Source organism: Mesocricetus auratus, unplaced genomic scaffold, assembly GCF_017639785.1.
Source record: "Mesocricetus auratus isolate SY011 unplaced genomic scaffold, BCM_Maur_2.0 Super-Scaffold_100004, whole genome shotgun sequence".
NCBI lineage: Eukaryota > Metazoa > Chordata > Mammalia > Rodentia > Cricetidae > Mesocricetus > Mesocricetus auratus.
Window position 1 is genome coordinate 81,963,500 of NW_024429189.1, and position 72,089 is coordinate 82,035,588.

The 72,089-nt window shown below is 37.6% G+C and overlaps 1 long non-coding RNA gene across 3 annotated transcripts; it reads left to right on the forward strand.

The window, feature by feature from the left end:
• The first annotated feature begins 18,406 nt into the window (after positions 1–18,406).
• Positions 18,407–53,983, forward strand: LOC121140230. Of its 3 annotated transcripts, none has more exons than XR_005877021.1 (4): positions 18,407–18,531; positions 39,343–39,473; positions 53,515–53,598; positions 53,739–53,983. It is a non-coding gene; the product is annotated as an uncharacterized LOC121140230 (long non-coding RNA). The 3 variants fall into 3 exon arrangements; XR_005877022.1 differs by having other exon boundaries at positions 53,525–53,598; XR_005877020.1 differs by lacking the exons at positions 18,407–18,531; positions 39,343–39,473 and adding an exon at positions 39,778–39,863.
• The last annotated feature ends 18,106 nt before the right edge of the window (positions 53,984–72,089 follow it).

Below are 72,089 nucleotides of genomic sequence, written 5' to 3' on the forward strand. Positions count from 1 at the left end.
GAAAAAGCAAGAGTAGATCCAAGCTATATTTTTCTGTATCAACAAAAAACAATATTGAAAAACACAAAAATCATTCATTGCTCAGAATAGTCTTTAAGTAAATGAGAAGTTACCAAATAACTGTAGTGAGAGGGTATGAGAATTCGCTATCAGGAAACTAAACAAAGTGTGAAAGGAATGAAGAGTAGCAAGCAACATTGACTGGCTGATTATGCGTCATGCACAAGTGTGGGAAGCAAACCAGCCCTTAAAACAGGAGAGTGATATTAGCCTTTTGCGCATGTGGAACGTTTTGTGTGTGGTAAACAAACCATACTCTAAGAGATGGGCTGCAAGTCCCTGGGTAATCTATCCAGAATGGGAAGACTTCTAACTCTGCTTCAAGGAACAGAAAGTTTTCGAGCTTGGGGAGAGAGAACATAGTGATAAGGACTTAGTGAGGGGTGCAGAGCACATATATGTGAAGAAAAATGGGATTACTCAGTGAAGAATAAACTAAGTGACACCCATCTGTTTCCTTTACAAAATATATTAAACCTTTAGCAATTTTGTGATTGGTCCTCTCTAATATTGAGGCAGTTATTGGTAATTTTGAGCACAAAAGTGATTCTATTGTAATCATCTACAAAGCTCAAAAATGGGTTGTTTAAACGGGCTTATTCAGATGCCATAGCAGCAAGAGAAGGTTGTGATTTGAAATGAAGCAGAATAGCAATTCTCGGCCTGCAGAAGTATGTCTAGCAAATACAGAGAAAGAGACTATTCCCTCATATAATTAGCTTTGGAAAGAAAAAATAAAAAACACTAAATATTACATGAACATCCTCAAAGAAAATAGAAAACTTGTTGGGACATAGTCAAAGAACATGAAAAAAAGCTGACTAGCATGTTTTTAAAACATTAACTTCTCTAATAATTTTATAGGGCATCAGTGAAAATAGTTGAGTACACAAGCATTCTCTCAGAATTCTTAAGCTATTCAGACCCTTTAGCTAAGTAAATTCACTTACTGAAATGTATTTTAATAAAATCCCTACAATTATTTCCAGTATGTAGAATGAGGTCTTGGAAATTCTAAATATCTTACCAAACAGAATACTGAAATCATGACACTGACACAGTTACATCCAGATATCACTGTCATATGATACTGGTGACATAGAAAAGTGTAGAGAGATGCAAAGTGCCACACCCTTAACATGGCGCTGGTTTCTGCCTTCTGCTAGCCCAACAGCAAGTGCTCTCTGTGATAAACAACTCCTTATTTGGTCAAGACTGGATATCAGGCTTGCTTCCGCATATGTGGACCAATCTGCTGTAGCCACATGGCTTACCGGGGTTGGCCGCCCAAGGCCTTTTTAAGCTGTGGGCGGGCACTCCCTGGGGTCAGAAGATTGTCCAAGGTTCCGGAATAAACTGCTTAAAGAAGAATCTGAGCATTGTGTCTTCCTTGCTGGTCGAGGTGGTCGCGACAGAAAAGTGCTTGGAAAAATCACTGTGACGTACCTGAGGAAAACATTTGTTATATTGTAAGCATAACTGTGGAAAATACACAAAGAACACACAAAAAAGAAATGTTCAGTATCTTAACATCAGTTAGAACAACGTTGAAGAACTATTGGGAAGGGATCCTTGATAATGGCCAGATTTTGCTGAGTTCTCTACAAGAACACTAAATTTTAAGCATAGAGATTAAAATAGATATCTAAGACATGTACAAATTCTGGGAGGTGTGTTTAAACATTTAACATTGTGACATGAGAACCACACCATCCAGTTGGCAAGACAAAAAAAAAAAAAAGATTAAAAACTCTCATTTATGTTTTAAGTAAGTTTTAACAGATTGTCTTGGCACCTAAATCATTTTTTAATATTTTTAATTAAACCTGTAATATGCTTTGCTTGAAAATTTTGATAGCTAATCTTATTTTCCTATTGAAAATATATTTTTCTCATGCAATATATTCTGACCATAGTTCCCTGCCCACAGCTCCTCCCAGGTTCTCCCCACCTCCTCCTCACAAACCTAAAAGCAAGACCTTTATTCCTCTTTCTCATTAGAAAGTGAATTAAAATAAACACAATAAGAACAAAGTAGGACAAAACTAGCAAATGGGGGAGAAAAGAACTAAACAAAAAGTTATAAGAAACACACAGATGCAAAAACATATACTCTTCTGCACAGAAATCTTTTGAAACACAAAATTGGAAACCATAATGTAAAAGCAAATGCCTATAAGGTTAAAGAAAGGGAGGGGACATTATGAGACAAAAATCCTACAAAAAATACCAATAAGTCCATTTTGGGTTGGCCATATACTGCTGGACATTGGGCCTGTTGTGCCTTATTGTTAACCATTAGTGGGCACAAGGACATCCCAATATGAATCTATGTGATAAGCCCTATTTTTAAATCTCAAAATTCTTCTTGAATTTGAACTTTTAATTCAACTGAAATATGTAAAATTCAGGCTGTGACTCATGCTAAGCATATACCCTACTAATAATGAGTCACAAGCCCAGCCAATAGATTCTTTTGTCAAAAATATTTGTGTTTTTAGCTGAGATCATCCTTGTGGGTTCCCGAGAGTTTCCCTGGCACAGGTTTCTCCCTAACCCCAAGATGACCCCCTCTATCAAGATTTTTTTTTCACTACTCCCCCCCTCTTCCCTCCCCCAAGTCAATCATCCTGATTCCTCACATTTCCATCTCCCATCTCCTCCCCTGTATTTCTCCTCCCTGCCCCCAACTTACCCAGGACATCCCATCTACTCCTTTTCCCAGGAAGATCCATGCATCTCTCTTAGGCTCCTCCTTATTACCTAGCTTCTTTGAGGCTGAGGGTTGTAAGCTAGTTATCCTGCTTTAAATCTAATATTCATTTATGAGTAAGTACGTAACATTTGTCTTTCTTGGTTTGGGTTACCTCATGCAGGTTGATTTTTTTCTAGTTCCTACAAATTTCATGATGGTGTTGATTTTTTTCCACTGAGTAATACTCCATTGTTTAGATGTACCACATTTTTTTTAATCAATTCTTTCTGGCTATTATGATGAATATCACTATTAACATAGTTGAGCAAGTGTCTTTGTAGTATGGTTGAGCATCCTTTGGGTATATGCCCAAGAGAGGTATCTCTGAGTCTTGGTGTAGATCGAGTGCCAATTTTCTAAGAAACTACCAAACTGATTTCCAAAGTGGCTGTACAAGTTTGCACTCCCATCAGTAGTGGAGAAGTGTTCCCCTTGCTCTACATCATCTCCAACATTGACTGTCATTAGCATTTTTTTTATCTCGGCCATTCTGACAGATGTAAGATGGTATCTCAGAGTTGTTTTGACTTTCATTTCCCTAATAGCTAAGGATGTTGAACACTTGGTTACGTATATCTCAGTCATTTGAGTTTCTTTTGTTGAGAAACTCTCTGTTTAAATCTGTACTTCATTTTTAATGACATTATTTGGTATTTTGATGTCTGTTTCTTGAGTTCTTTATATATTTTGGATATCTGTCTTCTGTCAGATGTAGAGCTGGTGAAGATCTTTTCCCATTCTGTAGGCTGATGCTTTGTTATATTGACAGTATCCTTTGCCTTATAGAAGCTTTTCAGTTTCATGAGGTCCCATTTATTAATTGCCAGTCAGTATCTTTGCTATTGATATTATATTCAGGAAGTAGTTTCCAGTGCCAATGTGTTCAAGGCTACTTCTCACTTTCTCTTCTATCAGGTTCAATGTAACTGGATTCATATTGAGGTCTTTGATCTACTTGGACTTGAATTTTGTTCAGGGCAATACATATGGATCTATTTTCATTCTTCTACATGCTGCCATATGGTTATACCAGAACCATTTGCTGAAGATGCTTTCTTTTTTCCGTTGTTATTTTTTACTTCTTTATAAAATATCAGGTGTTTGTTGGTATATGGGTTTATGTCAGGGTCTTTGATTTGGTTTCATTGAACCATGTGTCTATTTTTATTCCAATACCAAGCTAGCAATAGTGGAGAGGGTGCCTAAACTGGAGGCTTTCCCCTATAATCAGACTGGTGACTACCCTAATTGTCATCACAGAGCCTTCATCCAGTTACTGATGAAAGCAGATGCAGAGATTCAAAGCTAAGTACTGGGCCGTGTTCCAGGAGTCCAGCTGAAGAGAGGGTGGAGAGATTATATGAGCAAGGTGTGGCGGGGATGGTGGGGTTCAAGATCATGGTGTAGAAATCCACAGAGACAGCTAATTTGAGCTTGTGGGAGCTCAGGACTCTGGACAGACAGGTAAGGAGACTGCATAGGACTAACCTAGGCACTCCCTCTGCATCTGGTGACAGTTGTGACTTGGTCTTTTGTGGGGCCCCTAGCAGTGAAACCAGGACCTGTCCCTGATGCATGAACTGGTGCTTTGGAACCTATTCCTTAAGGTGGGATGCCTTGTTCAGCCTTAGTTCAGGGGGGAGGAGCTTGGTCATGCCTCAACTTGATATACCATTTTTATTTATTACCATGGGAGGCCTTACCCCATCTGAATGGAGACAGAAGAGTGGGTGGGGGAGGGGTGGAAAGGAGGAGAGGGAGGAAACAGGAGGAGAAACTGTGGTTTGTAAAATAAATTTAAAAAGATGAATTAAAAGACATTTGTGTTCCTTTCATGGAAAAAATTCAAAGGTAGATTATTTAATGTCCTTTGCATTAATCCCAACCTTGTCCCAGAGATCATTTTCAAGTCACACAGTAGCTCAGGAGTATATTTTTCTTTCCATACCAAATGATTGCGAACTTCAATTTACTTTTGGAATTATAGTGAATTACTACGTCAGCATTGAACATAAAAGGATGGTTGGGCATTGAGAGACACTACAAACCACTACTTACAAGTATAGCTTGTGGGTTTGGCTGAAGGTGATTCACCATTCTCTGTACTATCTAAATGTCAAAACCCCAAGATGTGATCTGGTGTTAACTGAGTACACAACTCATAGCAAATCAGCAACAGGACTCCCTGCCTGCTTCCAAATAGCATGGTTGATGAGAGATGGGGCTAGCCTGAGAGTCAATCCTGCTTAATCTTCAAGCAAGTGCAAAAGTGCCCTTAATTTTGCTTTCATTTTCTGCTTTCTCCGTATTCAGCTAACAACACTTTAGAAGCTAATTCAGGAAAATTATCTTTTGCATGCCCAAAGGGCATAAAATAATAATAATAATAATAATAATAATAATAATAATAATAATAATAATAATGCCCCTCTCCACTGAGACTTGACCTCTAATATTTTTCTGAGCAAGACCTTGGGATAAGTAGAAAAGTGAGGGGGTGAAGCAGCATGCCTCTAAATTGATACCATGTAAACCTCTCTGAGTGCATATTGGGGAACCACTGCTGGGGGTAAATGAAATGAATTCACTGGGGCATCTAATCCTATTCCTGAAGCATTTAAACTGTTTAAATGCGCTGGCGAGCAAACAAACTTCAAAGTGATCATTACACCCCAGACACTGTTGCTTGTGTGGCTGAAATCTTTATAAGATTAGCCCCCGACAGGGAGAGAAGTTAAACATGGCCAGGACCACTTTAAAACTGTCAGGAGGATACCCATTTACAGGCTGAGGAGCAGGGCAAGCCTGGCCCTGCCCCCACTCTGACAGAGCTTCGGCCTCTACTCCTCAGTCTTCGTAGCTCTCATTTCTCTTGCCTTTGCAACGGTATGCAACATTTAGCAGAATTCTGTCAGCATGGTCTCTGACAAAGATTTAAATGCTGTGTAGCACATACGATAACAATGCCATAAAAGAGCATGACTAAAATTATTTGGCAGTTACTGTTTTGTTTCACACACACACAGAGGGAGAGAGAGAGAGAGAGAGAGAGAGAGAGAGAGAGAGAGAGAGAGAGAGAGAGAGAGAGAGAGAGAGAGAGAGAGAGAGAGAGAAAGAGTAAATTGAAAAAAACTATGATGGTTAGATACTATTTTTTCTATCAGATTCTAGTTTCTTTTCCTCAAGTGAAGCATGTCCCATAACTTTTCTCCCTTCCTTATGCCAGCTCCTATAAAGTATTTCATTAACTGACCAGTGTATAAATATAAATTTCATTTATTGCTTAACTAGAAAAGTGAATTTTATTTATGTGGGTGGTCTAAAAATAGCAAGATCAGTTCATTTGCTCAGCACTGATTTGCCATCTCTAATACTGAAGAAGCAGAAGCCTGATTTGAAGCTGGGGCACGGGCTTACTAGATGGGTGGGCAGAGGGAGAAAGGAGTGTCTGGTGGCCACAAGGAGGGACAGAAAGATGGTAATAGTTGATCTGTTCTGCCCCAGGTCCTTTTGATAAATTTTTTGCATTCTGAATAGCTTACAGAAATTTGACTTATCAATTTACACACTCAGATTTCACAGATTCAAGTCATTTCTATTTGATCAATTTGTCAACTCACAGTGAGAAATGTTTACAAAAGTGCATCAACTTATAGTATACATACTTTCAGCACAGTGATGCCAAACCAACTACATCCCTTCTAAATACTACATCCTCTTCCAAAGCCTTGATAAAGGGGTTCTTCTAGGGAGAACTTGGATGATCTTGGAGTGATGACCACGAGGAGGCAGAATGGCTTGCTGTTTGAACACATTTTCTTCTCTGGCTTCTATGTTTTCATGAAACTGTGCCAATCTTACTGGAGGCAGGACTAAAAGTTGAAGCATGTGGCTGAATTAGACCAACCGGGTACCTAGAAAAGGTATTTTAAAATTCTAAACTTGAATGAAAAGGAAAAATGAGAGAAAGAGGAGAAGTGAAGAGGAACACACACAAGCAGGCAGAGAGAGAAAAACTGTCAGACGTAGAGAAAAAGTGATAAATAGAAGCAGAGAACTAGACTCAGAGACACAGAGTTACAAGTTAATAATTAAGTCAGAGTTAGCCAATAACAAGCCCAAGCTACTGGTCAACAGTTTCATAATTAATATAGCGTCCGTGTTTTTATTTGGAGTTCTCAAGGGTGGCAGGACCCTGCCAGAACAAAGAACCATATGTTGCTTAGGTAAACTCATTGTGAAAGTATATACAGTAGTGTCTCCCTTATTCTCTCAAGCTTTCTGTCTCTTTCTCTGTGTCTCTGTCTCTTTCCCTCTTCCTCTCTGTATCTATTTCTTTCTTTCCCTCTTTTTCTCCCCCTTTCTCTTATACATTTTCTCTCTCTCTCTCTCTCTCTCTCTCTCTCTCTCTCTCTCTCTCTCTCTCTCTCTCTCTGTCTCTCTCTCTCTCCCCCTCTCCCTCTCCCTCTCTCCCTCTCCAAGAGTAAAAAGAGTAAAATATTTATGGGTATAGCATGGAAACATTAAACTACTCATGAACACTGAGCTGATATGGTTCTTGCCTCATGATTCCTTGTGAGTCAAGTATAATTAGATCTTTCTCAAGTTAAAACACACTAGCCACAACCATGGCCCAGTTCATTCGAGAACTGAAAACTAACTGCACTGGACACATGGTTCTCTCTCAGTACCTACTTGTTATGATTCTAATTTTCTTTTCTAATTTTCTTGTCCTTTATTCTGATCCTGCATCTGTTGTTACTGTTTGTTCTATCTTTTCTTAGGTAAACTTATTTGTTGGGTATAAAATGGATATAAAAAAATAGCCAGTATCTCCATTTTCAGAGAAGCTCCCTTTCCTCCTGTTCTTGGAATAGGCTGTGCTTTGTTTCTTCTCAGCGATTAATATTTGCCCATCTGGCAGAAAGTTTTACACAAATGAACTGGTATAATAGGGTGTTAACCTGTAATAAGGGTTTGTCACTCCACAGTCACACGACAGGAGATCTGCCATTGATTTTTCAGTAAATATGGCAAATGGTGAAAAATACAGTGTGTGTCCCAGAGCACTAAATTTTTCAGTGGTCATTTGTCTTTTCTGCTGCTTTCAATTCTGCTGTCTTCAGGTGATATTTAATAAAATAGTCTTTCCTTGGTGTGTGAGCTTCCCAGACATGGTGAATGGAGCCTTTGCTGGCCTTGGCACCTGCTTTGTAGCCCCTGAATTTATAAGCCCCACCTTCCTTCTTTGGTAAAACATGAAAAAACAATTCACATAGAAAAAAAAAGGTTTTATCATGTGATCAAAACATAGGCATGAACCAAGTCTTCCCAGTAACAGTTTAGTACTCAAACCTTTACAGGCTGAAGGACAAGTTTTTAGTGTCACAAAAGCAGTACTTGGATGTGATGGGACAATTATCAGAAATTCCTTCTTTCTTTCAATGTAGCCTTAAAGTGTTCTTTGGGAAGTTGGATCCTTTGTTTATTACTCTTCTTCCAATGTCGAGCAATTGTCACTATCTCTACCTTGACACTTCGTGAAGTCAGATGAGGCCACAGTGTGACTCGAGTGACTACACCCTCCACACAAAAATTCATTTGCCTTGCAGCATAGTTGTTACCCAGGCTCAGAAAGCTGGCTTTGTCAGCAAGGGGAGGGTGGATGGACTGATGTAGAAGGCCACAGATAAGCCAAAAAACTGAGCCTGGCACGGAACATGCTTCTATTCCCAACAACATGGCTAGTCCTTTAAGGAACTTAGCAAACAGGTTTCTCTAAGAAATTTGGAAAGCAAGTTCTATTATTTACTTGTTATGTTATGGACTTCAAGTGTGAAGTGTATAAAGACGGGAGAAACAAGAAGCTAGTCAGACCTGTTTCTTGTCCCCAGGAAATGTGCAGTCTATTAGGCAGCCAGACATATGAATACTGACTGGAAATGTGCAGACTAGTTTTAGAAGTCTGTGATGAGAATGCTCCAATACTAAAGTGTTGCTGGATTTTCTTGTCCTGCCAGGTCCTGCTGCTTCAACCCCAAATGAACACACAGAGATGCTGTATTAATTATAAACTGTTGGCCAATGGCTAGGGCTTCTTATTGGCTAGCTCTGTCTTAATTATTAACCCATTTCTATTAATCTATGTATTTCTACGGGGTCTTGGCTTACCAGAGAATGCCTGTTGTGTCCTCTCCTCTCAGTTCCGACATGGCATCTCTACGTGGAAATCTGTGCCTACCTTTCCCAGAATTATCCCTGTCTCCTAGCCCTGCCTATCCCCCTGCCTCCATTGGCCAGTGTTTTATTCATCAAACCCAAAAGAGAAACATATATACATATATACAGAAGGACATCCCTCATCACTAAAGTAACCAAGTTCTGTGGTAGAGATGTACATTCATGAGGAAAAGGGATATTTAAAACTGCTGCTCTTTTCTGGATTGTGATAGATAATTGTTGATCTTTCAGAGGGCTGTTTTACACTTTAGCCACAGACAGGTTCCATCTTAATTTGCACACACCTTCCCATCAAGGAAGGCAGGCAGCTATAAAACCACAGTCATTCCATGTCTCTTACTTAAATGACACCAGTTCAAAACACAAAACCATATTGGCTCAGTATTTCCCTGAGCACAGGTTCTACAAATCAACTTTCAGGTGATACGGAAGGCCTGTATTTCCAGTTTGCTGTCCCTATTTTGATTTCAAGGAAATATATATACATATATATATATATACATATATATATATAGTCAGCTAGGATACAAATACTAAACACAGTGTGTGTTTAATTTTTGTATATGATGCTCAATTTATTTCTTTAAAAGTTACTTTGGGTAACTCCAATTAAACTCTTTTTCAAGTTTCCTTGGTAGTTAGTTCTACCCAGAGTCCTTTTTTTGACATACCCTCCCACCCCTCTCAACACTTAATTTTCCCTGCCTGTTCTCCTTTTCCTTTCATGTCATTGTGTCTTACAAAGGTGATATTGTTTGCTATGATATGCCTAGGGATTGGACCTTGGTGGGAAGGCCCAAAGCAGATGACAGACAAATACACCCAAGCAAACAGAGCTTGCATGGGAAGTTTCATTGGGGAAAGGGAAGAAAATGGGGAAAGGGAAGGGAGAGAGGAGGAAAGAAGGAAAGAGGGGGAGCAGACAGGAAAAGTCCTGGCTGCCTCCTCAGAGGAGCAGATGAGAAGAACAAGCCGGAGTAGGCAGATCTTGTCTCTTAAAGGGACATCATGTGCCTGCATAGAGCCTGATTGACATGTGTGGAGGGATGATGCACTCTGCCAGGTCCCCAAGGGACAAGGCCAAGGTATGCCTAGATGGCAACACTGTTCTTCCCACAACCATACCTTGCCAAATAAAAAGCCCAGTGGCAGTTTTAAAATCCCCAAAACAATACAAGCTACTGCTATTGTTCTTGATCTTCCAAAAAAGAAAAAACATGACTGTGTTCCTGAAGAGACCACACACCTTAGTCACTGGACATGGAGAAATCAAAGTGCAAGCTTCCATCTTGCTTCCTATCTTTCATGGTACCTGAAGGTGCTGTAGAGGTTTTTAGGGGAGAAAAATCATCACCATTCTTCCCATGTGTAAATCTTATAAATCACTATATTGAATGGCAATATGTGCCAATGGGTGCAATAAGGACACAATGTTGCAGGGCAACCAATCACTTTCTGATTGGATTTCAGGAGGAGACACATGCCTGATACTATACTCTGGACACTAATCAATTATTAGAGGGCTTATAGGCTAAAGGAGTGACTATCTACTATTATTTTGCTAAGTGTACATAGCATCAAACTGTCTCTGAATTTATAGCCCTATGCCCATAGATCAATGCAACTGTCAGGCCTTACTAGAGAAGCTTCTCTGTATAGTAGTTTGTGGCCATACAGATCTGAGGGGTGTGCACTGCCACTAGGTTCTATGGTGATATCAGGGCCTGGGTTGCAGCTGAGGACCATGTCTGGGTCTATGGCCCTACTGAAGGTGGGGTCTGTTTTGATGTATGTGGTTCATGATACCATCAAAGGCCAAAGTTTTCTTTCTTAATATTTGTATATAGCAATAATTGGAGACTGGTTTTTCATCACTTGTTATACCACTTCTCTTATAGAAGATAATGCTTTCTCTTTTTGACTCCTGATATACAAGGATGGTAGCCAACTGTTGCCTCTACAAAGCCATACTGATTTCTGATATCCTTCAGGGCATTGTACACTGTAAGCATACATCACATATGCGTGTGTTTGAAAAGACATGCTGTTCTGTTGGTTGTTGGCTGAAATCAGTTTTCCAGAATAACTGTTTCTGATAGCTTTCCACTCCAAAGATATTAAAAAGTGGCATCTTCATTTCAAGGCAACCTAAGTAAGGAAGAAACAATCTCCAAGGAATTGTCCTATAGGCATTTATGACCAGATCCTGTGAATTTACGGCAGCACCTGCAGCTCTCCCTGTCAACAACTTGGAGTGACAACATTGTGCTGCTCAATGGACACTTTGGAAATTGTGCTTTAAATCCCCTGGAAATGTTCCTGAGATCATGGGAAAGCCAGAAAAGTACTTCTTCCTGACCTCCTTGTCTCAGGTCTTCATTTTCCTAGAAGGAAATAACTTTCCTGTGATTTCTCATAGTCTAGTTGTCATCTTCCTGTCTCACATTTCCAGTTACATTCCCATACACACACATATACACACACATCAACATACACAAATACATCACCCAGAGAAATAGACACACATAGACACACAGAAAACACTATACACACACACACACACACCACAGAGATATATACACATACACATATATTACATACACAAGCATAACACACACACACACACACACGAGCACACACAACCAGATGAACTATATTCCTAACCTTATAAATGCCATTCTTCAAGATTCACATGATCAATGTCACTCATTTTCTTAGTTAGCCTAGTAAACATGTTTCTTGTGAGAACCGTTTGGATTTCACACCATTTGGATTTCAACTTCAGTTATAGGGGGAAGACTGAATATCTAAAATATCCTGTTCTTATGAATAACCTTCTATTCACCATTTCTTCTCATTGACCAACTGCTGGTGTGTTTTTCTGACCCTATGAATATTTTTAACTCAAGAACTCAACTAGTCTTACTTAATCAAGTAAATGGTTTTCCTTCACAAAACTTAATGAAGAAAAAGTTCTTAGATGCTATGTAAGCATCTCAAGGACAGATATTGGGATTCAGGCTGAAGATCGGAGATGCAAAGCAGCCAAGCCACTAGAGATCTCTTACCAAAGCTGAAAGGGGGATCCTGTCCTCAACGGGGCTGGAGACTAATTACCTCTCTAGTGCTGGAATTTATGGCATGAGTTGTTTCTCTTTTAGACTGAATCACTCTCATGTACACCTGGGTGGCATTGAACTCACAAAGATCCATCTGCCTCTGTCTCCTGCGTCCTGGTATTAAAGGTATGTGCCACCACCTCCCAGCTTCTGTGGCTGACTGGTGTGGCTGGTTTTGCATTCTGATCTCCAGTGTCTTTATTAGGTCATAAACAATATATCACCACAAGGCTGACTTTAGTTATCAAGAAAATACAGGGGGGATGCATGCCTTAAAACAAAAACACCCTTTGTTGTTTTGTGATTTTCAATCAACGTGGCTCTTCTTGCTAAATTAGATAATACCAAGAAGAGGATCAACCCAAAAGGGTAAAAAAAAAAACTCTACATTCAGCAAGAATACATAGGATTTTTATTTAAGACTAACTGTAGCTCTAGTAGGGGTTTTATCCCAGGAATTTTAATACTCAAAAGAATAATCATAGACATCAACACACACACACACACACACACACACACACAGGAGCTACCAATCACCTGGTGACTTAGCAATCAGTTATCTGCTAAATTCAATCAAAAACATTCCAGTCTCAAACATGTGTTCCCTCCTCAACAGTGAGTCATTTTGAAAATATCTGGCCAATAAATTCAGTTTGGTACCTCATTCTGCTACTGTAAACAGAGGTTGGATGTCATATTTATATTCACTTCTCAGAGCTAGGGAGCTGTTGGAGAATATTGTCTAAACCAAGGCTTTTAAAACATTTCTCCATTCTGTCTTCTTTATTTAAAATTTAATTTTTAAAACACACTCTCTTTCCTGTGTGTGTGTGTGTGTGTGTGTGTGTGTGTGTGTGTATGTGTGTGTATGTGTGTTCACAGGTGACTGCAGATGCCTAAGGAATTCAGAAGATCTTCCTGAACATGGAGTTAGGAGCAGTTGTGATTTTATACTCATCAGTCCTGAGAAAGCCACTTCACATAGATACAAGGTACAGTCACATGCATGTCTGGGACTATTTTTAAAATTACAAAAAGCTGTTTTGATTCCAGAACGAAGTTCATTTGACACTTTTATATGAAAATCAAGTCACCGGCTCAAGCAAAAAAAATCAAAATTCAACATTCTAAGACAATACAAGCCAGAGACATACTCATTCAGTACTTAACATGATGAGAAACAATGATAGAAAATATATACAAGTGTCATTTTCATAATCATAACGTAATTCCAAGAACATTTCTACAACAATAAAAGTACTGTAGTCCATCATAGCATGCTCGAATCTTAACTGTGGCATTTCAGGTGGTGCTCTGTGACTTTGCATGGTATGGTGACATGCTTAGTGCAAAGTGTTTGTTCTCTATGCAGAACAAAGGTACAGAGGCATTGCATGATGCTGCAGAAACACCTCAGCTTCACTGCACATTTTATCTTGAACCATCAGCAAGCTCATTGTTGCCTCCATATTCAGTATGAAAGCCCAGCTGAGGCTGTGAGTTCATGTGTAAAATTATTACAGTTTCTCAGTATGACATCATAACTCAGTAAATGAATATGCACTAAGAATAACTTACACACTCCAACAGCTTTTGATTATTTAGGAAAATGGAGATAGTGCCTTCGTATGGATTACCTTAAAGCACAAACATCTGAAAGGGAATCAGATCTGACACCAACTCGGCTGTTCTGAGACTTCCATTTGAAAGAAGTGTTGTACTCAGTGTGTCTGAGCATCAGTTTTCACTATTCTGTAGAGGATTTCAACAATTCCAAGTCCCAGATGAAATCAAAATGCTTGTTGAGAAATGGAATATCAACAGTTATCATAAAAGGAACGTTTTCCTTTTTTAAAGGTTTATTTTCATTTTGCACATATGTACACATGTTCAATATGTGAATACCAGTGAAGACTGGAAAAGGGCATTAGATGCCCTAAGGTTGTGGTTGCAGGGTGTTGTGTACATCTTAGGAAGCACTTTTGAACCTTGATATATCTCTTCCCTTCTCTTTTAATATTCCAAATAGCAAATAAAATGAAGATCGTTCCATGTACTTCAAAATGTGGGCAAGGCCAATGCAGATTCATAATGTAGCAGCATGTGAAAGCAATTATTACAACCTCCTCCCACCATTCTTCCTTTGCTCAACTAAGATGTAAATTCAAACTATGGAATAATAAAATTATTCAAGGAGTGCTAACAAAATTCATGAGCAAAAATTTGAGCCAAGACATACTATAGATAATTGATTTCGAGTAAACAGAAAAAAATATGTATTGGAGGAAAAATATGTGAACCTTAAAATAATCATTCTTAGTATCCATTCAGCTTGTAATTTCTCTCATGAAACTTTATAAAAGTCAGAAAACTTTTCAAATATTTAATAATTTTCTAAACACAGTACTGAAATAATCTATAAGACAATAAAACATTTTTTTGGCTGGGCAGTGGGGCACACGTCTTTAATCCCAGCACCCGGGAGGCAGAGGCAGGCAGATTTTTGTGAGTTCAAGGCTGGGCTGGACCGACAGCCTCCAAAACAATACAGAGAAACCTAGTCTCGTAAAACCAAAAAAAAAATAAATAAATAAATAAAAATTTTTAAGGTAACCATTCATATCAACAAAAGCCTCAAATACACATAGTTGTTTTGCCCTTCAGCAACTCTGCCATACAGAAAATTATAAAAGTTATTTACAATACAAATATTAAAGTAATTATGTGAATTTCATGACACTTTAAAACTCTCTAAAATGGGACTGAAATAATAGTCAAATATTCAGAAAATAAAAAAATACTGTGGACCAGCTGTTGGCATCAGCTACAGTACTAGCTGATAATGCAAAAGTAGACAGTTCTCAACAATGAAAATTCTATTCACCTCATACCAATCAGGATGCATTGCATAGATATCAGCTATACTGTGTTTATTTACTAGAATACATGGACACCCAGCCATCATGAACCTGGGTAGCATAGCCTACGGTCCCCTTGTCTCCAATTATAGACACTTTCACAGACACTAGACATAACTTGTTATTTTGTCAGTTCCAAAAAGTTTTCTCCATTTTTGATAATAAGGAAAGGAGATAAAGATGAAATATTTATTAACTATGACAAAACATGATCAATTGAGATAGAAAGGACCAAATCTATAAAAGTAATTAAGAAAACAAAACAAAAGGAAAAATAGGAATGTGCTTATTATAGAAAGAATTTACGTTGTGTTCTTCATAAAGTATACAGCAAGATAAACTTTATCAAAGAAGATAAGATTTAAAAGGGGGGGCTTGTCAGAGGCTAATGTATAAAGTAAGCCAGCTGCATTTGGGAGGAAGTTCATAGTGTCATTTTCTGCATTTCTCTTACTCATATTAATAAAGTAAACAAATAAAAAGATGAAAGTAACAATCTCCACTGCTATGAAGTCACTACCCCAGTCACAACACCATACCTCAAACTATAGAGATAACTGCCATCTACACTGCATTCGAGGTGAGATAGAAGAACCCTGACAGCATGCACAAAGCCCTCCCATCTTTTATTGAATACAGTATTTCTGAAGGTTTCCAGGTATAAAATCTCAGGATGTAGCATTGACCAAAAGTTTTAGATAAAGGCCCAGTTAGCTGTCCTTTAGTTCCAATACTGAGATGTGATATTGTAGTTAAAGCATATTTGGATTTTGATTGTGAACGTAACCTTGAACAACTGATTTATCTCTCCAGCTTGCATAGTTGGATTTTGACCACACTTTCTGCCAGGCACAATCAAAAGCAAGGCCAAAGGAAAGCTCTTAATGTGTTACCTTTAAAGAAAATAGGTAGACAAGATATCAAGGTAAAAGAACAATCGAGTTGGAAGCAGCGTAAAAAGGTGAAAGAAACAGATGCTAAGTCACAGCAGCAAGTACATTGCAATGATCAGTTTCCACATGTATCTTCCACTCAGTTACTCTGAAGAGAAGTAGAAACATGCCCTAGAAGGTTCAGAAGGCAGACAAAATAGTTATAAACCAGCACATCTCATGTATCAACCAGTCACCACACTAGTTAATCAAAATTAAAGGAAAGAAAAAAAAGTCTACATATTTGGAAAATGGAGAGAAAAAGTTTTCCAAACTACCCATGATATGATCAGATACACAGAAACATCAGAAGAATCAATGAAACCTTAAGTAGAACATTGCAATTATGCAGCAGGTTGCTATATACAAAACCATATAATTTTCCCACATATGGGAAAAACAAGAAAAGATGATGGCTCCCAAGTTTGGTTCCCCAGAAGCCATGCTGGACAGCTCTTGCCTGTATTTCTGGTTCCAGGGCATCTAATGCCCTCTGCTGGCCTGCAGAGATACATGCACATAGATGTGCATATACTGACACACAGACACACACACACACACACACAAATACATTTCTACAAAAACTGTCTATAGTTGTATTATTATTGTTGTTCATTTCAAAAATCACATTTTAAGAAATAACATAAAAAATAAAAATAACTAGGAGTTGAGTATTTTAACAATCTGTGATTTATTTAGGAAAACACTGCCAAAACACCTAAAATTTTTAAAAACTCTTGAGCTAGAGATCTGATTTTGAATAAACAAATTAATAATGTATGAATTAAATTCTCTGTAAATTAAACTATAAGTCAAATGCAATTTTAGTATAATTACAGCGTGATTAATGAAGGGAAATATCCATTAGAATAGCAATGAAAAGTTAAAGGGGAGTGACTGAAGTAAGGTATTCACCCAAAATATAAAATCTATTTTAGGGCTATAGAAATTTAAACTTGTACTTTTTCAGAAATAGATGGCAGACCAATTATAAATAACAGTTTAGATGCAGAAATAAATACATTATTCAATATTAGTTTATAATTGATGTTGAAAATCAGGGCACTGTGGGAAAAGGGAATATTTAATAAATGATTTAGGGATGTTCAGTTTATCATTATAAAAAGCATAAATGAGTCTACATGTATTTCTAACTTTAAAATAAAGTAAGTTTCAGATGAACCTATTATGCCAGAAAAACATATATAAATATTAAAAATTGCTAGGTCTTATTAATGATATTTTTTAATGTTGTGATTGGAATACTTCCCTGAAATTCCTTGTGTTGGAATCTAATCCCTAATGCAATAGTGTAGAGAGGAATGAACATCAAGAGATAGATTAATACTATATGTCCTGATTCATAGGTGTAATCTTAGTGCTTGGGAGTCTGATGAAGAGGATTACCATGAGTTCAAGATGAGCCTGGTCTACATTAGGTGATATCTGGCCATGTTGTTACTGGAGAGGAATTAGTTATGGCAGGAGAAGATTCTAGACCAAAGAAAGAGTTCAGACTGTTTCCCCTCTCTACCGTATACTTTTGCTCTTCTACATTCCTCCAAGGAATGACATATCACAAGGGCCCTCACCACATACCAGTATCTTGACATTGGACTCCTATCCTCTGGAATTGACAGCCAAATGGATTTCTATTGATTCTAAATTACCCACGATAAGACATTTCATTTTAAAACAAAACAGACCAAGACAGAGATTCTTTAACATTTAAAAATTGCTGTATTATTCCACGAAAATACAAATCTCAATGCATAATTTTTACAAAATAATAAAAGCCAACACTATCAGAGTGAACTCTGAATAAAACACAATAATCCTAAAAATTATAATAAATTGTGTATACATATTGAAACTAGATGGCGGTTTATAGATTAAATCTAGAAAAGATTAAATTTAGTAATACCTAATGCTGGTAAACAACAGAGACAAAGTTTAGCATAAATAATAAAAACCCAGAGACAGATATTGGGTTCAAGCTGAAGATCAGACAAGCAAAGTAGCCAAGCCACCAGAGACCTCTTACCTCTACCAAGGCTCAGGGAGGGATCCTATCCTCAACATGGCTTGAGACTTTTGATCCTGCTCCTTTCTTATATACCTCAGTAGTGCTGGGATTAAAGACGTGAACTCTGTTTCTCTTTAAGCCTGATTCACTTTCATGTAGCCCAGGGTGGCCTTGAAATCACAGAAATCCATCTGCCTCTGTCTCCTGAGTTCTGGTATTAAAGTGTATACCACCACTGCCTAGCTTCTATGACTGTGGCTAGCTTTGCATTCTGATCACCAATGGCTTTATTAGATCATAAACAATATATTTCCACTGTCAAAAATGACAATTTTCATCAATTCCTTTGAAGACAACTGGCAACACTCATATGCATTGAAATTGCAGGATAGCTTTTGATCCATCAGTTCAACTCTAGAAGTCATTTGAAGGCTACTACCTGTGAAAATGAAAATCTTGTGGATGAACATTGTATCATCAAGTATGTGTAAGGTTTGCATGGGACAGCATCCAGGCAGTCAGTCAGCATCCAGGCTGACAGTATGGCCAGTCAAATACCAAGGCTTTCTAAACTCAATCTTTTTACTCTGTTCAGTTTATGAATGGAGCTCATCCAAAGCACAGAAGCCCAAGAGCAAACATCTCACAAATATGAAAAGGAAAGCCTTGGGCATGGGAGATGTATAACTATACAGAGGACACAAGGGTTTTGTGTCATCTGCTAGCATCCAGAAAACACTAATGGGTAAAGAAAGTGGATCTTATGGTGATGAACAGAAAAATCTTGACCTCTGCTGTCTAGTAAAAAATGTACATGCGAGGCAAGATGCTTTTATCACTGTGATCTTTATTTTTTTTTTCAGAAAACCATGTCCCGCTTGTTTGAAAATCATTGTGAATTGTGGAATTATTTCTTATTGGTCTACTGGCTTAGACATAGTCATGCTTGCTGATAGTTCTGAATATACTAAGGTTGAAATAAGCAGTCAGGTCTGTGTGTGTCTTAGTCCCCACTTTGCTGTGTTATATAGTGCAGTTTGTAAAGGGTATCTTCTAAATGTGATTTTATTCAAAGAAATTCCAAAAGCACTGCCAAGTGCTAATGCCATTTTCATTCTGAAGTTAAACACAAAAAAGAAGAGAATATGTTTTTAAAAGGAAAAATATAATTACAAATACATTTGTTCTAGTATGTGCTTGATATTTTGTGAAACTTTTACATATGAGTATTAGTTTTTAAATTCTTAAAAAATAATAAAAGTCATTGAGCTAAATAATAAGATGTAGCTGGAAAAAGTAATACAATGGTAAAATGAAAATATATACTAGACGGGAAAGGGGAACAAAGTGTAGGAAAAAATCAGTTTGATAAAGGGTGGTAATGGAAGTACATTTGGTGGATGCATGCAGTCCCTTCATGCTGTCACGGGGAAGAGGAAAACACAAACAGTAAGCATTGGAATGAAGTATTGTTTCATCAAATCTTAGATCCCACGATTCGTAAAATAGACTGCTGTTTTCAGATATGGTAAGTAAGAAAAAGTGTTGTCAATTAGGCATGATATGACCTCTATAATCATTGACTGCAACTGTATCAGCACACAAGATGTTAAAACAATGAAGATGGGGAAACCAACAGAAACAGCTGACTGGAACTAGTAGGAGCTCACTGACTCAGGACTAACAGCTGGGGAACCTGCATAGGACCAAACTAGGCCCTCTGAATGTGGGTGACAATTGTGTGGCTTGGGCAGTTTGTGGGGCCACAAAAGGTGGAACCAGTATTTATTCCTAGTACATGAACTGGGTTTTTGGAGCCCATTCCCTGTGAAAGGATAATTTTTCAGCCTAGATAAGAGGGGGAGGGCCTTGGTCCTGCCTCAGTGTGATGTGAGAATCTTTGTTGACTCCTTGTGGGAGGCCTCACCCTTTCCGAGATGTAAATGGGGGTTGTTGTTGGAGGAGCAGAAGGAGGGGAGGAGAGGGAATTGGGATAGGTATGTAAAATAAAAGATTGTTCTTTTTTTATTATTTATTTTTAAGTTTAAATTTAGATTAGAAACAAGGTTGCTTCACAAGTCAGTTCCAGGTCCCTCTCCCTTTCCCTCCCCTACTCCCGTGCCCTCCCCCAACCCCCCCATTATCCCCTCATTTCCCCAGGGAGGGTGAGGCTCTCCATGGGGGTGTCCATAGTCTGTCATTTCATATAGGGCAGGGCCTAGACCCTCCCCCAAGAGTTCAGGGTAAGAGTGCATCTCACATTGTTGGATGGGAGTCCAATGTCTGTGTGTATACTCGGGATGAATACTGATTTACTGCCCAAGGCTCAATAAATTACCTAGGCCTCCTCACTGACACCCACATTCAGGGGGTCTTGATCAGTCCCATGCTGGATTCCCAGGCTGATGCCTGGGATTCAAGAGTTAACCTTTGTCAGGTCAGCTGTTTCTGGGGGTTAAACCAGCCCAGTGTTAATCCCTTTGGTCATCAGTCCTCCCTCTCTGTTACTGGCTTTCTTGAGTTCAGCTCAGTGCTTAGCCATGGGAATGTGCCTCTTCTTACATCAGCCACTGAATGAAGTTTCTGCTTTCAGAGGTTAAGAACACTGCCTGCTCTTCCAGAGGTCCTGAGTTCAAGTCCCAGCAACTACATGGTGGCTCACAACCATCTACAATTCAATCTGGTGTCCTCTTCTGGCGTGTAGGCAGAACATTGTATATGTAATAAATAAATAGATCTTTAAAAAAAATATTCTTTTTTAAAAATGGAAAAATGGATAAATGTGCATCTGACACTATATGAAATATCATATATGACAAATATATACAGTATAAGAAATACTGTGATGGTGGCTGCAGTTTTTAACATCAAGGTAAATACAGAAATCTCTTAGCAATGAGGAAGGAAACAAAAGCACAAGAAAGAAATAGAAATGGGGTCAGTTTAGCTTTCTTCAATATTGATGGCCAGAGGACACAGGGCTCATCTTGAGGCTCTGAATAAGGAGGAGTTCTATGAGCTGCCCCAAAATAAAAGAAAAGGACCTCCCACAAGAAGCTCATGAAATAGATTATGATGGTCCAGAAAATCTTACTCAATAACCTTATTTCTCATAACCATTCATTAAATCAAAGAAAAAAATCAGAGTATAGGTTAAAGTGATTATTAACTCCACTAAATCAGAGTATGTCTATGAATGCATCAAACATAAATTAAATATAAAGTAAATTATATTTCAAGAGCTCTCATCTAACATTAGAAGTAACCACTTAATAATTAATAATACCTTCATACTTCAGAGACTATCAGCACCACAGGAAACTATTGGAGAAATAGAAAAGAAACCAACCATATTTGTGATCTTACCATATAAGGAAAATTGTCTAATATTACTTGTTTCATATTATTTTAATTTGATTTTATACTTAAGATCACGAAAAAAGAAAAATAATTTACAATGGCAATGTGTGTTGACATTTAAAAATAAATGAAGAAAATAATGTATGAATCTGGTTTACATTTTCATATAAATATAAAGAAAATAAAATGCCAAATGAGATGGTTTATCCTTTTCCTCTGTTTTCTTCCATTTTCCTGTGTCTCCTTTCTAAAAAGAAGTGTGTACGTGCACACACTAGCACACACACACACACACACACACACACACACACGGATGTTTGTATATAATTCAGCAGAGGAACCGCTGCATATAGATCCACATATAAGTAACACCTCCGATATAAACTATGGATTGCTCATACAAAAGTTGGAGATGGTTCCAATTTGGAAAGAAATGGTGGAGAGGAGTCTGATCCAAATAGCAATTCAGGTTGTCATGGGTCCTGTCACTCAAGCTTGTATCCTCCACAGCTTCCTGGGTATAGGAGTGAGATTTGGAGAAGAGTTTGTAGGTGTGGTTGGTTCAGCTTGGAGGTGACCCATAATACTTCCACTCATGTCCCATTGAGTAGAATGCAGTCCCATGGCTACAAAACTACCAGGAAGAAGGAGAACATAATATATCAGTGAGGCCAGCTACTGTGATGAAGTAGCTAACAGAGGCTGCCCAGTCTTCCATTCAGGTCCTCAGATTCATTATCACCTATATTTTCCCATATTCTCTCTATAATTTCCATGACCTAAAGGAAAAAAAAAACATATTCTGTATAGTGCTGCATCCAACTGAGGACAGGGGTTCCTGGGCTGGATGAATCACAGATCTTTCCAACAGACCAGGATCTTTGTTCAACACTGTGCAACACAAAGTGCTAACAAATATTTAAAGATAAAAAAGGGAAAGATACCTGCACACTGAAAATGTGACCAAAGCTATGTGCATAGATGGCTGGTGAAATCCTGTCTTCACTTTTATTTCTCAATAAACTTGTTCAGTGTCCTGTATCTCCTTGGTTGGAGTACTGTCTCTCATGTCCACTCAGAGAGATTATCCTTGAGTTAAAAAACATCTTCCTCTTAAGTTAAGAGACTTGAACCAAGGAGTTACAGGATTTTTAAAACGAGCAATAGTAAATGCAAATGTGTTTGGGTCCATATACATGGAGATCATGTTGGGAAGCTCCTGGAGGCTATTGGTAGGACTTTCTCCAAACCATCCATTCCTCTTAGTGGTCTCTGTCTCATGTGCTTTAGTTATTGCTAGGAGAGCTGTGAGTTCCCTTTGGAAAGAGACTTACACAGTTGTAAGGTATGGGATGCTTTTACCGTAAGGCTCCATTTTGTCCCAATGAAAAGAGGCTAATATGGGGAACTATCTTCCCTTATTCTCCTAGGAGTTTTGCTAAGAGTTCAGGGTTTCTATTACAAAGTTGTCTATTCATCTTTCCAAGCATCCTCTCAAAGTCACGCCTTGGTCAATGAGATTTCTATGAATTGCAAACTCCTATCTGCTTTTCCTAGGACTCAAGTGGGAAATGGGCAGTAAACCATACCATATTTGTGACTTCATATGTAGCTTCCATATTTTGAATATTTTAACAAGCTACCTACCAGTAAGAAGCAATGTATTTTCCTTCTTTGCTTACTATCATATTCCCTCACTTTTTTGCACATTGCTTCAAGTATTTTGTTTGGTAACAGCCAAGCAAATGAGGCCTCAGTGCCATTCATGTCTTGAAAATTTCATCCGTTTGCCTTTTAATTGACAGGTTGTTTAAGGTAATGCAAAGCCTCCTGAAACAAACTGTTTAATTTCATATCTGAACATGGAAACTTGCTAGATATGAAGCCTTGTTAGTGACCTCTACTTCCTTCTGTGAAATCTGGGCAGTGACATAGCAACAGGAGTTACCTCATAGGAGTGTTGTGAGGATAAAGTTAGTGAAGCTGAATCTTAAATTGCACAGAAACTTGAATACTAGCACTTGGTAAACTACAAGTATTTGTCAGATAAATAACATTAGCAAGCATTGTTTGAGTTATTTTTACTTACACTATTATCCAATTCCTACAATTTTAACTTTGAGTTCCCTTTTAGCTAATACTAAAAAGTAAAATTTGTATGTATTTATGGGGTACCATCTGGCATTTCAGTGCATGTACATATTGTGTAATGTTTAAATCAGGTTAAATATACTTCTCTCCTCAAATATTTATCATTTTATGGCAAAACAACTAAAAACTCTTTTTATTTTTTACTGTATTTTATGATTGTATCTAGTCATTCTAAGTTGCACATATTGTTTTCTGCTCTTATCTACCTGTAACTTTGAACCTATTAGCCAAACTGCATGCTCTCCTTATTACCCCAGGATCTGATGACCTCAAGTCTACTCTCAATTTCAATGAAGTTCATCTCTTCAGATTCCACATTTGACCCAAGCATTTGGTATTTGTCTTACAGTGCCTGGGATTAATTCACTTCACATAGTTAACTTTGGTTCCATGACTATAGGTAAAAGCAACATAACTGATACAGTAGCAAAAAACAAAAAAGAAATAATAATAATAACTTTAAAATAAAACAAAAATAATAACAAGTCAAATCTCATGAAAGATAGCAAATGAAATAATACAAAAAAGCAGGAATACATGAATTGTAAATCAAAAATCAAACAATTAATCATAAAATTGTGGAAGTTATTTCTTTCAAGCCTAGTCAATAAATTAAGAAATTTTTAAAAAGTTTCACCAACAAAACATACAACAGACTTTAACACACATTGCTTATGAAGCAACACATTAGGTTTATCATTATAAATTGGAAAATATTCAACATACATAAAGATTCTGGGAAATATCACAATCCACAGAGAGGAAAGAAGAGGGATTAATCTACATGATCAGTAGATTGAGTTACAGAGAAAACCCTGAGTTAAGAAGCCCTCATCTTTCATGATGAGTAGTTAAGTCCATTCCCAGTGTCCTAATGGAGCCACTGCATCTGCTTTTAGAAACAATTGGTCCTGGTGTAAAAATAATCAACATTTAAAATCACAAGATGTTCCAAAACTAAAAGTTTCATGAGGAATTGTCTGTCCCCTGACCCTAACAGCCCCTTTACAGGAAATAAAATTATATTAAAAGACAAATGAAACTTCGAAAACATTATTTTCCATAACTGGTACACATTGTCAGTAGAAATCCTTATTATGTAAAAAAATTCTTAGAAAACAATATCAAAGCACAGCACAATTGAAAGAAAATTTAATAGAGAACACAAATGAAACAAATCACAGAAGTGAAAGTTAAATTGGCCAAATAACATAATTTTCTGTGTAATCTTCACCAGGTTGTTCAGAACCAATAACAGAGATGAAAATGGAGAAGGCCTTCTTCAGGCACACACTGCAGCTGGAAATGCATAGTCATGCAAGTATTTAAAGAAATGCTTAACTTTATATCAAAAATTTTAAGACACTTTCAAAATGACTTTGTCATTCCATGTCAAAGTGATTCTAAGGAAATCACTGCAGCAAACAATTATGACAAAGTAAATTCATTGCCTATTCTTATTAGCAAGAAAAATCAAAAATATCTTTAACTACCCAATAATCCAACAATCAAAGAATAGGTCATTTTTATCTTCAGATACATGAAATGAAATTCATAACAGTGGGAAAAATATATTGCTGTTTCAAATACATGACTTCAATTACTAAGCTCATATTAAACCTGGGAAGGAGATAAAGCTAAGTCTTAATCGTGGTGATTGCTTGGTTTCAGGTTCATGAGCATTTTTTTATTGAATTTGTTATATTTTGAAGTTTTACACATTTTATAAAAAGAATATTCACAAAATAAGCTAGTGTTCAAGTCCTTCTCACTAAAAACAAAAGTCTCCATTATCTTAAGAAAAATGCATGAAATAATCAGTTGATCTTTGGACAGGCTGTGTTATTCTTAGCGCCCAGAGGACTTTTGTTTGCTCAGTTAACACTCGTGTTACAGGGAAAAGAAGAGGGGAAGAAAACCCAGCATGAGAGCAGTGTGAGGCATGTTCAAATCCATTGCTCACAGCGGGGAAAAACAATTGCTGCCTCTTCCACTTCCAGTGACCTACTGGTGAGGAGCAGAATGTCTAAAAAAGATCCAGAATTGCCTCCCACGTGGCCTCCCTGTGTTGTTTTAACTTTAGCGAATTCACAGGAAAGAGACCCTCTGTGAAACCTCAAGGCATTATATGACCATGCCTAAAAGTCTTCAATAGACACCTGTTTATCTTATAAGAGGCTCAGAGTAGGAGTCAAGGACCCGTATGACTACCCTAAGCCGTATGAATGACTGGCTCATTAATTTCTAAGGATATTACCACAGTCTCAAAAGTAATTCCCTGTGATTTCAGACCCCTGTAGATGGAAAGAAATCTTTTGTAAATACATATCCTTTCTTGACAAAGAAAAATAATTTCCCTATTATTCTTTTCCCATTGCTTGTTTATTGCTTCTACCAGTGTCAATCATGAGTGTTTTCAGCGTAGATGCTGAGAACAAAGACAAAAATAGGTGAATTTAGATGTTTGTTTACAAAGATGTTTGAAGGGATTAATTTTCATGTGGCCATTCAGATAGGATTAAAGGGATTAACTTGAATAATAAAGGCACATCAAAATGCATATGTTGTTTCTAATTAATAGGTTCAGATATGAATATAAGATATGTCAAATTATTACAGAATAGCCTGTAATTACATTATTTTTAAATAATGGCAAGGAAACTCATGAGTCATTAGGGGAGAGATGACTTTGGAAGTAAGGCAAACTCATTCTGCAAGTGTAAGGCTTTGCAAGACACATTTCCTATTTATACATACAGTTAATAACATCTATTATGCAGTCTTTGTCCTAGAAGCCTGTGTTTGTTGAGAGAAATACTTTCAACCAGAAGCTAATTACATAGTGCTCGAGTTTCTCTGGCAACATCAAAAGAGACAAAGTCATTTGGGCTTTAATGAACATTTTGAAAGGGAAAAATAAATTCTCAAGTTGAGAACTCTGTAAATTTGAGACAAGGAGAATGTAGGATTAAGAAAATATTAAATTATAATTTACTTTTTGTATATGACATCAAAATCATAAAAGGAATATGGTTTTCTTATTATTTTTTTTAAAAGACTATAACCTTTTGAGTTTTGCCTCTGGGGTTTGCCCCTTTGAAAACTACTTAGGCTCAATGTAAGAGAAATACTGATTTTCAAGGAAAAATATTCCCTTCAGCTATCTTTGCCCAGATTTCTCCCTAAATAGTACAACTATCACATTTTAAAAACCACTTAAGGACCCATTTCAAGGAGCTAGTAGAAAAGCAAGAGCTTTTAAAATTGCTTTAAACTTGACTATTCTGACAAAACAAATTCCCAAGTTAATATTACAAATGGCCTATCCATTTCTACATCTGGATAATAGAAGGGGAAATGGAAGAAGGTTTATTTAGAATTCTTAGAACCCTATAGATGAAGTTTCCTCTACTACAATGTATACTGTGAGGTCAAGGGATGTAAGACACTATTAAATGCCTCCCATTTAATAAAATAAGTTGAAAGACACTAGGAAGTCCCAAGAGGCAGGCAGGCTCTAGGCTCCAGTCATCAGTACTTCACTTAATAGAGTGGTTGTCTATCAAATAACATCTTCAGCACTTATGAAAGGAGAGATGTACCTATTAGGGAATATTTGATAGCACTTACAAGAACTGTGTTCAAGGCCAGTCTTAGGAAAATTCAAAAAACAAATGAAAAATAGATTTTTGGTCTCTTCTTTTTAGTCTCTGCCCTTTGGGACTGTTGTATCTCAGTGAAAATGTGTGAGTCAAGCCACAGGCCTACCCCATCCTGCCTATATTTGTACTCTCATTACATTAACTTAAGCAAATCATTCATAAACAAATGCATTTTAGGTTCATGAAGACCGTTCTCTCTTCTTTTTTGTTTTCTTTTTGTTTGTTTTTCGAGACAGGGTTTCTCTGTATTGTTTTGGAGGCTGTCCTGGAACTTGCTCTGTAGACCAGGCTGGCCTTGAACTCACAGAGATTCGACTGCCTCTGCCACCCGAGGGCTAGGAAAGACCATTCTCTCTTAAACTGAGAATCTCAAAGGCATGACTTCATATCTCAGAGAATGTAACCTTTTATTTTGTTCCTATCCTGTTTTTACTTTCAGTCTTAACCAGAGATGAAATCAAATCTACTGAAATTGCCAACTGACTTCCATCACATACTGAACAATTCATCAAGTGTGCAAAACACTTAAGTAATGACTTCTTCAACACAGTATGAAGTTATCCTGTTGTTGGCAGTGCCAGTGCTCACGTGGGTCAAATTACCCCTGTGAGAGGGTATTATAGACCATCAATACCTGCCTCCCAAATCTCTATCAGCTATTTTGTAACTATACCTTATGCATCCAAGTATCTAAAATAACATGAGGGCAATGGGTGCATTTTCCTGTATTTCTTCCAACATTTTGCCTAATTCTTGTACGTCTCTGGTATGCAATGGTTTCTCTATTTCCCTAAAAGTGAGAACTACCCTATCCTCCAAGGCAGAGCTTTTGAAGTCATTGATTAAAATAGACTACTAGCTGAGAAGGAACATACACATCACAGCCTTTGTGGCCCGAATATCTATTCCTGTTTTCAAACATGACAAAACACCTAGGGACTCCATATCTACCTCAGTTGCTGCTGCAGCAATCTTAGAGAAAACTAGGTCATCTTTTAACATCATGGCATTCAATTTTGAGTCGCATATCTTGACTCTCATGGTTGCCTTATTTAAAGCTTTTCCCTTTGCCAATACTTTTGAACTCGGGGAGGTGCATCCATCATGATATGAGATTGGATCCGTAGCTCCAGGTCCCAGAATAATAATCAGAGGTGTATATATAAACTGAAAGTCTCTGCATTTCTCCAAACCACCCCCTGCTGTAGGAATGCTAAAATAATGCTAATGTGAGAAAAGATATTCCAGTGTCATTTTAGATTTCAGACATTGCACATTTGTACCCATGATTATGTCAAAATATACACATAGGCATCATTTGAGAGAGAATTTATTATAAAAGAATATATATAAAAAAACCAAAGCTAGCCTGACCTTGCTTTATTTATTTATTTTTAAATCAGTGCTTGAGCTAAGGTTGAATAAATTTGCCCAGCTTAACATGAGAATGTGTTGGGTTGAAAATAAAAAATAAAATTGGGAAGCCTATTCATGTGGAATGAAAAGAAGAGCACATAAAAGAAACATAAAACACCTTCCTTCTGGCATTAAAGAATGCAGTTTTTTAAAGTAGAAAGAAATCCACCTTTAAATAATATGTTTTATATGTGAGAAACAAGGAATCCAGAAGCCAGCAGATTCACGTTTAATGCAGATGGTATCTACCTGAGGGAATGGTATGTGAAGGCTGATATTTGTTTGTCTTTGGGTTTCTGTTGTTATTGTTGTTTTGTTTCCTTCAGTTTTTATCATGAGGTCATATGGGTGCATTCAGACATGGATGCAAGAGTGAATTTCCTTTAAGGCTTCCATACCCTTGTAACTTTTACTTAAATGTTCCTATACTTCTGTGCCTTGAAAAGCTAAATTATGATTTTAAATCTTTGACAGTTTAACTTCATGCATGTATATAATATCTTTGGTCATTTTAATCCCCTCCTACTCTTGATAGGCTCCTTCTTCTTCCCCAAAAGTCCCCCACCTGTATTTTCAGTGTCCTTGGTTTTTGTTTTGTTTTATTGTTGTTGTTTGGTTTGTTTCTTTGCTTTGAGATCCACTGAGTTTAATTAGGGTCACTTATATGAGCATAGATAAGAGGTAATTTCCTAGTTCATGGGCAAGTTGTCAGTAACTACAACACTAAAAAAATGTCCTCTCCTACCTCCCATATCTATAGATGGAAGTCCTACCCATTCCTGCAGCCACCAGCTCCCAAATATCCACTCAAAGGCTTAATATTAATTATAAATGTTTGACCTATGGCTCAGGCTTCTTATTGGCTATCTCTCTTTTAATTATTAACCCATTCCTACTAATCTATGTATCTTCACATGGACTTGGCTTACTGGTGATATCCAGGCCTCTTGCTTTCTTGAGCAGCTACACGGTGCCTCCCTCGTGACTCCTCTCTGTGCTCCTCTTCCAAGCATTCTCCTAGTCTGGTGGCCCTGCCTATACTTCTTGCCTGGCTACATCCTGCCTGTCCATTGGCTCAAATGACTTTATTCATCAACCAATAAGGGAAACATATACTCACAGCATACAAAAGAACATCCCCCATCATTTATCCATGGTAAATATTGACAGGTCTAGGTCTTGGGCAGATAACTGTAGCTGCCATGAGTTCATGAATATGATGGCCACGTCATACCCATAAGACAAGGTGTCACAGCATCCCTCCTCATCCTCCTGTTCTTACATTCTTTCTGCCCCCTCTTCCACAATGTTCTCTGAGCTTTAGAGGGGTCCTGTTCTCCAATCTGGGTCTTTTTTGGCTGATCAGATCCCATTGTTGTCATGGCAATGCTTTAAAGGAGTCTCAGATCTGTTTATGCCTCTGCTCTCCAATTGCTACTGCTGGCCCAGTCCACAGGTGGCTCCTTCTTATGTCCTGCATGCTACATGAAGTCTGTGTGAAATTTCTGGTGTATGGTTTGGTTCTCATGAGGTACTGAACACTGTACAGATCTGAGTCACTTTATTTTCAGCAGTTTCCAGTGTTCTGCTTGTTAGGTTTCTTCACATAGTCCTTTACCACTAAGTCTGAAATTCCTGAGTTTAGTTCTCAGATGGTCTCTGTCTACCAGCCTGCCATAGCAGCAGAAGTCTTTTTGAGAAGGTGACTTGTTTTTGCTCTGTCAGATGCCAATGCTGAGTTGCCACATCACTAAGGGTACTACTGCGTAAGTATAGCTTTTTTTAAAAAAATAGATGTTGAGAGTACCCATTGCTTTTCATCTGCCTGATTTTTCAGCTCCTCCCAGACTGTTAACTGGAGACTGTAGCCAACCTTCTGATTGTGATCTGTTGTGCTGAGTCATCAACAGAACTATTTTTAGGGAGAGTTATTAAGTCTGTTATCTTAAATGTTGACTCAGAGTTTGTTTTTGATTCTAAAGAATCAATGAGACTACACTTGAACTTCAACAAGCTTCTTTGTTATTTATGAATGCAGTATGCCACCAACTCAGTTTGTTCAGATTCCTTCTGACAAAACTGAAAGGGATGAGCACAATATTCACTGCTGTTTACTTTTAAGATCTGTTCCCTTAGGTCAGATTTAATGTACATGGGGTATGAAACCTTGCAACAGACTGAGAAATTAGTAATAAAAGCCCACTAATTTCAGGTATTGCTTTTTTTTAAAGTTCATCACCCTTTGCCAACAAAAGACACCACAATCTCATTCATTTCTAAATAGTTCTAGATAGCTATTTATTTTGTGCCCATTTTAAGGCTAAAAGTCTGCAAGCTAGAAGTTCATGAAGCAAAGAATTGAAACTATTTGCTCAGCAGTAGATAGCCAACAAGAAATAAATTCAATGGTGTGTAGACAGAGGTTGTGTCACACCTGGTCCCACAGCTGTTTAGCCCCAAATAAACACACAGAGGCTTTTATTAAGTATAAACTGTTTGGCCAATGGCTTATGCTTCTTACTGGCTAGCTCTCTCTTAATTATTAACCCATTTCTATTAAACTATGTATTACCACAAGGCTGTAGCTTACCTGTAATCAGGCATGTTACTCCTTCGGCAGCTACATTGTGTTTCCTTGGCAGCTTCTTCTGCCTTCCTCTCCCCAGAATTCTCCTCCTCTCCAAGCCCCACCTATACTTCCTGCCTGGCTACTGACCAATCAGCAATTAGTGTTTTATTCATCAATCAATAAGAGAAACATATATACAGAAGAGCATGCCCCATAAATGATGCTTTGATTGATTTTGTTGTCTCCTATTTCTTTATTTGGACATTTTAAATATTACTTTCCTGTGTTTTTTTTTGTAAATTACTTTCAGTTTTTTGCTTGTTTCTTTTCTAGAGATAGAGAAAGAATGTGTGTAGTTGGATAGGTGGGGAGATAGGGAGGATCTTGGAGGATATGGGGGAGAGGAACCATCATCAGAATATACTGTAGGGGGCTCTCAGTCTGATTTTCAGCACATTGGACCCTGTCTGAGTTAGCGAGACTTCTTTTTTGCACAGGAATAAAAGAAGTAGAAAGGGCTAACAAGGGAAAAGATAGCATTGCAGATTCAGAATTTCACCTACAGGGAGGCTTCACGGATAAGTTATAAGAGTTCACAACAGAAGCAAATAGCATTCAAATCGTAATGAAAGCCTGTGGGGTTTTCATTAAAGAGCAATGGAGGCAAAGCAATAACCATCATTGAGAGGAAATGCTAAGTCATGAGTGAGGTGAAGCCAAATGACTCCAAGGATTTGACCTGAGGACATGTGTATACTGGTCTGTCACCCATTGCTGTCCACCCCGTATGGAAGTCATGGGTCTCACTGTCATCTTTGACATTTTCTTGTCTTACTGAACTGTCTTTCCCTTTGGGTCAACCTGAAAAGATATCTTGCTAGTTTGCTTTTTATCACTTTAACAAATAAGTGACCTATAAAGAAAAAGAAGGTCTTCATTTTGGAAGATCAAAGGTAAGAGGCAAGCATTGGCTCAGCTCTAGTAAGGACCTTCTTCCTGCGTCAAAATGCAGCAATGGCAGTGACAAAGGAAAGTGAACACAGAGCAGAGAGGGGTTCCATCTGAACAACAGGCTGCAGGGACTCAGGACTCACAGTCCCTTTCAATAATATACTCTCAATCCATATATGAGCATTTTTACTCCACATTGTCATACTGAGGACCAAGCCTCCAGCACATGGTACCTGGGACATGAGACACCAAGTCCAAACTAAAGCAGTCATAAAGACCTGGTTTCTGACAAGTTGCTTTTTTAGAATAAATAATTTGGAACATGTACATACACAATCTGAGGCCCTAGGAAAGACCAAGGCAACCCATCTAATCCCCATCTCTGTCCATGATAGATAAAACATAGAAAATCTGGGAGAGGCAAAAGACTGCTCCACAATGCTAACTTTTTGAACCAAAGTGCACATCATCTCTTTAGAATGCCATGCTCACTTTAAAACCAAGGTTTGTTATGTAAGACTCATTATTTCTGCCATGGTTCTGTCCCCTTACCATCCCACTGTGCTCTGCAGACATGTCGTGGAAGAAAGTCACAAAGTCATCCACAGCTCTATTTTCAAATAATCTCAGCTTCCTTTGTGCTCAGTATTATGGAGATGAGTCGGGCTCCTCATCTTTTGCTTGGTCTTCTTGCCATTTCCACATTTGTAACCATGCCAATCCACCACTGTAACACAGATACCTGACACCACTCCTGGCCCATTGTCAGCATAAGCTTTGGTTTGTGAGGGAAAGTGTAAATGTCAGGGACTACACAGTAGTCACCATGACATATATGAAACAATGAACTCAGTAAACAATTTTTCTAAAATCTCTTTTTGCATTCCAATGTCTTCTCCAGCTCTGGCTCCTGTTTCCTTGACCTGAATCTTATCTTAAATAAAATTAATTCACTGCCTTTCTTGGTTTAATGATAGTCTGATACATGCAAATCAGGCATCCGTCTGGTAACAGGACTACAACATAAAGGAAGAACTTTTATAAGCAAGAAAGCATGAACTAAGCAAAGGTCCTTGTATTCTAAGGGAAGCAAAGATGAACAGAGACTATGCAGGGCATGCACCATAGGTTGTTGCATGCATCGTTTTCACCTTTAAGTCATGAGTCTGGAACTCAGAATAATCAATGCTCTTTGACAGGACTCCAAAGTCAATCCCAGACAGATTCTGACACCAAAGACAGACTGAAGAAACCTCTGGAAAACAAGATGTCCTGAACTTAGATCAAGCCTGATGGAAATTTTATCATTTCTTTTCCCAAACAAAGAACCTTCTAGATTTGTGCTTTCTCAGAAGGAAAAGCTTCATTCTGAGTTTTCAATAACCCAACACCAGCCTTCAGGCTTTCTTTAAAGAAAAAAAGTGCCTGCCAGAATTCTCCCCAGAGATGGAACATGTAAAGAAACCAGAAGATAGTAAGGTCACCTACAGTGTATCACCAGTAAATGCAACTGGGGAAAAGAGAGATGCCACATTGCTTTCCTATTTAAATCACAGACACTAAATAATTCTAGAAAAAGAAGTACCCAGAGGGTAATCCTCAGTTGACTGGATGACTACATATGTCAACATGGCATTTTGACTGCTTTTACAGCTCAGAGCATTTGTTTTTATGCTCATGTCTTTCTTATAGAACTCTACTTGGATATACTTCTATATGGTATCTTTTAACTTTTTCATCACATGCTCCTTTGGAAACAGTGAAAGAAGGAACGTTTTGTTTTCAAATCCTAGCCAGGTACCAATGCTTGGAGAGAAGTAGGGAAGAAAAGAACTGGACCAGGAGATGGGAGAGTAGAGGAGAGAAGCAATGAAGGAGGAATGGAAAAGAAAAGAAAAGAAAAGAAAAGAAAAGGAGAGTGCACATGAATTAGAAAGAGAAGGGGAAGAAAGGAAAAGAGAAGAGAGGAAAAGAAAGAGGAAGTGAAGGTAATGGTGTGAGGAAGTGAAAAAAGAAGGGAAGAGAAAGGAGGAAGAGAAGACTGAAGGAGAGAGGGAAGTTTAAATGCTAAATGTTTGTTGATTCTTTTTTTATGTTCCACAATTAAATGAACTGAAAGTTTCCTCTGCTTGATTCTTTTATTTAGTAAAGTGTTTCTAACTGAAACAAACTAACAGATGTTTGGAACATTCAACTGCAGATAAATTAAAAGAAATGAGTCTCTATAGTTATGATGATGTAAGACTTTAGATAAAACCTAACTAAGGTGGTCATTTTTCTAAGTTAGACAGAGACATAATCATAGACATATGAACACACAGCCATCTGTGTTTATGTGTGAAACATTTACAGCAGGTACATATCAAACAGGGCTTACAACCAAAAAACTGCATTCATCTCTCATCATAAAAAATAATCCTAAACTTTTGGGAGTTTTAGATGTTTTGCACATTAAATTTAAAATTATATGCGGTAGACTTACAGCTGTGTAATGTCTTCTAGTCTGAAGCATACTGTGAAATCATTTGATCTGAAGGGAACCAGCAAAATATGGCCATTGATAGAAAAGAGACTTAACGACAAAGAACCTTGATGATTATTATAGTTTATGAATTTTATATGAATATTAACAATAATTTATAGTCACAAATCTTACTCTCTATATAGAAACAACTATGTAGCTTAACTGAAAATACATACAACATCATAGATTTTCACTTTGACCAAAAATGAACTTGCTACATCATCCTGGAGCCAGTAGTGCTGTAATGGAGAACAAACATGAAATCTGAACTTGGTATGTAAGGAGGAGCAGAGTTAACCGGTGGAAGGGAGATTAGAGCTTGGGGGTGTGGGTGTGGGTTATGATGATCAGAACTCACGCTATACACGCATGAAACTGTCAAAGAGCAAATCCCCAAAAAGTCATAGAAAGTTTTAAAAGCGTGAAATCCGAGTTGGCTGTTGATAACATCAGCTTCCGAGCTTGAACTTGGATGGCATTTTGTGGATGAGCCACCTGCCATTCACTTCCCAACACACTTGTTCAAACTTGCTTGGAAGAATCCCATACATTCTAATCCTTACAACCTTGAAAACTAATGTGTGCTCCGGGCATTAAACCTGTAAACTTCATTTAACCTTTTCATTAAATGCGAGGAACCTTAGTCCGGGCCTGACAGCTGACCTAGGTGAAGGATTTTAATGCCCACTGGATGCACACACATTCTTGTGATGCACGGCTGCCACTTGCTCACTGTTGGTAAAAGCAGAACGCATCTGGCAGAAGAGTTTTGAAAACAATTCGACAGCCTGAAATGTTCCAACAATAAAACAGAACTCTTTACATGGCAAAGCCAAACAAATAACTCGGGCAAGTATAATTAAATAAATCCCGGGTTTCAGTGCAGATGGCTGTCTTTGCTGTCTGTATCTGCTGGGGTATGCTGAAGCTGCTTTAGTCTTTAGTCCGAGAGAGAGAGAGAGAGAGAGAGAGAGAGAGAGAGAGAGAGAGAGAGAGAGAGAGAGAGAGAGAGAGAGAGAGAGAGAGAGAGAGAGAGAGAGAGAGAGAGAGAGAGAGAGAGAGAGAGAGAGAGAGAGAGAGAGAGAGAGAGAGAGAGAGAAGAGAGACTGTGTGTGTGTAAGGCTTTTTTATATGAGACTTGGCATATTGCATGTGACAGGCTGTTGAAAAATGAATAAAGACAGGAGAGAGAGAGAGAGAGAGAGAGAGAGAGAGAGAGAGAGGAAAGGCAAAGCACATCCCATTGGCATGGGAGGAAAGCTAGACTTCCGACTATCCACATGCTAGATCTCCAGGTTGGCCCAGGGGCTCTCAAGATCATTTCTTTGCTCCCAGATTTTCATGTTGAATTATCACTCACAGTCTCTAAATGAACGTGCCTCTTATTTTATTTAAGACACACTGGGCACTTGCTTCTGACTTCCTGCTAGGCAATACAATATTTAGTGTTTGCTGTAACACACACAAATGGCAAGAGATGAAACATAGCCTTATAAGCATAATTTCAATTAAAAAAATATTTTTTTTGCAAAGAAACATCTTTGCCCCAAGCTTTCAAAGGCAGACATCAAGTGATACGCATTTGCTCTGTGATGCTTTTACCTAAGCAACCCTGACCACAGATGTCTACAAGGATTCGTCAGGAGCTTTGGGCTATGGCCTCTTGGCTTTGGCCTGAGGCAAAGCTGGGGGCTAAGTACTTTTCATGTGGGGGGTAAAGAATAAAGCAGAATTCATCAGGCTTCGACTGGTACTGTAGTTCCAACTGGTACCCAAAAGTCTCTCCATAGATCTGCTTTGACTGTTCTCTGGCTGCTGTTAAAGTAAACAGCATCATAACTTATTTGTGACCTACTTAGGAAAAACTCAGCTGGACTGCAGTGAGCCAAAGGGAGATGGGCTAGACAGAACAAAAAAAAGTCTTTTCTTGATATAATGATATACTTTGAGTGGAACAAAGGTTTTGTGTTTATTTGTTTTTGTTTTCATGAATGTGAGAATGTCTTAGTTGGCTCATATGATTAACTTCTTTTTCATGATCTTTACATGTCTGACTATATACGAACAGCATTTGGTTTTGATGCACAGCTTTACACAAGGTAGAAGTCACTTTTTAAAAAACAGGCTTCATATTTAAATAACAAAGTCTTGTCTGTTTTTCTTCAGTTTGAACAAGAACTGCACAAAAAGGAAACTGTTGGGTTGTTTAGTTGTTAAATGTCTTGAAATTCATCTCACCAAAAGGATGCTCTTACTCCGAGCCTACCGATAATTAACAGTGTCTTTAACTTTTGGTCTCCAGATGAAACATTTTTAACTTGACTTTTTGGGATCTGGTTACAACTCTAGGCACCTGCAACACAGAAGGAAAGGACACCTGGCGTGTTTCCAGGAAGCACTCTGACCTGCAGATGTGCTAACAGGATTCCTGGAGTGTTTTCATCCTTTTGTGTTTCTGTCCTCCTTTGACTTACATTTTCTCCAAAAGAGTTGTAGCTTTAATAAAAATGGTGTTAGTGAATGAAAGCATTTAACACAATAACCATGGAAACATGATATTTTCAATGCAATTATATGCTCCATTTCAAAGACCATTTCTTTGAAGAAAAAACAAATGCCTGCAGAGGAATTGACTAAAAGTGGATTATTGCAGTCTTGAAGGTCTACTCAGTTGAAGCTCTTGGCAACAGTAAACTAGTAAACCTGAATTCAGAGGCCCTGACACTTTAAGCATACATAGTGTAGGCAAGGTGTGGCAACACACACCTTTAATCCCAGCAGAGGCAGGTGAATTTCTATAAACCCAAGGCCAATCTGGTCTATATAGTGAGTTCCGAGCCAGACAGAACTATGGAATGAGACCCTGTCAAAGAGAAAAAAGGATCAGTGGTAGTGTCCCTTCTTTTTGAATTGGAGTTGAAAATTGTAAAGAAACACTTACGAGTTTGATATAGTTATATCAGGTGGTACTGAAGGCAAATTGTCATGTAAGCTCTAAACTCAGAAGCAACCACTTCCTATAAGCAGATCTATACAGGATCAGAAAAAGTAAATATTTATGGATCTTCAGCTATACATAGGAGTAGGTCTGTTTTAAATGATACCAACCCTTAGAAAGGAGTATGGTTAATCTTCCATTGAGCAGGTCTAAATCCTGAAGACTCACTTTCAGAGTTTGCACACATGCTATGGAGCTCAAATGTCACTCAGTCACAGTCCCAACACCAATCGCATGTGTTAGAAATAAAGGGACCATCACACCCATGTTCACAATGGTTTTGATGCAAGAAGTCAAAGTATGGAAGTCACTGCAGGTATTCATCAAATGATGAATAAGGAAAAATGGAGTATCTACATGGGGAGCTTTATTGACCCTCCAAAAAGCTATGACATTAGCTTATCCAAAAGTGAGTAAATGGAACTTACGATCATTCTCTTAAGTGAAGTAATCCAGACTCAGAAAGGCTAGTTTTATACATTTATTCTCATATAAAGAATATAGGTTCCTGTTTAAAAAATATAAGTGAATGAAAATGTCATAATGAAACCTTTATTTGTCTGCATCGTGTATCTTTTGTAAGAAATATTCTCTAATAAAAACAAAATAATTTATCAATAAGGAAAGAACTTTAAATAATAGTACACTGGGCACACTCATGGAATAGGGATGAGTTACTAATGAGTAACCTTCCAAATGATTATATTTATGCGAAATTGTCCTTTCTTCTGCTTCAAAGTTCAATATGTCACTGTGAAATGGCACAAGAGATGACATTAGAACTGAAAGGAAGGATGCCTATGGGTTTCTCTAATTATTCCCTTGATGTTTCCCATAGTTTAATTATAAAAATGCAGAAAAGCTGAAAATGTTGTATATTGTCACCCATGAGTCTTTCCCTGATACATCATGTGGCTGTTTGAATAAGATTGAAAGTGATATGCGTAAAAAGTTAAATAAAAAAATATGGAAAAAAATGACTCCCATAGACTCATATATCGGAATGCTTAGCAACTGGAATTAAGAAGCGTGGCCTTGTTGGAGTTAGGTGTAGCCTTATGTGAGGAAGTGTATCACTGAGAGTGAGTTTTGGGGGTTTCAAATGCCCAAGCCAGGCCCATTGGCTCTCTTACTCTTCCTGCTGACTGAAGATCCAGAGATAAAACTTTCCAATCTTTCTCCTGCACCATGTCTGCCTATGTACCGCCATGCTTCCTGTCATGATGATAGTGAACCAAACCCTTTGAACCTGTAAGTCAGCCCAAATAGATTTCTAGCTAAAGAGGGTTGCGTGAATACATTTTGACTAGAATGGGTAATGGAAAGGAAGCAGTAGACCTATTACACATGTCAGTTCCTTCTCATACTAGTGTTACTGTGAAGGGATTTTTGCAAATGGAACTAAAATTTTTTATTCTGTTGATTTTAAGTTAGTAAAAATGGAATATCCTATAAGCTATGTCTTAATCAGTCAGAAGACCTTTTAAAGTGGCCTGGGGTCTTCCTGGAAGGAGAGATTGCCAATAGCTATGGGTGTGCTAATGATCTGGTTTCCTTCCTTCCAGAACATTCGCTACATTACTACAGATACCAAGCTTTCCACCATGCCCAGAGTGTTTAAACTCATCCTGCACATTCCGTATTTCCTGTCTTTGTTCTAGATTTTACCTTCGCTTAACCCAACACCAACATGACTAAAAAGTTCTCTGTAGAAGCCATGGAACCCAAAACCACCGCTATACTAAGCCAGCAAAATCCCAACTACACTAAGTATTCATCCTTATACTTGCAGGTAAGTGTAGTCCTTGCCTATCCTCAACAAAACTCTTTGAAACAGATGGAGGACATTATAGAAAATCACAACCAATCAAAGTCTAGAGTTGTGGACACCTCCTTACTTACCCCCTTCTCCTTTGATTGGGCAACACTGAGCTGAACTCTAGAATCCAATTGCAGAGAGGGAGGAGTGATGAGCAAAGGGGTCAAGACCAGGCTGGAGAAACCCACAGAAACATATTTCCTGGTTTTTAAAGAAATATTCATGACAGTTTAGAATTTTGGATTATTGTAGAGATTCCAGATTCTGTTATATGCCCCCCAAAGACTGTTGAAACTATTTTATTTGTTTTATCAGGCAGTTAACTTACATGGACTCAACTTCTAATTTCTATTTCTCCCTATGGTAAGCAGCAGCTGCCAATTCTGCTTGGTTACTATAGCCTTAGTTGTACTGTTCGGAGCCCTAGGGATTACAAAAAGGGTCAAACTCAGAGAACTTAAGGCTCTGTGTCTCTGGTTCTTTCATTGCCAAGACCCTTTCCCTCCAGGTCAGCTACAATGGTAACATCAGACTCTGTTCTCTGGACCACTGAATCTGGAAGATTGGCATTTTAGCCACGTGTTCTTTTTCTCATTATAGCTATCAGCAAAAAGTGGAGGTAAAATCCCATCACTTCTTTCTTGCAGCAATCCCCTCTTCTTTATTCTTGCCTGCTCCCAATCACTCCCTGTTACTCTTGAATATTTTTTCATACCTTCCTCAGTGTTCAGTTGTCTCTGTAGGACAATGGATCTAAGAGGGAGAGCCTCTCGTTACCAGGAATAAAATCTCCACATGTAAATTCTTCAAACTTGAATAAATACCAAATTGTTTGAAGATATTTAGCAAAGTAAACTGGGCACTTTCTATTTCTATAACTACTGGTAGTGGGAATACAGAAAAACAGGGCTGTTCTGCTACTCATGAGAAGTGATAACATGAGACAATTTCAAGACTGTGTAACTCTTGTATTGATTTGCTCATCGCTGTGTCAAAATACACAGCAGAAACAGCTTAGAGGATGTGCTCACTCTGGTTAATGGTACCAGCAAGATTTCAGCCCATCCTGGTGGGAAAGGCATGGAAGTAGAAGGGCCTCAGCCCACAGCAGCTTGACATGGTACAAACCAGGAAGCAGAAGCATGACAGAGCCAGAAGTGAGCGTAGCCTTCAAGTTTCACATCGATGATCCATTTCTGCCACCAAGCCCCTCCTCCTGAAGATTCTACCACCTTTGAATAGCACCACTGGCTATGGAACTGAGAGCTTGTGTAAGGCTGAGTTTTGTAAACCACTTAACTGAGAACTTACTCCTCAGAAATTCTAACCACTTTTCTACATTAGATGATCCAGTCCTCATCATTCTGTGAAGTACATAAAGTGGACTACAGAAACAGCTCCCCCCCCCAACCTTGCCTTCTCCCAGCTCTGGGTTTGGCCAATGAGAAGCAAAATTTAGGCAGTCAGACTCTGAAAAGACAATAGTTCTTCAACTAGACTTTGCTTGCCTATACTTTCCCAGAATGCCTCTGGTGCTGACAGTCACACTTCCTTCTTGTTATGCTTCTTCCTGTAGCTCTCACTATTCACTGTGTATGTAGTCCGTCCTCAGTGTCTTTCCCTCACCACCAGAAGTGGTAACAGATAAGCGTTTCTGGTTTCTTGTCATTTCTCAGTCATTTCTCCCTGGGCCCTTGTTAGTTATTCTCTTTAAATTTTCAATACAATTCTTTTCAACCTCTATGTTTAAGTAAAACTTTGGAAATACACAAGCCAGATTTCTGCACATGCTGTCTTCTCTGCTAGTTGTAGTCTGGTAAGAACCTGTATAAATGAGACCACTTCCAGTCAGTCTTCAGGCTCCACTTAAATACTGTCTCTCTAGACATGGTCATTCCTCAAACACTTCACCACACATCATATTACTATATCTCAGACTATTATCCATCCTTCATAACTTGTCAGAGTTTATTATTTATCTGTTTACTTGTTTATCATCAGTCTAGCAGTCAAGATAATAGATCCTGTGCAGACATAGAATATGTCTATCCATCCCTCAATAATCAACAAATTTCAGGACACTCACAACACATAAGCAAATCAACTTTGTTTATTTGTTTGTTTATTGCAAGCTGCTAAAGTACCTTACAAGAGAATTTTGGAAGACTAAATGCAGACAGCTTCCAAAGTTTGGTGTAATATAATTAAATCTATAACTAGCAATAATGCAGAAGGTTAAAATTGACTATTATCTTATTTCAAAGTAAAACATAAGTATGGAAGATGAAAAAGATCATGTTATATAGGATACAGAACACTTTCAAGAATTTTCAGATCATAAAACCACTGAATCTGTGCAGGAGTGAGTTTTCAAAGAACTGGGCTACTTCACAAAGTAAATGAATAACTTTTCAAAATAAAGTTTTTTCAATTTTTTTCAGTACACTAGCATGCTATTTTTCCTACTTTGAATTTTTCTTCTGTATTTGGAAAGAGTAATTCTTTCTTAAGTGATTTGGAGTGTTTAGAAAAATGCTTTAGATTCCTTGGGGAATTTAGAAGGCGACTGGGATGCCTTTTGAAGCTGTCAGTATGCCCTCAACTAGAAATTGAGACTGTGCTTCTAATCTAAGGCCTTTGAAGACAAGCTGCCCTCCCTGAGACCTCCCCTCTGGACTTTAATCATGCCCTATGTGGTCTTTTTACCTCTACTTTTTTTCTTTCAAATTTTATTAATTATATACTTCACTGCTTAATCTTCTTAAGATATAATATTCTTATGATGTTTTCTGTGAGGGAATCCATAGCATTTACTGACTCTCAGATTAAATATGATAACCCCAAGTATTTAGCAGATATTTAAACTGTTAGCCAAGTACTAAAAATTCCTTCTTTTCCCCTTCCATCAAGTCCATGGTCAAAAGAACCGATGCACTTTGTACATTTTACTCAAACTGCCATAATCACTTTTAGCAAAAACTTTCTATCACATGCTACTTACCCACCCCTACCACAATAGCCTTTTCTTACTTTTTCCAAATAAATTATAGAATCCCTTCCCTATTGTAGCTCTTGTGATTTATGACTCCACTCTACATCAATGCTCATATTAATTTAATTTTATATAATAACTCTAGGTAAATCTGTACTGTGTCTACATATACCTGTCATTTAATATGGGCTCCACCTACACAGAGAGATTAGAGGATACAGTACCAAAACTCAGGGAGCTTTATGCTCCTCTAAGATGAATAATAATGTAGAAATTAAAACTCTAAAAGAAAAATGTAAAACTTCCTGGAAAATAGTGATACTTTTGAAATCTATTAGAAGTAGAGCTAGGCTGGAAACTAGTCCTCTAATAGCAATGGACTACTCTAGGTTCTAGCAATGACATGGTTCTTGCTATCCATACCATTCTCTGTTGTTATGCTACATCAAGTTCTCATAGGTCGTGTCTACTATATCAGCCCATTTTACTGTGCTATAAGAAAACACCCAGTTTGGAGTGGTAAGATTCCAAGATTTCATGTCCCCATTTGCTTGACCTCTGGTGAGGCCTTGAGGAAAATGACATCACAATAGTAGAGGCACAAATAAAAACACCCACATAGTCAAACAGGAACCCAGAAACTAAAGGGTTATTGTAACTCTCCTTTCAACTCATTCTCATGGGGACTAACTGGCATTCCATAAGACATACATTGTCCCTAATATCCAAGCTCTCTGCATTCGACTCCACCTTTCACAGATCACAGATACCACCATCACTCACCAGTACCATGCTAGACATAGAGTTTCTGCTACACAGACCCTCAGGAAAAGTATGCAAACCACCCTAACATATAATACCACTTTTCTAGAACCTTCACTCAAAGATGTTAAGAAATACATTCTATTGACTCTGCTAATCAATATAAGCCATTCCTGTTACTTCTTTGCAAAAGAGAAAAGAAAATGAAATTCTGCTTTTGTTTGAGATAAAACAATGCACCCAACTAAATAAACATGGGCTCTATAAAAGGAAAAGACAAAGTATGGTTACATATGTTGGTCACATAAAATGTTGTTTTCCTTCGTATATAATTAAGAGAACTAATCTAGATGACTTAGGGACTAAGCCTTTTCCTCTGCCCTTTCTACCCACCCAACATGCAAACACAGTGGGTCATTACCACATACAGCCCTGACACATCAGCCATTCTACAAATCTAAGGAGCATACCCTAAGGTGATAAGGCTAAGGCAGAGTCCCACAGTTCCTCTTTTAGGTAAAAAGACAATATTACTTCTTTTTTGTGGAACAATTGTATTCAAGTTTCTGTTTATTGCAGCTTAATGTGCTCCTTGAGTTTCTTCTTGAGTTTGACTTCATGGGAAGCTCTGTCTGTACTGTAGGGGGGCTTTGCAAAAAGACAACTAGTGACTTTTTCCCCAAGAGGTATACGACAACTAAATTGGGGATCTCACTCTACCTGGGAGTAAAACTAGAGGTGGTTTCTCACTCTACCTCAGGGATAAGACAAGTAGAAGTGGGACTCTCACTCTTCCTGGGGATAAGACAACTAGAGAGAGGCTCTCGCTCTGCCCAAGCCAGTACTTCTGAAGCTCAATAAATTTTTGCTTTGGGACAGAAAATCCCCATGATGAGTAAAGTGATTCATGTTTCCTTAGTCAATGAACAATTAACCTTCATCAGTTTGTTCAAGTCACTTTAAATGTGAGGTAAGATGCTGTTCCTGGAAAGGATAGCACAATGAATGCCATTAAAATTATTTTATGATGGGTCACTCATGGAGTAGATTTAACACCAACTCCAACACAATGAGAATCACATTCAGAAAACATGGACAAATGTGTTAAGCACCTGTCAGAATAAAAAAAAAATCAGGTCCCCAAATGACTCCACAATACCCCATTGCCTTTCAGTCAATTCTAAATTGTTTTCTGTCTTTAACTGTTGCATTTGTCTCTTGGCAGCATGCCACGTTTTCTGTTAGCTGAGGGTGAAGATAGTGCCATGTATTTCTATTTCTACGTTTCCTTGGATGGCCACACATGCTGGGTGCAGTAGGGCCTGGTAAGGCTTTGACAAATGCAATGTGTTAGACCCTAGTCCAATCCTACTAATTCTTAGTGTCTTTTATCAACTTATTTGATACAAGAATTATCTGTAAGCCCAGAAGTGATTGTTAAGACCAGTTGGTTGGATCTGGTAGATAGGAAGCCCTTATGGGCTGTTTATCCCTCTAATCACAGAATAAATAGAAGAGAAGCCAGAGTAGGGCCTTGAAAAGACCGACTTGACTCATCAAATATACGTCTCTATCAGTCTTTTGAAACAGACAAGCCTATTTTTAAAAAGACTTCAATTTAATTAGAATTCCTTTTCCCATAGAGATAACATCTTCAATTGATTTAATCCTTTCTTGTACATTCCTTGCATCCTGAGAGGTAGTAATGGTTTTCATTTTACATTCTGGTCTTGAAACATGATAAACAGTGAGTGTCAGTTTTATTTCCCCCGGCCAGGGCCTGCAGTAGCAAGTCTGGGAGCTGGCCTTCGGTCGTCTGCAATTCTCTGCTCACTCCATCACTTCCTCCTTCTCGTCCTGTTGCACTGGTCCATCTTTTACATGCAGAGACTGGATTCAGTGCAGCTGAAATTCTAAAATCTTCTCACATGCTAGAGATTACCAGTGTTTAAAGACTTTTAGGAAATGCTATTCTCAGATAAAATTCTGTAACTTTTTATTTGAAGGAGACCCTGCTTTGCTTATTAGAAAAAAAATAGAATATAAAGTTGGCTCTGTCATTTTCCTTCCTAATTATAGCTGTCTTTGAAGCCTATAGGCCTGAACAGTCAACAAAACCCTGAGACAAAGATTGCAGATTTTCATATAAATACATCCAACACTGTGTTTCACACAGCAATGTAAATTTTATGATGAGATGCTAACAGTAAAACCAGCTTTCAGAAATTTCATGAAGGACTAGGCATCTGATCAGAAATGTATTTGAAAGAACAAAGGCCAGGGAGAGAGACTGCCAGTAAATGATGCTTCAAATTTGCCTTTCCTTCTCTGTAATGTGGTTGCTTAATTCCAACCAGCTCCAAACTTTCCTCATATGAGTCTCTTTCCAAGGGCAAGTATTTCCACATTTCCATTGGAGTAATTATGGGAGGGAGGGTTTCTCTGGGCAGCCATTTTTCAAAGAGAAACATTTTCTCTTTGCATGAACAAAGTAACAAACTACATCCCATTTTCATATATATGAAAATAAATATATATTTAAATAATTTACCAACAAGGAGCTAGACATTGTAGACAAAAGTTCATTATTTTACTAATTTGTTTTAGGTGGGAAATGAGTAGATACAATGGTAGTTGTCCCTATGGTCTAGTCAAAATCAGACCATCAGCCTTCAAAGTCTTGGTTCTACTCATTAAAAAGAAAATCAATGAGAAAATAAAAATTGTACATAGTTATGGGATACAGACTATTTTATACAGCAATCAGTTCAGGGCATTTGGCATATCTATCACCTCAAACAATTATTATTTCTTTATGTTAGAAGCATTTAAAAATCTTTAGTAACCATTGTGAAATACACAGTTAACTGTTTCCTACTACAAATATACTATGCTTTAAGACATTGCAAGTCAGTTCTCCTTTCCAACTATACCCTTATATTCCACTGCAAACTTTTCCTGTTGTGTCTTCAATACTCTTGCCAGGCCCTGGTAACCACTATTCTCCTATCTATTTGCATAAAGCCAACTTTTTAGCCTGCACATTATGTATGAGAAAGACTAATGTAGTATTTGTCTTCCTATATCTGGCTTATTTCATTTAACATGATGTCCTCCAGTTCTACCCAGGTTACTAAAGAAGACAGAGTTATGTTCCTTTTATACCTGACTAATATTCTGCTGTGCACAAGCACCACACTTTCTTTCTCTCTTCTTTTCCTCACTGAATCCCTTTGATTATGAGATTATAAATAATGAATTATTTACTGTAGCATTATGGATAAGTGCTACAGTAAACATGAAAGTGCAAATAGTTCTTTGAAACGATATCATTTCTTCTGGATACACAAGCAGTAGTGAGATGGATGGGTAAATGGCAGATCTATTTTTCATGCTTTGGGGAGCTGTCACACTGTTTCTCATAATGGCTATAGTAATTACATTCCTCCAACAGAGCATAAAAATTCCCTTCTCCACACCCTCATTGAAACTTGCTTCATTTTTTTTGAGGCTAACTAGCACAACTAGAGTGAGAGGTAGCACCCAATAGTTGTCAATTTCATTTCCCTGGTGATTAGAATTAAGCATTTCTTCGTATAGCTGATGGATATTTGCAGACGTTTTTTGAAGGTATCTTGAGATAATTTGTTTGTTTGTTTGTTTATTCATTCATTTATTTATTCTTGGTTTTTCCAGATAGGGTTTCTCTGTGGGTTTGGAGGCTGTCCTGGAACTAGCTCTTGTAGACCAGGCTAGTCTCAAACTCACAGAAATCCGCCTGCCTCTGCCTCCTGAGTGCTTGTATAAAAGGTGGTGCACACCACCACCACTCGGCTAATTTGCTCATTTTTAAATTTGCTAATTTTTAAATCAATCTTTTTGTTGTTCTTTGGGCTGGGCTGTGGATTTTATTGTTAATTTGCAGGTTTGAGTAGTTATATATACTGAATATGAATCGCTTGTTTGATAACTGGTTTGAAAATATTTTCTTTCATTCAAAAAATTTGTGTAATCTATTGTGTCTTTTGAAGATGCTTTTATGTTTCATATAATCTTATTTGTCTTTTGTTGTCAGAAAACAATAGACAAAAGTTACTACAGTGTTTCTTTTATATTTCATTCTAGTTTGTTCATAGTTTCAGATCTTACTTTTAAGATTTGATCAATATTTTTCTTTTCCCAATGCCCATGGTGAACAATAGAGATCTTCTCTCAATTCAGTCCTTTGCGTGAATCGTGCGGTGATTTGAATAAAAGTGACCCCATAAACTCATGTTTGAATACTATGCCCCAGTTGTTAGACTGTTTGGGAAGGATTAGGAAGTTAGGCCTTGTTGGAGGGGGTGTGGACTTTGAGGATTCAAACATCTTGCACCATTCCCAGCATCCACCTATCTATCTATCTATCTATCTATCTATCTATCTATCTATCTTCTCCCTCCTACTTGCCATCCAAAATGTAAGCTCTCAACGTTTCTGCCATATCATGGACTTTGAAACTATGAGTCTGAGTTAAAGTTTCTTTCACAAAGTTGCCTTGAGAATAGTATCATATCATAGCAGTAGAAAAGTAGCTAAGGCAATACCAGTTTTGCCAGCACCATTATTGAAGAGTCTTTCTCTACTGTAGGCTTTGCTGTCCTTACTAGAAATCAATTATCTATAGATGCATGGATTTTTTCCTGGATTCTCCTTTGTTTTCCATTAATCTATGTTTCTGTTTTAAACTGAAACCATGCAAATGTCTTGTGCTCTGATATTGTAGTATGCTTTGAAGTCAAGTTTCACAATACTTCCAGCTTTCACTATTCAAGGTTTGTTGAACTTACTTAATTTCAAGGATTTTATTCTATTTATATTGAAAATGTCATTGATATTTTGATAATAATTGCCTTGTGTCTGTGGACTACTTTGGATGCTATGGACCTATTAACCTTGCTAGTTCTTCCTGTCTATGAATTCTTTCTATTGCTCTGTGTCCTCTCCAACTTCTTTCACCAGTGGTTTATATTTTCATTGTGGAGATCACTTACTTTACCATTTAAATGTGTTCCGATGTATTTTTCTATTTATAACTATTATGAATTGGATTGTTCCATTCGTTGCTTTTTCAGCAATTTCATTATTGGTTTGTGAACAAATGCTACTGAATTTTGTATGTTGGCATTGTATCTTACGAATTTACTGACTCTATTTATCATTCCTAACAACTGTATTTTGGAGTCTTTAGATTTTCCTATGTATAAAATCATGTTATATGCTTGACTTATTTCTTTAATGAATCAATTTTTTACTACATTGCAATATATATCTACTTATTTAACAGCTCTAATCCATACCAATAGAATAATATCCTAATTTGTTCAAACTAATTTATACCATTTAAATGTTCTTTTACATATTCAGTACAAAATAATGAAACAAATGATATATTGGTAATTCCAGTTTAAGAAAATTGCTGCCTGTTTCCTGGATTTCCTGGAGGATAAGGTTCAATACTTTGACTCAAGCAACCTCACAATATCAGATGTATGTAAATTTACCTTCTTCCTTTACAATTCCCACCATGGCAATCCCAATCTCTTAAAACTACAAGTTACCTACACACCTATATACACACACATCAGATTCCTTGAGCTTATTTTTGTGAAATATACTTTCTACATCTTATCTGTCAAATGTTCATATCTTTATACTAAAACGTATTGATTTAAGTAAGTTCAGTCCTGCTTTATTGAACCAGAAAGACTTAATTTTTATAGAATTATTGAGACTGTTAGCATGAATAAAGGTGGGGTTAAGTTTAAAGATTAGTTTTTAATGTGTGTGAGCATGCCTTCATGAGTTTGTGTGTCCAGCACATGTGCAGATGCCCATGAAGGCCAGAAGAGGGCACCAGATCCCTGGGAACTGAAATTACATGCAGTGGTAAGCTTCCCAATGTGGGTGCTGGGAGCTGAACCAGGCGCTTCATAAGAGGAGTAAGCATTCTTAAATCATCCAGCCCTCTTCCCCGATCCAGCATGTAATGAACTTTAAATGAACTGCATTGTTGACACCTTTTCTATCTATTCCTCACCAATTTTGTTTTTCTTGATATCTTTGATATCAAATATTTCTCAGTATTACATTTTATTGCCTACATAGACTTTCCTCTACATTTTATATATCAGTTTCTCAGAACTAATATTCAAGATCATGTAGACACACTTATCACATACTGCTTAGAATGAATTGCTTCACTTCATATAAAGTTTGGGAAATTTATAGAATTGCATTGATCCATTGCTTATTGGAGATATGACCTCACTAAAGAAAGTGTTGTTTTTATTTTACTTTGAACTTTAAAATAAAAGGAAGTAAGTTTTATTAATCAGTTTACCCTTTTAAAAATGCTGAAAGGAGAATAAGGTTTTGGTTGGTTTTTGTTTTGTTTTGTTTCTTTTAAATAATTGCTCGGATATTTACCATGACCAGTTACTTTCATCCCTTTCTATAAATCTGATTTTCTATTTAGTATCATTTCTGAAGAATTGTGTGGCATCTTTTACTTCCAATCTTCTGACAAAGAATGCTTTCTGTTTCTTTTAATCAAAAAATACCTGAGGACAGATTTAGTGTTTTGTTTTTATAACTTACATATTTTCTGATAACAGTTCAGACACTATTTGTGTATTGTCATTTCCCTGAGTGTAATGTTCCCTTCTCTCAGATATCTATTTTGACAGCCTTTTTATTTTAGATTTTTGAGGAAGGGCTTGGTTTTGCTTCTTTCTTAGCTGTGATGTACTTGGGTTTTGTTGGTATATGATTTTTCAATGCTCACTGATTTTTTAAAAATATGTTTTCCCCAAGTTGTGGATTTCATAGTCATTATTTCTTTGACTACATTGCCTGTTTTAGCCTCTTCATAGGACTTCTGCAAATACTAACTTAAGCCATTAAATATTGTCTCACATGTCACAGAGCCTTAGCTAATTTATCTTTCACTGTATTTTCATTCTGAGATGATGGCAAAGGGTCTTATCAGCATTCTCTGGTCATATTTTTCTATAGCATCAACTCTGTTGTCTGTGTGGGCATCTCATTTCCAACATTATCAACTTTAGTTCTTTTCACATGATTATGTTTCATAGATGAGATTTCTCTGCTCAGAATGTGCATCTATTTCCTCAACATGCTTTAATTTACTTTGCATCTTTGAACATACTTTTAGTAGTCACTTAGAAGGAATTGTCTGCTAATTATAACATCTGCATCTCTTCAGACTCTTACTGGCCATTAGTGATACTTTCTTAATTCTATGCAGGTCTACCAGTATGCTACTATGTTGTAGGAAGAATCAATTATATTTTCATATTTTCCCATTTAGTGAAGCAATTAAGTCATTGAGAGATCATTTTTTTCAAATCTTTATGTTTAGTAAGGATTTATCTTTTTGTTTTCTTTAGTCTCAGGATGTGTTTTTTCCCCTAAAATTCACTCATCATGACATTATACCCTTTCTACAACTCCATCCAATGCCTAGTTTACTCAGCAGGATTCTGTTTACCTATTAGAAGACCAGAAATTCACCATATCCCAAATCTGTGTGATGTCTGATAGCTTTGTTCACTTCTCAGCCCCAGAGAAGCCATCTCCCTCAGACATCAAAGTTCTGTCCAGGCTATACTCAACCTGGATGTTGAGAAATAACTCAAAACTCTTTCCAGGGTTAATATATGCACCTTCCTATCACACAACTGCCATCTCTCCAACACCTTTTCCTTTAAAATCTAACCCCTCATCATCCCAATTTTGATCTTCACTTTGGCATTACCTGGACTGATACTACGCTATCCTTTATCCATTACCACTACAAAGGTTCCCCCTCAGTGAGAATGTCATGAGAATATGGAGTTTCTATCTTCCTTCTTCCAAGAATCATAGTTCTATGTAGTCTGTTTTCAGCTTCTTACATGTAGAAATAATAAAGAATAGATGGATTTGCTATATATTTTAAGATAAAGTCCCCTGACTATGCAAAAGGGGACTGTGCATACTACATTAACAAGATAAAATAGTGACCCCTCAATTATGTCCATATCCTAATTCTCAGAATCCATGAATTTGTTCTCTTACATAACAAATAAGGCACTGTAGAAGTGATTAAGATCACACACTGAGCTAGGGAGATTACCCGGGAATCATTCACATAAGCTCAGTCTAATCACATCAGTCCTTAAACATAGAATCTGTCCTTGTGGTGATAGGAGGATAGCATGGTGAGATGTGGCTGGCTTTAAAGATAAAGAAAGGATCTGTGAGTCAAGAAAGATGGACAGCCTGGAGCAGCTGGAGAAACAAGGGAAGGGGTGTTCCCTGAGAGTTTCTGCCTGCTGAGAAACAAAGCTCTGCCAACATGTTGGTTTTCACCAGTGAAGTCTGCATTGGATCTAAGACTTGCCATTTCCAGGAAAGATGTCACTTGACATGTGCTAGAGTTGTGGACTATGCTTTGGTTTCTGAAAGGGAGTCCTAAGGAGACCTCAACCAGAGACCTGGAACCTGGTTTGAGGCACATAGTTCCTGCAGATGGCAGGTTCTCATAGATCATCCAGGAAAAGCCCAGAAGTTTGCCCATAGGAAATGAACACCAGGGCCACCTAACTGAAAGGGAAACATTTTCTCAGAGCACAGATTTCAAAAGGAGGAGAGTGCACCAGTGTTTATATATGACTGAAAGAAACAGACAAAGGAGGTTCTACTCATCAGCTAGACCTGATGAATCACTCTAACACCCAACCTCTATGGCTCAGTACACATGAGACAAAAGTAAATTTCATTTGAGTGCCAAGGACACATCAGTGTGGCACCAAAAAAGAAAAGACAAAAACTGCTGCTGCATTTACAAACTGTGCCACCCCAGCCCTTATTTAACAATCAGTTGCTAACTCTAATTTTAAAAATTTGAAAATTGATTTGAAAAATAACCAGCACCATCATTACATTCTATGAATGAAACTTGTCACCACAAATCCCAACATGAAATTGGCAGTGATTTTGTTTCAGTCAGAGTCAGTGTTCAGTAGACACACCTTCAAGGACTATGTGTCATTTTAAGAACTTACCAACCTCAGTCTGCCTCAGTGATAAATGTATGTATATGAATATTATAGATGTGTGCTATCTAATTTCCCATTAATTACATGTATCGTTTCACAAAAATGACCCATACATGATTAATATGTCATATGCTTGTGATGAATTTATAAAATTCTATTTCCCTTTTGGAGTTGGTTAAAGCGATACTGCCCTCCACAATGGTGGAGATAAAGGCAGTTACAATTGTTAGTACAATCAAAGTTAACAATGTTTTATGAAACTAATACTGCTATCATATAAGAAGATCCTCAAATGTAAGATTATCCTTTATGTTTCTAAGGAGAATTCCCCAAATTACTTTTACTAAGTTAAATGCATCTATGAAGTTTCTAGGAACACAGATTAAAATTTTCAATACCTATTCATTGATCTAGTTACACTTTCAAGTGAAATCTTCCTGTACTAAATATGTTACTTTAGAAGCTTGTGGAATTTCCCTAATTTTATTATTTCTTTTTCTTAAGACAGAGTCTCATTGTATTCCCAGGTTGACCTCAAACGGAGTATGCTCCTGCCTCAGGCTCCCAGGCTGGGAATATAAGCATGTACCACCATGCTCAGATCCGTTACATGTTTAAGAAATAATTCCATTAATAGAGCCATTGAGTCATTCACACAGCTTTTTGATGAGCTTTCTCCAGTTCTGTCAGTCTGAGCTGTTAAGAACATAGCCCAACTTCAATGCACATATAATGCTGACACATTATTTTACCCAAAGCACTCATTCACATCACAGTGAAGCTGATTATTTTTACTGAATGGTTATGTTTATTTAATAAGATCAAAGACTTGCAATTTTAAGGTCATGTTTCATGAAATCCTTGCTAAGTCTGTGTTAAATTTCTTTGTCCCCCTTTGATTATCCAATTGATTGAGTCTATTTCAGACTAATGTGTCTTCCACAAATAATCATTTGTGTTCAAAATAAAAGAACTGAGAAAAATCCCACGTGAAATCATAGTCTTTGAAAGGAATTGATTATAAGGTGTGTGTGTGTGTGTGTGTGTGTGTGTGTGTGTGTGTGTGTGTGTAGGAAAAACCTACCCATATGTGTGTGTGTGCAGAGAAACATCACTAGCTTTACAGAACTAAGTTATGCTTATTGACTGTATTTAGTTTCCCTTAGGTTCCAGTTATTGGTGAAGCATAAATAATAGCAAGCCAGGAGTTTTATCTCGGACTCAGCAAGCTGCAATTCAGGTAAATAAAGAAAATAATACTGCGTTCTGCTCTGGCTTCACTTGCTAACAAGTGAAAGAGCTAATGAAAACCACGGGTAATCCCCCAGCCTCACTGTAGCCATTAGTTTCAATCTCGTCCCCCACACCTCCTTTTACCAGAACTGCTGACAGGAGTAATGTGGGGCTGGGGAGGCCTCCTCAGCCTGCACACTCCTCATCCATGTGCTAATGAACTGTTGAATGGCCACAAGGAAAAGTCCTGAGAAGAGAGGAAGCAAGAGAGTCAACTCCTGCAGCCCCATGATAAGCCACCAATAATGCCAGCTTAATCCTCGCTCTGTCACCTATCCGGGGCATCAATCCCAGCCTTCTACCTGAAAATACCAAATCAATAAACGCATGCGGCACACATACTGGTTCTGGTGTTTTATACTCAATTATGATTGTTTTCCTCAAAAGATTTCAAGTGAGTCTTTTATCAGGACACGTAATCAAGTGCCTATCAGATATTCATTCGTTCTATCAATTAATAGCACAGAGGAATTATCTAATAGCCAAAGACATCATGTTCCTACTAAAATCAACTACTGGTTTCTCCTAGGTGGCGAGTTTCAATCTCACACCAAACTTGCCTCACACTCATTAGAAAGGTATGCTACATCCAAGTCTTGATCGTTAAGTATATACATCACCAGGGCCATAACAGACACCAACAGAGAAAAATTTAAGACTGAAACTCCATTTGTATTAAAGTGTATGGACAAAATTAAACATGACTGTGAAATTCAGTACACAATAGAAAATATCCAGGCACTGAGAAAACTTGTCTTTTCCTATTTCAGAATAAACCCCATTGCCACAAAATTCTATTCACTTTTATTGTTCAAGATTTTGTGATTTAAAATTTAAATTGCCTCTAACAGAGTATTCAAATTTTTGCAAACACTTATGTGTGCTTAAACATTTGCTTTTAAGGTGTAGATTTGAGTATATGGATAGTGCCAGGAGTATGTTACCACCCTCCAAAACCCTACCCCAAAATTAAAAAGTAAAAATTCTCACTAGGATGAGATCACAAAGAAAGAAAGAAATAAAAAGTGAAACTGATTAGAAACAAAGTCTAAAAGAAACCAATCAATTTGGTGTCATTACCAAAGCTGAGTGAAATGCAAAACACCAACAATGGAGGAAATCACACTTTGTATTTCAGCAATTCTTAAATTTTTCACTATCTAGGTTTTTGTGGTGGTTTGGAAGGAATGTTTTCATGTAAGCTTCATCTTGACGAGAGCTCCTGTAACAATGGTAGTTCTTAGAATAGTCCAATTAACGTCTTCACATTCAGTCAGCTTGCATTGCAAAAACAAACTACACAGTGTGGGAGGATCATTATTACTTCCTTCCTGGAGTCAATTACTGAGTGTTTCATGGCACCAAAATTTCCCTTTCCATCCCCAAAAGAAGCCCCAGACTTCTGAATATCAACCTAGTGTATTCAGTCTAAGTGACTGGGAACTTCATGTCTCTTCTGAAGAAATATATTAATTATAACCTACATGCTAGCTTCTGCTATTGTAATCTTTACCAAATTGTTTTTTAAGTACAGAATCATGTGTTTCCTTTGTTATTCCTGTCTAGACTGTACACTGTATAAATGTAAAAACTGTTCAGCTTTAGTTTTTCCTAACTACTGTATATCCAAATGCCGAAGAGGTATCATAAAAATACAAGATTCCTTGCCCATGTATCAATAATTCCATCAGTTCCTCACATCTCTCAGTCATTAAGAAATCAGCTGACAGGCTGCTTCAAGGTATCTGATCTTCAACGATGACATAAGTATACTCATTGCTGCCCTCTTTTCATCATATGACCTTGGATTCCTACCTTCTAAACCAAACTCAGAAATTTGCATGCCAAAAATAGGAACAGAAGTACTCAGTGTTCTCAAATGTAAGTTGCACAACAGTGTAAGCCAACTCCAAGGGTAGAGGTGTAGCTAAGTCACTCTCACAATCTCATTGCACAGTGAATAACTTAACACAAGAAGAAATCTGTGATGCTTGACCCATCCTTGAATGAGCCACAGACCACCACTAATTATTCCTGCATATGCCCAACCCAAGGCAGCCACAAAGCTTCATGGAGCTGCAAACACCAAGTAACAATAAATAACAAATGATATTTTGATCAATTAGTCTCCAGAAATGCCCCATAACAGGGAACTTCAGTCATACACCCTGCTGTTCCTTAACAGATGCTGGCATAGGATGGACTTGAGGTAAAGTTTTCAGTTGGGATTTCCTTTCATTAGTATCTTTCAGAATTGACTCCAAGGCCAAGCAAAATTCTGCCTGGTGAGAAATAGAGTATAATTAAAAGCAAAAGACAAAATAGAAAATCTTTACAAACCACCTAAATCTTTTAGAAATTTTATGACAAAATTTTCATTTTCTATCAGAGAGATAGGCAAGCTACAACAAGCCTAGAGTTAGTACAACTTTGAAAAATACCTTCTATGTCATCTTGAACCTCAGAGTTCAAGGATGGATAACATGAAGCCCTTGTCTAAAAATGAAAATCAGATAACACGGATAAAAAACACTTAAATTTTTTCCCTTTGAAGCCCTCAAATGAGGCTAGAGAGAAAAGAAAACTATCAAATGACACTTGGAGGTGATTTTTTGGTCAGTTCATTCTATAAGCTGCCTCTGCATTAAATAGAATGTTTTGAGGGTGATATAAGAACTGGATTTTGACTCCACTTATGGGGTAAGTCTCAGACTGAAAACTGTTTTTCCTCTTGGGAGGAAGTCTCTAACATGCCTCTTTGCACAGACTTCATTGTAATCTGCTCTAAGGAGCCACATTGTCTGGCAAAAGTTGAAATATCTGCATCTGGCTTATTATCACCATACTTCCATTAGGAGTATTAGATGTAGACCCTGGAAAATGGGTATGGTTAGATGTGGGGCACTGCCCTCAAAGGACATGTTATTTGAGTTTGTCTCCTACTAAGAAGTCTCAGAGTAAGAAACATAGATAGATAGAAAGTTGCTTCTCACAATATCTAAGCCCTGCAGAGGCAGGCTGAACTGGGCATCAAGTGACGCAGCTAAGGCAACATGGATGGATTAGCACCCAGAGGTCTTCCTCTTTCAAGCAGTTCAGAGGAAAGATGCTAAGAGGCATCAGAAAAAAGCAGATCATAAGACAAAAAAAAAAAGAAAAAGAAAAAGAAAAAATAAAGGAAGGAAAGACAAGAAAGACAACTAGAATGTTTCATTCTTTCCATTCTTAAACATCACTTGAATGATTAAAAAGAAAAAGACACCTTGCTATAATTTTCAAGTGAAGAAACACATATACCTATCTTTATACTTACATATAAAATAAGTTCAAACAGCCCCACAAATTGGCTATGCTGTGCTATTCATTTCCCCCTAGCAACCCTTAGTAATAGCTGATTTTTACTGTCTGCTCATTTTTTTCTTTTACTGAATTTAATACAGTTGGAATTATTCAGCAGGTGAACTCTCCCAGCTGTCTTCTCTCACTTAGTAATACTTGGTAAGATTCTTCCTTATCTTTTCATGGATCTGTATGTAGCTTACTTCTTCTTAGAGATTAAAAGTATTCCATTGCCTGGATGAACTATAGATTATTAATCTATTCACCCACTGAAGGACATCTTGGTTGTTTATAAATTGGAGCAATTATGAATAAAACTACTACATTCCAGTACAGGTTCTGTGTGGACAGAATCATTCATCATCTTTGCAAATAAAAAGGATGTTATTTCTGTACACAAAGATTAAGAGTAACACAAGTTTTCATAGACCAAAGCCTTATTCAGCTATCATCAGAGAAGCTTCCTCCTGTGGAACAAACACAGAGACCCACAACTGGACATTAAGCAGAGAATAGAAGACCTTAGAGCCATAGCCCTAAATGGGATATCTCCATTAAATCCCTCTCCTCAGAATTCAGGAAAACCCAGAGGAAAAGGCAGCCGAGTGCTATTTGTTTACATATTACAGCTTCCAGTTTAGTGTTTGTATGGGATTCCTGAGTGTGTAAACAAAAGGGTCTCTGATTCTTGTGCTTTTTCTTGGGCTCTTTTCCTTCTGTTTGTTTGTCCTATTCCGATATGTTAGTTTTTCTATCATATAGCATCATTTTATTAATTTAGAACCTCTAGAACTCTGTTTTCTAATAACAGATAAGGAGTGCATCTGGAAGGGAGGTAAGGTACAGAGGAACTGGGAGGAGGAGAGGGAGAGAAAACTGTAATCAGGATTTATTGTAAAGAATAAATATTTTTAATAAAATGGGAAAGCTATCTTCTAAAACAGTAAAAACACTGAGCTTGTGACTGGCTGCAGCACTTTGAAACTCTACGGGGGATCTCTGTCACTTTGAAGGCAGAAACACGTTTGAGGGACCAATGTTAAGTCAATGTATTGTTGAACGACCTTGAACTATCTGGTTCCTGATTTCTCGCTTAGCAGAAAATAAATTTACATTGCAGTGATTTAGAAAAATAGTATGCTGAGTTTTGCACAAAGCTGCTAAATTGTCTTCCAAAGTGGTCATACTGCCATCCGTTCTTACTTTGAATGGAAAAGAGTTCCTATTACCCCACATCCATGTTCACACTAAGGAGAGTCACAGTATGAGATTCTGGCCATACTGTGGACTACAGGAATCTCATTTTTGTTTGAATTTCAATTCTTTACTGATGGGCGACACTTACTACACACCTATTAGCCATTAACACATCTGTGGTGATGCTTATTTTAAGAACTTTGGCTCACTCTTTAAACTGATTTTTATTTGCTGGCTGTTGTGTTGAATTTTAAGGATGTGCAATTTGCATGAATCCTTCACTGACTATCCTTTGCAATATTGCCTTGTTTTCCTCTAACATACCTATAGTGGCTTCTTTTCTCATCGTTCTGACCAAGTTCCTGACAAGCAACAATTTAGGAGAGGATGTGTGTTTCTTTCAGCTTACACCACAGTGGTGGGGAAGCATGACTTTAAGATTGACACACACATATGGTTGGCCACATTGCCTCTAGTCAGGAAACAGAAAATGGACAGGAAACAAGGTCAGGCTATATAACGTCAAGGCCCAACCCAGGGATGGCCCTTCCTGAAGTGAAGTGACCTCCTGTCCAACTGTCTTCTACTAGCTGGGGACCCAAGTGTTCAAAGACATGAGACTACAAGGAGAAATTTCTATTTTAAACCACAAGACATATACACATACTTGTACCTACACATTTCATTTGAGCATGTGCTAACATGAATTGTTAGTGTACTTTTCAAGGGGATTTATTTATTTGTTGTTGTTAATGTGTATATGCCTGCATGAGTGTATGTGCACCACATGTGTGCAGGAGCCTGTGGAAGCTGGAAGGGAGTGTTGGATTCCCTGAACTAGAGTTACACTACAGGTAGTTGTGAGCTTCTAGGTGGATAATAGTGATTGAACCCAGCGCCATGCAGGAGCAGCAAGCACCCTTAACTGTCGAACCACATCTCCAAACTCTGAATTGTCTTATTAACTGCAAATATTACTCTTTTTTTTTTGCTGACACATGGCAAAGTGTTGAACTTTTGTAAACTAACCTTCGATCCTATAAATCTTATTATGACTACATATTATTTCAAGTTGTTATTTAGTCAAAATTTAGACTTTTATAAATATAAAATGTTCATATTTTGTGTACAAACGTAATTTTTATTTCTTCCTTTTTAAACTGTATGTCTGTGAGCTGGTAATTTTGTTTGTTTGTTTCCAGACAGCCATTGTAATTCAGTCTGCAAACCAGGATGACCTGAAACTCCTGATAATCACCATGCCTCGGCCTCCCAAGTGCTACAGATTTAGGCATTAGCCACCATGGTCACTTACATACATGTTCTATTCCTGGTGATCACACATTAGCTAGAACTTGAAGTAAAACATTGTAAAGGAAGTGTAAACGTGTGTATCCCTCTCCTCTTAAAAGTCACTCTAGTAGAAAAATCTAGTTCCTTACCACAAAACACTATTTTAGCTCTTGAGATTCTTGTGATGTTTCATATTACTTTACATAGTTATTTTCTTAGTTAGCAGATTGCTTTTTTAATGTACATATTAAGCTTTTTTTTCAATTTCCCCCACATTGTGTTGATCTAATGTACGCTATTTAAGAAAATATGTTTTTTTTTCTCAGCTTTGAGAAAGTCCCAAAAGTATGACAGTATTCTCAGGCAATTGGCTTCTGGCTTTATCTCATCATGACAGATAGCATCTTAAAGACACAGGCAGGTGTGAAAGGGAGAGCACACATGGCAGGACAGGAAGTCAGAGACCAAGGTCCTGGAAAAGCTATGGTAATTTATCTGAAGGGCCTACACTCAATTCCCTAGTGACTCCCCACTACACCCCACCTCTAAAGCATCCTACTCCCTCTTAACATCAGGGAAAAAACATCCGCCAAACATATGGGGGCATATACTTGATACATATCCAACCATAGCATGGTCTATTAACATGAAAGTCTAATTATTCCGATTTAACCTTTCAGTGTGAAAAATTATAAAGAGTGATTTTAAAATGTTCAACGGTCCTGGCATTCATGAGATAATCCCATTTGGTCATAACATAAAATTTTTAGATAATATTTGCTGGTGTATTGCTCTAGGTCTTAGCATTTGTATTCAAGAGAGATCTGTCTGGTTTTTAATCTAATATTTTTGTCTGTTTTGAATGCTAGTGCAATTCTAGTTTCATAGAATGAGCTTGGAAGTAATCCCCTCTAAATGGGTCTTGTAATAGAGGTTATAGAAAATTTGTAGGAATATTTTCCTAGATAATTGGTGAGTTGACCAGTAAATCTAACAGAGCCTGGTGCTTTTGTTTTGGAAAAACATTAGTAAATATTTATTATTTTTGTTTTTGTAGGTGGAGTCTCACTGTAGCCCAGGATGAACAGTAACTCACTCTGTCACACAAGGGTAGTCTCAAAGTCATACCAGATTATCTATCTCAACCTCTTAACTCATCCCTTCCGAATAGTGATACAATACACCCAGTGGATATCACATGGAAATCCAGAATCATCCACATACACAGTTCACCAGTTTAGAAGTGCCTACTAGTCACTCTACCAACTAGCTGGGTGGGGCAGAGTCAGAGAAAGCCCCTCTGAGATTCAGTGTTCTCAGCACTGTGTCAACAGTAGCAGGCCATCTGTGCCTGGGATCAGTAGAAGGCATGAGAGCTATGTGTCTCTTTTCCAGCCCACGCTTCACTTGCCCCATTTGAATGTCCATAAATTTTGAATAGGAAACTGAAAAAAAGAAATACACAAGCCTACAATTATAGTTAGAAATGTCCCCCATCCTTTATTCAACTATTCAAACAACAGGTAGATTTTAAAAGTCAGAAAATATGTAGAACTCACATAGCATCAGTTAACAAGACATAATTAATTTCTATGTCAAACTCTATGTAAGAGCAGAATTCCTTTCAACTGCATGCAAGATAAACTATAGACTGAGATATAAAATTAAATTCAACAAATTTCAAAGAATTAAAATGATATGTTTTGTCTCAACCTAGCAAGGTTTATTTTATTCAAGGATCCTTACACAGTATTCCCTAGAAACATTAGAGATAAGCCAAGAGAGCTGCAAATGGCCTTTTTTCTCTCTAAACATGCCCAGACTTAGGTAGGCAAAGACCTGGTAAAGTCTAAGGACAGAAAAGGAGAAGAGACAGAAATTCTTATCACTCTGTCTTCCAATGAGTGGAAGCAATGACCATCTTGTAGCTGAATAAAGAGCTCAAAAATCTCCCCCATGTTGAGTGCAGGTATGTGGACCCTTCTGTAGGGTAAAAGCAACAGTGAGCCAAGGAGACTCTGTGCAGACACAACCAAAGCTGGAACAAAACAACTGAACTTTCTGTTGAGCCTGTGCTGAAATCATTTGAAGAGTGTACTGACATAAGCTTAACTATATGTATATTTGATCACAAAGCTATCTCAATAAAAACATTCCAACTCAAACTCCACTCTGACATTATCAGGATAATAATTTTGAGCCTAGATTGTGTTACTTGGTAAGACTCAGTCACAAACATAAACAAAAACAAAAAACAAAAAAGGAAAATGAAGAAATGGCCCAGCATATGGCTGGAGATATGGTGTCCCTCTCTCAGCAATTAATAAGAAAATTTAACTGATTAGTAAGTATACATAAAACCTGAACAAGAATATAAAAGAGCATATTGATAAACTTTTCTAGAACACAGCATACAGCAGCAGAAAAACATACATTCTTGTCAACACAGGTCATCAGCTAAACCATTAAATCATAATGCATTGAAAACTAACCAAAATGATAGAGTGTGTTCAACAATCAGAACAACATTGTTGGAATACAATAACACATCTTGAAAGTCTTGGAATATTTCAAAATGAAACAGATTTCTAAATAACTCAAGGGTCAAAAAAGATGCCTCCAAGGAAGCAGAAAGCCCACTAAATCTTATGAACCTTTATCTCTAAGTGAGAAGGAGATCACTAGATCATTTCAGAGAGCAGATTTTAATGAGTGGAACAGAAAGGAAGACTCAGGAGACCCGACCCACCTACAGCTAAGACAAAAGTCACTGAGCAGTTTACATGACTGAATCATGCTACTGGATTGAAGCTTCAAAAAATAAAATCAATAAGTATTTTTTTGTAAATGCCTTTCAACACTGAAAATAATAACAGCATCTTTGTGTAGTTTAAATGCAATATCCATAAAGTATCCACCAAGGACAGGTCTTGTCCCATCCCAGTGGATCTTCAACAAGAATTGGGTGGAGGGTTGTACCTTAGAGCTATCAGAAAGAAGCTGTGTAACTCTGCCTAGTGCCAACAGAGCAAACAAAAAAGAATATATTATTTACATGACGGGCTTTTGAGTTTCTATGAACCTAGCCCATAAAAGGCATTTTTAAAGGATAACTAAATAAATTTTGCAATAAACAAATAGCCTTTGGAGGGAGCTAGGAGTCGTGAAAAAAGAAAAGAAAAGCCTTGTTCATATTCTTGTGCCTGCTCTCTTAACCAACGTGTTCAGCTGCTCAAATAGCATTTCCACACCGTTGCTATTTACAGCCATAGCCTAAAGCACAAAGATCAGACTCAGCGTCTGATTAAACTAAGTTTTATAAAGAATGACAAAATAATTGGTAAAAACATTTCAGCTTGGGTATGTAAAACAGAAAAAGAAAAAAAAACAAAGTAGCAAATGCTCAAAGCACAATGGATTGGGAGAACAACACAGTCTCTTCTGGTTGGCATTTCTCTAGGATTCATATCTTGGCTGAGTGACAAAATCCTGTCCATCAGCTCCAAACCTGAGCCTATCAGCCTTACAAATCAGAGTTAATAAAAGTCAATCAGAGATGGTTTAACTTGTTTGCTACTGCCTGAAGCAGGATCCAGCCTCAGTGTCTGTCACCCACTTAGAAAACACTTTTCTCTGGCTGCCTATAAATTCTTGAAAATGTACTCATCTGTATTTTGGTAGATAGGAAAAGGCTGTGTCTATAAATATATGTCTGGGCAACAGGGGTGTATGTGAAGCCCTTACAGGTAAATGCATAATTAGGAACTTCATCTCTTACACTTACAGACACATATGAAGAAGCATCTTTTGGAAACCACTAAGAACTTGAAGATAAACCTTTTAGAATTTTTCTCTGTACATACATGTCTCTCAGTAAAATGGGCACTGACCTACACTTGTAAGCTAGCTCATGACATTATATAAATTAAATGTGTCAAGAAATATTCACTGCCCAAATCAATTTAATAATGCCCACCAAGTTTAAGATGTTGGTTTTACCCAGACTTTTCATTTTCCTGATGGCTAAGGAGGTTGAGCGATTTTTTTAAATGTCTTTGGACATTTTAGTTTCTTCTGTTGAAAATTCTCTGTTTAGATCTTTACCTGATTTTTAAATAGGATTATTTTGTATTTTGGTGACTAGTTTTTTTAGTTCTTTATATATTCTGAAGATCAGCCCGCTGTCAGGTGTGGGGTTGGTCAAGAGCCTTTCCCATTCTGTAGGCTACTGTTTTGTCCTATTGACCATATCCTTTGCCTTACAGAATCCTCTCAGTTTCAGGAGGTCCCATTTATTATCGATCTCAGTGTTTGTGTTGCTGGTATTATATTTAGGAAGTGGTCTCCTGTTCAAGGCTACTTCCCACTTTCTCTTCTATCAGGTTCAGTGTAACTGGATTTATGTTGAGGTCTTTGATTCATTTGAACTTTAGAACCATCCAGAATGAGGTAACCCAGACCCATAAAGACAAACACAATATGTACTCACATATAAGTGGATATTAGACATAAAGCAAAGGTAACCAACAACCCCAGAGAAGCCAGATAAAAAGGAAGACCCTAAGAGGGACATACTTGGAGGCCCCCAGGAAGGGAAAATAGTTACCTTCTCCTGGTAAACTGGGAGGTGGGGTAGAAAGCAGGGGATGGGAGATGGGAACATGAAGGATCCAGAAGGCCAAGTTGGGGGAGATCAATGAAAGAGATATCTTGATAGAGGAAGCCATTATGGGGTTAGGGAGAAACCTGGTGCTAGGGAAGTTCTCAAGAACCCACAAGGATGATCCCAGCTAAGACTCCTAGCAAGAGTAGAGAAGATGCCAGAACTGGTCTTCCCCTATAATCAGATTAGTAACCACCCTAATTGTCATCATAGAACCTACACCCAGAAACTGATGGAAGCAAATTCAGTGACCCACAGCCAACCCTGGTCTGAGTTTCTGGACTTCAGTTGGAGAGGGGGAGGAGGGATCATAGGAGCAAGAGGGAGCAAATATCATTATGGGGGGAAACAGAGACAGCGGATCCAAGCTAGTGGGAGCTCATGGACTCTGGACTTTCAGCTGGGGACCCTGCATAGGAACAAAAAGTAGGCCCTCTGAATGTGGGTGGCAGTTTGATCTGGAGGAGGCCTGGCAGTGGGACCAGGACTTATCCAGGGTGCATGACCTGGCTTTTGGAACCCATTCCCTATGGTGGGATACCTTGATCAGCCTTGATGGAGTTGGGAGGGGCTTGGTCCTTCCTCAACTTGGTATGGGAGACCTTGGGAGGAGTGGATGGGGTGGGATGAGGGAGATTGGGGGAGCAGTAGAAGGGGAGGGAAGGGGAAATGGAGTTGTATGTAAAATGAAAAAATAAATAAAAATAAAATTTTAAAAAGATATTGGTCTTAAAATTGCAAACCACTAGAGCAATTGTTAATTCTGTCAAAACTACTTCTTTGAATACTATATCAACAACAGCAGAATTTTCTGCCTCAACTCAGAGCTCCCTGCAACAAGGTACATGGCCACCAAATTGTCAGAAGGGCCTTTCACAAATACTCTGGGTAAAAAAAAAGGGTCTGAGAAAGGCTACTTCAACAACTATGCATCAGAAACCATCTCTCTCCCAATCACAACCCCCTCTGTCTTGACTTTGAAATAAATATGGAGATCACAAAAGAAAACACAAAAGCCTGAGCCATTTTCTCATTCATTTCTTCAGGAAATAAAGAATGACAACTATGCATCTTCTGTGTCTGTGGTTTTAAAAGCAATAGTATGTAAGCCACATACTTTCAGATATTTGTTAAATGTCTGTTTAAATTTAAATACATATTGAATATATGGTTAGTCATATTTTAAAATGGAAAAAGGAATTGGTGCAATTAATTTTACATAGTATTTAGGTCAATTCCCTATATCAAAATATTATTGAGTAACCAAAATAAATGTTCCTTAAAGACATATCCTATTTTACAACTCATATCAGTCATTTTTTAAGTCCTCATATCCCTATGTGGCTAGTGACTCTCATACTGAACAGTAAGGTTCTACTGACTAAGGTACAAGAGCAAAACAAATACTTGTCCTGGTAGATTTAACTGTTATAGGAAAGACAGGAAAGGGGTGAGTAAATATAAAATGTCAGGTTGTTGCCATGGCCTAATAGACCAAAAGTGATCTGGTTCAAGTAGTCTCTCTCAAATCATCACCACCATCATCAATGTCATCAGTATCAAGTTCATCACCACCATTACCACCACCACCACCTCTGTCAGCCCCATGATTCTCAATGCTCTATATCCTCTCTAGACTCCTAACCTTCTCTTTTCTGACTAAGTTTTCCACACCCATGGGAAGGATTTCTATTCACTCAGAACATCCCCATAAAATCTAAGACATTAAAATACACTAAAACTTCAAAATATATATTGACATAGATATACACTTGTAGATGTTAAGTGATTAGATGTACATTGCACACCTTTCTTAATGAAGCAAAGCAAATTGATACTGTCCGAATATTATATAAATTTTATGAAATTTTATATGCATTATACATATTGAATTTATTCAACCAATAGCCAGATGTGCAGGTTTTTTTTCAGCTTTAGGCTTTTATATTTGGTTATTTTTATCCCAGGATACATTCCAAGAGAAAGATTTGCTGGTCCCGAACTAGGGGTGCTTTGAGATGTGGAGGACAGATGTGTAACTCACTCTCCAATAAAGTTATCTAGTTTCTGTCTCTACTAAAGTTATCCCACTTCATGGACTGAGTCACAGCCTCTGTACTAGGTCACTCATAGGCATTCATTTGGGACATAGTCAATATTTCATTATCTTTAGTTGTTTAGCTGAGAAGTATGGTGCCCCAGTGATACTTTAAAGTTTTTTCCCATTTATTTGCTTCTTTGTGGGGAAACACATTTTTCATATGTGTTGAACAATGTGTCTCTTACCCACATCCTTATCTCCATGTTATTTTTTCCACTTGCATGTCTCTCAGTACTAACAATAACAATGCTAAGAGAGGTAGGTTGGCACCTCACTACTGTTTTATGGTTTTGAAGAAATTTCTTATGCTCTGGCTGTGCTATATGTCTATCCATCTTTTCTTGTGGTGATTTCTACTTTTATTATCATGTTTTGAAAGTCACTTTCCCAAACTCTATAAATGAGTCTCCCCCTGGTTTTTCAGCTTCCCTGTCTGAGAAGACTCTGGTCATTGCCTTCCCTGAACCATTCACTCCCAGCAGAGTGCAGAGCAGATATTTGTCTGAAGGTCTTATTCTCCTCTTTCTTCAACCCTCCTCCCTTTTCTTCCCCAAATAATATGGCATCTTAGAGCAGGCCAAACCCTTCTTCTATCAGGATCCAGCTCCCCAGAGCATTGTGACTTGAAGTGTCCCTAGGTCATTACATGCTTGCAAAAATATTAGATTGTAGAAAAGTAATAGAGATGGAGGCAGAGAAAAAAACTGATAACCAGGTCTCATTCTACTAATTCTGGTTCTGCTGTTAACTGAGTTCTACTCTCTGGATCTACCACTTCTTACAAATCGAGTGGGTGACACCATAATCCTTAGGCAGGCATTTATCAATGGCAACTGTGATACAAATTTTCTTTCCAATTACTCTTGTAAGAAACATATTCTAGTCAGGACAGTGGTGGTGCACGCCTTAAATCCCAGCACTCAGCAAGCAGAGGCAGGCAGATCTCGGTGAGGTCGAGGCCAGCTTGGTCTAAGAGATGTTCCTAGACAGCTAGGATTGTTACATGGGGAAATCCTGTCTTGAAAAAAACAAAAAGGAAGGGAGGGAGGGAGGAAGGGGGGGAGGGAGGGAGAGACAAAAAGAAGAGAGAGGGAGAGAGAAAGAAAAAGATATTACTAAGTACAGAAAAAAATACTTTATCTGATCCAAGGTATGAGTTTTTGGTATAAAGGAGACTTTAAGGAGAAACAAAAGATTAGCTTCTACCATGGATTACATGGTGAGCAAGAAAACTTCTCAACTGCTCAGAAAATATTTATTAGAGAGGAAAAAAGTCACTGAACCTTCTAAATTCTAAATATGGTGATCTTTAAACAAGAAATGTCTTCTAATTTAGAAATATCACAACTAGTGGAATTGAATATTTTTTACCTGAATGAGAAATAACAAAATTTACTAGACTGAGAATCATTGGGAAAATATTAAGTTTTCTTTATACCCTAACCAATGAATAATGAACTGCTCTACTGGACATGAACTTATTTGGGGTTTGAATTTATTAGAACATTTTCTAAGGGTGGAATTCCAGGCAAGAAGTATCCATTGGAAACTGAATAGCTTCTCTGTTAGGTATGGGAATTGCCACCTCTTCTCAATACAGAAGAGATTTTTCCAGTTTGTTTTGTAGAAATGGCTTCCATGAGATTTGATAGCACAAGAATCATTCATTAATGTAATTGTCTTCTTCAAGAAATTATGCTTAATGTTAGCAATGTGAAGAGATTGTCTTATCAAACATGAACTGCTAAAAAGGAGAATTTCCTGAAAATCCAACCACTTGATATCTTAATATACAATTTTTATAAATTTTAAAAATTGATAGAAGGGACCATTCAACAACAAATATAATTATATTGGGATTTTATTTGCCATTAAATTCTGTTCACTGTTTAAATACAATGGTAATTAGGAATGAGAAAATACAACCAGAAATGACCATCTTTGAAATAATGATTTTTTTCACTGCTCACTGAAATATTTAAAGAATCCAGTCCTAATTAATTAATATTTTACTTGCACTATAATCTAATAGTATATTGGTATATGAGAAAGGAAAGCAAATTAGTAAAATTGAATCGTATTATAAAAACCTAAGAAGACACTGGTTTTCACACCTATGCTTACACTTTGTTTTACTATTTAGTTTTCTAGTTTACCTTTGAACCTGCAGGTCTCAGAGACAAGTAAAAGCAAAATATTCCCATTTTTGTATCTTCTATGGGGAAAATGTGCTTTTTTTATACTTACAGAAAATCTTCAATACAGCTTAGATGTTTGTACTTAAAACTCTCAAAAAACAGCAGACTGCTTTCCTTTTTATCTTAACTTATAAAAGAAGTGACCCTTGTGTCTGTGGTGTCCTGAAGTCTGTATTTAGCACTTGCAGGATTTTCCCTAACCTTTTGCTATTTCCGAAGTGAGCCAATACAATATTTTCATGTCTAAGAATTAGTCCCAAATCAAGGAAAGAACAGTTTTTGTTGACACAGGAAAATGGGAAGAAGGTCCTGTGCTCCTTAAAACACCTTCAGGAATAGAGAGTGCAAGTATGTCAACGGATATTTTTACTCAACCCTCTACCTTGACATTTCCATTCCTTCTACTCCTGTGAGAGACAGACCACACAGCCAAGGAGCATGTCCTGCAAGGCCACTTGCCATTTGTCTCATTCCTCCCTTCCTTGAAAGTTATTTTACTTAGCAATTGATTAACTAATGAGAAATAATACTTCCAAGTCATATGCCTTGTGACTCAGGCTTCTAAACTCCTGTACCTCAGTATATTCCTCAAAACTTCTATCAATTGGTCATAAACAAATACTATAATTCTGTCTTGAAATGTCCTCAGAATGGAGTCAAATCTAAACACAAGGCCATCTAGAGCAATGTTATTCCAGGGCTGGGCGGTCAAGCACAGAGGATTGATATAAACATATGGGGGCAATGCCCCTGGATTACCCTGGATGCTCTTAAGGAAGAGTGGGTTCATTTGGTAGGCTTTATGCCACTGTTTTGTTTCACAGTCTTCATCTTACACTTGCTGCTGAGGAGTAACTAAGGACAGCAGTGATGGCTGTAATACATCATCCAGGCTCGCATTGATTTAGTGCTGAGGTAAATAAATGTCTTACACGGGGTTTCAAAGCATTCCTCACTCTAATCCTTGCAGATTAGACAGAATTCAATCCAAGGTTCTGTTATTAGGAAGACATAGATCCAGAATTCAATCCAAGATCCTATGGCTTCAGTGTACTCATTTAGGAAATACAAAAGCAAAACACAGTTTGTCAGTTATTATTCTACCTACAGGTTTCCACAGTAAAAGTAGAAAAGGTAACTATCTTGACTTTAATGTAGAAAAAATTTCCCCATTATTTTTAAAACTACAAATCACTATTTGAAAATCTCTTAGGAGATACAGTAAGTGGAAATAAATAAACATAAGAAAGATATGTAGTTTAGCTTCCCATTGCTAAGACAAAATGGCTGAGAATATCAACTTACAGGGAAGAAATGTCTGTTGACTAAGAGTGATACCTTCAGAGGATTCAATCTCTGCTTATTTGGCTGTGTTGTTTTTGGGTCTGTGACTAAACTGCACATCATGGTAGGGAAACAAATGTGAAAGAAAGCTGCCCACCTCTGGCAGACAAGAAGCCAGAGGGAGAATTGGAAAACAAATGGTGTCTCAATATTACCTTCAAGAACATGTACTCCAAGACCTTCCACCTGGACTCTCTTCCTGAAGGTTCTAATGACCATCATCACCAAATGCTGTCTAATCAACCTGTATCACATGACCTTCAGAGACGCTTAATATTCAAACAACAACAGGTAATAGCATCTCAGTTGTGACATCTATCATGTTAGGTTCTATGCTGCTTCTCCCTATTTGTAGTGTATGAATCATCTCCACAGTTCTCACAGTAGGTACTGAGTTGTTAGTTATTGTCTCCATTTTACAGGTGGAGAAGCAGAGGCTAGGATACATTTCTGAGACCTGTCACACTTCAATATTTAATACAAAAATTCTGACAGTTTTCTATCAAAGATAAAAACATTGCCTCTATGAAAAAACTGAAAGGCATAATTATTTAAGCTCTAACTTCCTCCCTATATTATAAAATGAGATGTTTTTAACAACTTGTTTCCATGGTGAGACATTCAAGGAAGGAAGGGAGGAGACTCTCCAATGCTCCCTGGAACTGCATCTCTCGCAGTGCTTCTAACTGGCAAAGAAACAAAAGACTGACCCTGTGGGTGATGTCGGCTCAGAACATAAAGTATAAGAGAAGCATGCATGGGAAGGATGAGGCTTGGAAAACATCTAGCAATCACTTTCTTTACTGATTGAAAATGGGATCCAACAAGACACATTTGATGTGGCACCTATCATCTACCTAGTAATAATAAAAATGATGTGAGGGAAAACTCCCAAGACTCATGTGGAGAAATGAAAGAAGCATGATGATGATGATAATAATAATATAATAATAGCAAATGATAATAATGATGGTAGATGTCATTCTGTAAATATGTCTCTCTTATTGGTTAATGAATAAAACACTTTTGGCCAATAAGGAAGCAAGATAGGCAGGACTAGGAGAGAAGGAGGATTCTGGAAAATCTAGTTGGAAATCGCCATGTGAGCTCGGGAGGAGAGGATGCCTGAGTCTGGCGTTCTCAGTAAGATAAGACCTTGTAGAAATACATATATTAGTAGTTATGGGTTAATACTTAAGACAGAGAGCTAGCCAATAAGAAGTCCTAGACATTGGCCAACAACATTGTAACTAATAGAATCTCTGTGTGTTATTTGGGTTTGATGTGTCACTGGGACCAAGCTTGCAGGAGAGTTATCATAACATTATGGTGTCCAATGTGGTTTTTAGGAACTTCCACATAAAAACATGAAAAAAATTAAGAAGGAATTTTAGAAACAAAGAACAGAAAAGATCAGCACAGCTTCTTGGTAGCAGCACTATTCTCAGATGAGCTCTGTTTGCCAGGCGTTCTCCAAGGCAAGCAGAAGCTGGCGACTACTTTAAGAGCAGCTCCTTGATTTTCCTAAGTGACCAAAACCACGTTAGTGAGCAGATACAACTCATGTGGTTACAAAAAGACAAAGATTTACAGTAAAGAAAAACTTACATAGACTTGGGAGAGAAAAGAAAAATATATAGAGTCGCCAGGTATAGTGGTACACATCTTTAATCCCAGCAATCAGGAGGCAGAGGCAATCAAATCCCTATGATTTCAAGGTGAGCCTGGTGTACATAGTGAATTCCAGGACAGACAAAAGTTCACAGAGAAACCCTGCCTCAAAAAATAGAGTAATAAAAAGCCACATAAAGATGGAAAATACAAAGAGAGTCTAGATATAGTTTTGTCTTTAAATTGTTTGGTTGCCGAGGAAAGAACTACAGCTGCTAAAATACATTTTATTATAAGTGCTGCTAAATTAATCCAACTTATATATTTTGAAAATTCTTTGAATTCTAAATTTAAATATAAGGACAGTTTAGTTGGGACAGGAGTTTTTGCTTGTGTTGTCATAGAAAATGTAAAGGTATGGATTCCTTCCAGACTAATATCGTTTGATGAAGCAAACCTCCAGAAACAGTGTCCCAGGTGATCCAACATCTAAAACAGCTGAGATGATGCTGCCTTACTGACTACAAAAACAAGGACTTAGCCAGGTTTCTGTGTTTTGTCATGATCCCCATGGTTTATACAGCACCCCCAACCAGCAGGAAGCAGTTTGGAAAGAATGACATCCAATTTCCCAAATGTTGTTTATAAATTTTTGTTTTCATTTAAATGGGGTTTGGTTATACATGGTTAAT